This window comes from Salarias fasciatus, chromosome 17 (assembly GCF_902148845.1).
Source record: "Salarias fasciatus chromosome 17, fSalaFa1.1, whole genome shotgun sequence".
In the NCBI taxonomy this organism is placed as follows: Eukaryota; Metazoa; Chordata; class Actinopteri; order Blenniiformes; family Blenniidae; genus Salarias; species Salarias fasciatus.
The window spans coordinates 7,127,597-7,198,168 of NC_043761.1; the positions used below are offsets into that span (position 1 = coordinate 7,127,597).

General features: G+C 43.1%; 5 protein-coding genes across 7 annotated transcripts; all 5 read right to left on the bottom strand.

The window, feature by feature from the left end:
- Positions 1-21,840: 21,840 nt before the first annotated feature.
- On the bottom strand, positions 21,841-33,860 carry etnk1 (ethanolamine kinase 1). The gene is made up of 8 exons (XM_030113237.1): positions 33,595-33,860; positions 32,229-32,488; positions 31,700-31,840; positions 29,785-29,927; positions 25,785-25,868; positions 25,538-25,698; positions 24,238-24,311; positions 21,841-24,140 (listed from the first exon to the last, which is right to left on the bottom strand). Exons 1-8 carry the CDS (start codon positions 33,739-33,741, stop codon positions 24,068-24,070), a joined length of 1,083 nt encoding a protein of 360 aa, XP_029969097.1. The 5' UTR covers positions 33,742-33,860; the 3' UTR covers positions 21,841-24,067.
- A 1,047-nt stretch (positions 33,861-34,907) lies between these two features.
- Positions 34,908-41,094, bottom strand: pyroxd1 (pyridine nucleotide-disulphide oxidoreductase domain 1). Of its 3 annotated transcripts, none has more exons than XM_030113235.1 (13): positions 40,798-41,094; positions 40,624-40,704; positions 40,152-40,271; positions 39,549-39,677; positions 39,114-39,187; positions 38,796-38,992; positions 38,617-38,714; positions 38,385-38,478; positions 38,166-38,278; positions 37,406-37,528; positions 36,726-36,863; positions 36,267-36,356; positions 34,908-36,064 (listed from the first exon to the last, which is right to left on the bottom strand). In XM_030113235.1, exons 1-13 carry the CDS (start codon positions 40,873-40,875, stop codon positions 35,906-35,908), a joined length of 1,494 nt encoding a protein of 497 aa, XP_029969095.1. In that variant the 5' UTR covers positions 40,876-41,094; the 3' UTR covers positions 34,908-35,905. The 3 variants fall into 3 exon arrangements, with proteins under 3 accessions (XP_029969095.1, XP_029969094.1, XP_029969096.1); XM_030113234.1 differs by having other exon boundaries at positions 38,166-38,281; XM_030113236.1 differs by having other exon boundaries at positions 35,937-36,064; positions 36,239-36,356; positions 38,166-38,281.
- A 3,462-nt stretch (positions 41,095-44,556) lies between these two features.
- iapp (islet amyloid polypeptide) lies at positions 44,557-45,645 on the bottom strand. Its single transcript, XM_030113589.1, has 3 exons — positions 45,566-45,645; positions 45,090-45,230; positions 44,557-44,993 (listed from the first exon to the last, which is right to left on the bottom strand). The coding sequence occupies exons 1-3, from the start codon at positions 45,643-45,645 to the stop codon at positions 44,819-44,821; spliced, it is 396 nt and encodes a 131-aa protein (XP_029969449.1). The 3' UTR covers positions 44,557-44,818.
- A 2,968-nt stretch (positions 45,646-48,613) lies between these two features.
- Positions 48,614-58,630, bottom strand: slco1e1 (solute carrier organic anion transporter family, member 1E1). Its single transcript, XM_030114036.1, is given in 15 exon segments — positions 48,614-48,660; positions 49,716-49,987; positions 50,078-50,195; positions 50,338-50,402; positions 51,328-51,512; positions 51,598-51,763; positions 51,837-52,032; positions 52,712-52,876; positions 52,962-53,186; positions 54,351-54,449; positions 55,492-55,638; positions 56,744-56,862; positions 56,943-57,075; positions 57,166-57,307; positions 58,514-58,630. Coding segments are annotated over 15 exon segments (2,196 nt in total).
- Positions 58,631-64,410: 5,780 nt separating this feature from the next.
- slco1d1 (solute carrier organic anion transporter family, member 1D1) lies at positions 64,411-68,771 on the bottom strand. Its single transcript, XM_030113530.1, has 13 exons — positions 68,630-68,771; positions 68,220-68,352; positions 67,600-67,724; positions 67,347-67,493; positions 67,097-67,195; positions 66,464-66,721; positions 66,192-66,356; positions 65,645-65,840; positions 65,386-65,551; positions 65,090-65,274; positions 64,942-65,006; positions 64,738-64,855; positions 64,411-64,642 (listed from the first exon to the last, which is right to left on the bottom strand). Exons 1-13 carry the CDS (start codon positions 68,754-68,756, stop codon positions 64,411-64,413), a joined length of 2,016 nt encoding a protein of 671 aa, XP_029969390.1. The 5' UTR covers positions 68,757-68,771.
- Between the last annotated feature and the right edge of the window lie 1,801 nt (positions 68,772-70,572).

Consider the following 70,572-nt stretch of genomic DNA (forward strand, 5'->3'; position numbering starts at 1 on the left):
AGTCACGGGGGTGGGGGTGGGGTGGGGGGCACCGGTGCCCCAGGCTCCACAACGCGCTATCTCCCCATTGCACACACACACACACACACACACACACACATATACCGGTCCTCACCACCTCGGCGGGCCATCTGCACAAGCCCCCGTTGCGCTGGCACTGCAAGCCAAGTCACCTTGCAGTTGCACAACTACTTTTACCTTTCACACACACAAACACACACACACACACCGTCAATTAGCTACACAGTCAGCAACAATGTGTGGCTTTGTGTGTGCATTTGTATGAAGGTAGGAGTTTTCTCTATCTCTCTCTCTCTCTCTCACTGCGTGTGTGTGTGTGTGTAGGTGTGAAAGTGTGTTCTGAAGGAGACACTGTAGCCAGAGTGCACAAACACAAGGGTCCAATGTGATTTCAGGCTTTCTATTGAACTGGTGTAATTGGGAGCATGACCGGCGGTGTAGCAACCTGGAATGCTATAAGTCAGACTAACTGCTTTTAGTGCCTTCTCTCTTTCCTTTTCTCTCCCATCCACACACACACACACACACACACACACACACACACACGCGCCACTCTCTCCTCCCTCTCCCCGTCGCTTGACATTGCCCGTTATCACCTTCTACCCTTCCATCCAGGTGTCTCTCCTGAATGGCAATGGAGGCTCATTCTTTTCACGGGCGAACATCATCGCCCAGAATGTGCGCTTGGGTGCAAGGGTCGCGCCCTCCGACCCCGACCCGACCCGCCCCGAGAGGAGGAAAAACAGGTCTTTGTATTGGCTTGTAAGCAGGATCTGAAGTTTCTCCCACTCAGCGACGCGCGGAGACCTTGACTCCGACCCTCTGTTGTGTCGGGCATCCACCAAAAACGGGCGCCGCGAATGCAGAATAGTTTTTATTGAAAAGAATGCTGTGCAGAGAGATGCTGATTGCCAAATAGGCCAAATTGTCTGAAACCGCCGCTTCTACAAGGTGTTTGTTCAAATTCTCGTATTCTGTTATTTTATTAGAGTGCTCGCTTCTTGAAAAGTGGCAATAATGCTACAGGCCTGTAAAAATTAGACCTTTCGGAGAGGTATCTCAAAAAAACCTTACCATCTAATCCACTTAGAAACTCTGCCCTCGAGTCTTTCTCCTCTTTTCTTCTTTCTTGTTTACCTTGAATGCTTCTCTCTCGCTCTCTCTCACACACACAACTCATATCTCAGTTTTTATTTTGTTTTTTTTTGTTGCCAGTGTATCTCTTTCTGCTTCCTTCTCTCAGATCTGTGACAGATAGAGGGAGGACTACAGGGCCACGGAGCGGAGGCTGTGAAAATCTCACCACACTTTTAATGACTTTTAATGAGATTCATAAAACATGCAGAAACTTGCAGAAAAAGGGAGAGCGTGAGAGAGAGAGAGAGGGAGGGAGGGAGGGAGGGAGGGAGCGGGAGCGAGAGACGGAGGGAAGGCAGCACCGCCCGCCACCAAGCTGACAGCGAGCAGGCTTGACATTTGGCCCCTCGTAATTAGGGAAGTGCCAGATTCCGTCCCACTAAATCTCAGCTCAGAATCATTATTCTCGACGGTGTTGACTCTGCAATGTCCGACCCGCTTAAGCCCTCCTCTGTGCTTTTTTGTCCCCCCCCCCCTCCCTCCACCCCACCCTTCCATGCCCCCCTCCCCCCTCTTCTTTCTCCCCCGTAAATATCGCAGCCAAAATTACATTACAGTTTTGCGCTTGCCTCCCCCTTAATTGCTTGCCCTCCAAACACAATCTGCTTTGGCAATACATAAGATGGTATGTGAGTTAACAGCGACAGTGAGTTGGCAGCGAGGCAGCCGAGCGGCGGTCTGTGAAAAAAGGGAGCACTAAGACGAGGAGATAAAGTGTGGAGGAGAGCTGGAGAGGAGCTGATCACACACAGACAAGCTGGGGAGCAGCAGACAGATGCCATGAGAGCACGGCTGTCATCCACACAGCCAGGATGGAGGGAGGAGAGGCGAGGCACCGAGGGGGGAGGAGAGGGATGGAGGGAGGACGGCTTGGAGGGGGGGGGAGAGAGAGAGGCAGCGGCAGGAGAGGAGAAAAGCTGCTCCAGCGGAGGGAGGTGGGAGGGAGCAGCTGGAAGAAAAAAAAAAAAAAAACAGGTAGAGGGATGTTAAGAAGCAAAAAGCTAAACATCAGGTGTGAACAGGACGCCGGGAACTGTTGGAGTGTGAAGTGAGGACCGGCCCACTTTTACGTCCAGCACTCTTACAAAGAACGACACCAAATATCTGATGCACAACTATTAAAAACAGCGAGACTTGACGACGCGTGCTTGGAATATACATGAAACAAACGTGCAAAAAAAGGAAAAAGATTCTCCTGCATGCCTCCTTAAACATTTTTGTTTTTTTCTTCTATGCCATCCATACAAACGTTGATTTATATTTTGATGTTCAGCTCAGCCTGAGTTTTGGGATTTTTGCACTGATAATTACTTCATTATTCCTCCATATCAGTGATTGATCTGTGTGGTTACAATCAGTAATTCAGTTTACAGTGTGAGAAAACGAGCCCAAAACATCTGGGAACACAGACTGTGACCCCTGCAGGTCAACTTCATGGCGTTATCACACGTTCACTCATGCTTTACCACCAAACAACTTGAAATCTCCCTTAAAATCTGCAATACGACTTGAAAGTAATATCAAAAATACACCGGGCAATTTTCATAGTCACTAAAAAGTGAAGCAGCAGCAATTTCGAGTCTCGCAGCTAATAATGTGTTCTCATCACATCAGTAACAAAAATCAATTTCACTGAATAGCTGGAATGAAACAATCTGCATTCACTCTTATTTTATTCTTAGACGATTGTTTAATAAATTACTTATTTAATCTTACAAGTAGCTACTCGCGCCTTTCTCCTTCACCCTCCACCTTTCCATGAATAACACTCTGAGTGTAGAGTGTGTCAAAACTGTGCTAAAAAGGAAGGCTCGGCTGACACTTTTCTTATTAGAATGAATATGTATGTATTTTACAGCAGATAGGATGCTCGAGTGTCTACCCTGAAGGAGAGTGATGAACTTAGCCACAAAAAGTGGGAATAATTCAAAAACTTGAGTCATCTTAACTTATAGACTTGTGGATCTGAATATTGCCTCATTTATGTAAATGTGAGTCAAAATAAGTTTGGCATCTGTAGTTGTTATACGCAGTGAACTGAGCTTCACTCGACCGGTTACTGCGCCCTAACACAGCAAATAGTTTTCATTCATCAGGATGAAACAGCAAACGATACACAACACAAATTCATTTCTTTTTTTTTAAAAAGCTTTCTGTTGTTAAGTGGTGTCAGTATTTGTTTTTATTGATACAAAACACAGGATGGATAATGTTATAGCTACCCTGTGGTTTTCCATACATAATCACAATTTCCAGACTGTCATCAGATTTCAATTTCAATGCGTCTCGGGTTCGGTTGGGAACAATACTATGAAGAAGAAAAAAAAAGTCCAGAATCTGATGGTGAATTAGCGTCTGGCACGACGCAACGATCAGTGTGGTTCAAACTCAGTGAGAGAGAGAGAGGTTCATCCACCCACAGTCTCGTCACAAACCTGATTCACCAGCGTGTCGCACATCTGAGCACCGGCAAAAACACTCAGCAACACTGAAAAAGTTATTCAAAGTCGATCCTATCTCGGGAAAAAAAAGGGACAAAAGCGTTCACTCAGGCCACCCATCCATCATCCATACTGCTTTGTAACAGTTCTACAGCGACAAGTAAAACCAATTCTGTCATAATAAACACGTTTCAAATAGTGCATGAAGTAGCTGGATCTTCCACTAATTCCTTTATAATGTCTTTCAGACCAAGTGAGCAAAAAGCTTCGCTGCCTGCTATCCAGACTGTTAGAGCAGTGATATCTGAGTGATATGAGCTTTGTATTAGTCCCATGTGATCAGGATGAAAGTGATCGTGTAGCTAATCTTCGTGCTGAATTGTTAAACCATCTCAACATTATATGAGGTTAATTTACTCTTCCACTTCAATTCATCATTCGGCATCTTTTAAGTTCAGACGGCGCAGAGAATGTCATCTACAAAACTCTACTGTGATTTGTTTTAAGCCTTTTGGGATCAATCATTTTTTTGCAACAGAATCAAACAGAATTAAAATGCACAATTTTTTGAGCTAATACAGCCTGAAAGGCATCATCTCATCACACACACACACGCACACACACACACACACACACAAAGCATTGCCACAAGCTCCTTTCCCTCCAGTTTAAGTGAAGTTTAGACAACTCCTTCTCCTTACACTTGGAGGCTTGTGTCTTGCAGAGAGAGCCCATCACAAAGCGTCAGCTAATCTGGGAGATGGCAAAGAGGGGGACATGGCTTTGACAGGGGCTCGCTTCCTCCGTAAGCCTGCCATTAACGCTAATCCCTGTGGGTGACGGGCAGAGGAGGGGCCGCGGCGAGCAGGGAGGGACACGGCGGGCTGTAAATATCAATAACAAATAGGACGACGTGGCGGAATTAGCCACCCTATACCCTCATACCCCCGCCGAGTCTCCCCGCCACACCCTCATCCCGGCCCGGTTTGGCCTCCGCGTCTTTATGCGCTATCTGGTCCGGATTGAGCCGGAGTTAATCTTGCCAGCAGTTATGACAGTCAATTAGCAGAAAAGAATGTAGCTGGACTCAAGATGCATGAAAGTGAATGCAGGGGGGGTTCATGGGGTACGTGTGTGTGCGTGCGTGTGTGTGTGTGCGTGTCGGTGAGTTTGGTACAGAGGGGTGTGTGAGCGTGTCTGGGGAGAGATGTTCCACAATGACAACTATCTCTCTGTCCGCCCCCCTGGAGAGCAGATGGGATATGAGCCTGCCAATGAGACAAGAAGAAAGAGTGGTGTGTGTGCATCTGAGTGTGTGTGTCAGTCATGCATATGCACGCACACATGCATGGTGGCACCAGAGTGTGTGTGTGTGTGTGTGCGTGCGTGCGTGTGTGTATTCTGTGCATTCAGTGCAACAGTGCCTTCCCATACTTCCACAGTTCTTAGACAGTCTGGTGAGTTGAGAAAAGTGCATTCTCTGAAGCGGCTGCCTTGTTACATTGTGACGCCTATATGGACATGACTCAAAGGAGTGAAAAACATGTCCACCACGGAAATTATGAGCTCGCTTCTATAATTCCCGGATCGCAGGATTTCAAAGGTGTTGGGTCAACGCTGGAATCAGAGGCCGCGCGCTTAGTTTTTGATCAACACGTGTAATTGCTTATATTTGCTTATATCACATCACACCTTCCACTCGCAGGTAACTTTTCTGAAATGTGCCGATTCCAAATTCGCTTGGCTGCAAATTCAAAGTGCGAAAGTGCGAAAGTAGTGCGAATTCGAAGTAAGTTGGGATTTAGATGTCGGGCTGCTGAAATTTCATCTTTTCCCCAACGCACGGAGAGGTAATATCATGATCAATAGCAGCCAAGCGAAGGATCTAACAGCAACAGATGGATGGATTTGGTGTCTGTGTTTCTCGTGATTCGCCGGATGGTTTTGCCAACAGGTCTTTGTTTGAAAGTGTCCATTGGGTGGCTGGAGTCATTCCTACCCGTCACAGTTAGAGTCCATCTCCATCCCTGGGTTAAGACAGTGAAACACACACTCATTCAGATTTAAATCCAGAAACTGATGTGCCTGGTCGACGTGTTACGGGAGGTGACCCGAGGAGATGAGGAAGGGGAACCTAACCATGGAGAATCAGCAGGTATTGACCCAAAATGACCCAGATAGTGGAGCAAATTCAAATAAATTTCTCATTTTACTTGTTTTTTTGTTTTGTTTTATTTTATTTTAGTTAACTATCTTCTAAAAGATAAATGTTTTTTCCTTCTGTCAGCTCTGTTAAAGTGACATATTCGGATTTTTTGTAGAACTTGTAGCCCGAGGTGATGAAGCTTTCTGTTTACTGACATATTTGATAAAGAAAAGCTACAACGAGTCAGATTTCATGAGCAAAAGTCTGCAGTTGTTTAGAATTTGTACTTTTATAAAATAACAACTATTTAATAGGAAAATCAGTTGGTGATTGGTCACTTCAAGGCTGCTCAGTTCCAGACTGCTGTATGTCCCTCAGTCAGAAATTATGAGCGCTGCACTTGACAAATGAAACTCACACTGACGTCTATCAACTCAAATCTCTCATCGTCCCAGTTCCAGAAAAATGACATTTCTGGAGGAAAAAAAAAAAAAAAGCTACAAGCATCATTATAAACTTGTTTACCTTTTAGGATGCTGGTGAAACAAACAGCCGGCAGTCGAGCCTGGCTCTGCCGGGCCCCTGGAGGGGGAGGTTAGGGCGGCCGCCCAGGTGCCCTGAACCAAAATGAGAGGCTAAACTGGGCCGCAGGATGCCCCCCGGTCCCTGCAATGCCTCTCCCAGGACACAGAGGTTGTGGAGGCCAACCCTGCACGGTCCAAAACTGAGCCCGAGTCCACCCCGGGGACCAGGACAATGGCCAAAAATGTGTTCATATGGTAATGCAATCAACATCAAATCTAACCAGAACAGATTTAGGGTTTTCTTTTATTATTTATTGTGCTTTTTTTTTTTTTTTTTTTTTTTGGGGGGGGGGTGGTTATGAAGGCACACATACTCTCATTCCCGTAAACCCGCTGAACTGTGCGTAAATAGAGACATGCACACACATACCGCGTAAACAGGCTTACACACACACACACACATACACAGGCTCATTCACACACAGAGAGGGAGACACGGGAGCAGCAGCAGCAGCAGCAGCTGCATAAGTCTTTGGGTGAGTGCACATCTGTTAGACTGGCTTAGTACAGTCAAACTGGCTGTTGACAGCAAATGTTTTCACTCGAGCCCACGTTGTGAGTTATCATATATGGAGGCTGCCGTGCAGGGGAGAGGACAAATTCATTTTTTTCTTTCATTCTGTGTGTGTGTGCGCGCGCGCACGTGCATGTCTGTCATTTTTTTTTCTTTTTTTTGTCTCTCATGCGAACTCTTTGGGTCTCCTTCTGGTTTTCCTTTCAAGCGTTGCCCATTTGAAGCACAGTGGCCAGTAAGTTAAATCAATTATACCTCTAGCAGTTGAAATACTTGCAGCCATTTGAAATAAATGTTTTGCCCAGGTTTCTCTTTAAAACCTCCCCCCTTGTTTCCAGAGGGGAGAGGGCGGGTCAAGGCCACACATCTCTAACAATCTATCATCTGCCACCAAAGCATCGGTGTAATAGCCTCTCTCTTCCTTCTAATACCAGAATGAATGGTCGCAATGATAGAAAGGCATATTTTTATGTACCTACGGTGTGGATTGCAGTGATTGTATGATTGATTTGAAACCCAGCGTTCTTTTCCTGTGAGTCAGAGTGTTTCTCGTGTAGGCAGCAGATGAAAGATGGACGCAGTGATTGGAACAAAATGATCTGACCCTCAACCTTCCAATCTTTTTTTATGCGCGTTTCAATTCAGAGGTAGCCTTTCAATGTGTTGACATTCAGAGGTATGATTACTCAAAGCGCGGCGTGCGCCGGGGAGGGGGGGAGGTGGGCGTGGCTACCGGTTTGGTAGGTGTGGACAAATCACCTGCGGGCGCCTGGACAGAGGGAGGGAGGAAGCTGCAGGGTGTGTGTGTGTCTGGGGGGGGGGGGGTGTTTGTGTTGAGACCACTAAACAGGTCTTTAGAGTGAGGTTGAATGAGCAGAAGAGCCACTCACACACACACACACACACACACACACACACACACACACACACACACACACACACACACACACATGCACACACCCACATAGCAGCCAAGTCCAAGCCAGGCCCGAGCCAAGACTCTGTGTTTAGAACAAGAAAAACACTTTGTTTACGCTTTAGGGCCCTTCACTGCTCAACCAGTGAAAGAGGGAAATCAACTCATCCCTGGTTCCCCGAGCCACCGCTGCGTCGTCAACACATGAAGTCAGCATCTCGCACCCGGCAGATGGGGCGCGGGGAACAGCAGGCGACTTCACCAAATGGACTTCTCTTCGCCTCGTGTCGCAACCTGCTGATTAACGCTAGTCGTCTGCAAGGTGCGCAGAGCTTATAATGTCGCGAGATCAAACTGAAAGCGTGTGTGTGTGTGTCGACACTTGTTTCCAATCAAAGCTCAAACTAAAGAATAGATACAGAGGAACAATCTCACGCACGCCTATACGAGCAGTGACAGATGAATCTCGCAAGCAGCGTGGGAAAAGCTGAAACGATAACAGAAAACTTTTTTTTTTCGAAGGAAGTAATTGACAACTCCACACAGAAGTAAAAAAAGAGCCCTGAAATCGACCCGGGGATCATTCACTGTGAGGCGATAGCGCTCAGCAGAGCATCACCAGACAGTCTATGTATATACATGTTTGTATATAGCTTGGTGGCACAGCACTGATTGTTCCCTGAGAAAAATAAAGGAGAGAGAGAGAGAGAGAGAGAGAGAGAGAGAGAGAGAGAGAGAGAGAGAGAGAAAAAAAGAAATGTCTTTTCTTGGAAATAATCCTGCCAGGCTCGGTGGAAGTACATCTGTGGTGTTTAATATCAGATGCAGCTTATTTGAAATTGTCTTGCTTTGGTGAGATCAGAGCATCCAGATGATAAGGACACGCCCACCCAAACGCCCTCAATCAGATGAACAAACAACTCTGGCTCACACACACACACACACATACACACACACGCAAACACACACAATCTATTTATTTATTTTTTATCATTTATCCTTTAAGTCGTCTGTTTTTTTGTCCATATAATTCCTTTATTCTTCACACCCAAATCAAGTGCCTCTGTGCGCGGCAGATAAATAGGAATTCCAAACTCCAATGGTTCATTTGTCATGGTGTGAATTCCAAGAGTGGAATCTAGAAATAGCTCGAGTGTTCAAGCGTGGTTGTTGCCTGGGGCTCGGTGGCATGTAGGAGGCTTTGGTGATATTTGCTTTTTGCATATTTTCTACTAGGGGGCTTTTTTGGAAGGAAGATATGCACTTTTCCCATTGCAAACATTGCAAAAAAAAAAAAAAAAAGAGAAAAAAAATACAGAGAAAAGATTTTTTTGTGTGTGTTCTGAGCTGCACGTTGTAGGAGGCTATGCCCATTATTTTGGTATGACATTACAGTTTTAATTGAATTGAATACAATTTATTCTTAAGAAAACTTTTAATTAAGTGCCATATGGACAGATTGCAGAGTAGTGGCCTCCATGATATTCCCTTGGGGACATTTGCTGCATAATTAAGAATATGAACTGTAATGACATGGGGAGATTTAATGGAAACTTGCAGTCTAAATAGGCGGCGTTGGAAAGCCATTATTACCCAGTCAGAGAGGGCTTCACAAGGTTCTCAAGGGACGGCGGGCTCCCCAGAGTGGAACCCTGGGAATAGAAACCCCCAGGAGAATGAAGGGAGTAAAGAAGGAAAGAAAAAAGAAGAAAAAGAGAGATTTTTGAAGAATACTTTCACTATTGTACCACAGAATTTTCAGGACGGGTTCAGATGGCCTTTTTAACAAAATCATCACAGGCAGTGAAATATATGGTCCTTTGCTCGTGCCGCAGCGAGGAAGCTCAGCCTCCCTGAGGGTGCAGTCTGGCTGAACTGCTGTCAGCAGGAGTGGGGAAACTCGCTAATATTATTACACCGATTATGCAATTTTGCTGCAACCTTTCTGTCCGGTCTGGTTTTCACAGGAAGCTGCATTTGCTTCTGAAGGAGATCTGCTGGCGGCGCTAAAGCTTGAGATCATGAGGTCAATCATGGGGTCGGGGCATCGTGGTTGCAAAGTTTTATGGGGATCAAACAAGCGATCCAGAGGCGGAACTAGCTGACGCCCACCGCTGACGCCCCATTCGGGGGGGTGTGGCCATCCCGAAACAACAGAGACACCGCTGTCTTTCAGGCCCAGCAAGAAGAAATTCACATCGCATTTTCCAAAGGTAGGAATGCATGAAGTTTTGAGTTTTTTTGTCGAAATTCTAGGTCTGGAGTAGATTCTTAGTTATTTTCTCTGTTTTTCTTGCTTCACCTGTTTGTCTGGAAACCGGACATGGTAACTTCTTTTATATTGACGTTCTTTTATTTTCTAAAGTTATTCAGCGATCTCCAATAAAGAGAATGTTTCTTTCTGACGTGTTCAAGCTAAAAGGCCGTTTGTGAAATGCAAAAATTTGGGTTGATCAGTCTCTTGTCGACTCTTTGATTTCCAAGAAAGAAACAGCGACGGCTACTTCTGTGCAAAGGAAAGTTGGACTTCAACAAAGGCTTGCTGGATAATTCAACATCATCATGTGTGAGTCTTCGATTGTTCTGGAGCGTGGGTAACAGTTGAAGCGAAATGCTGCAGCGCGAGGTAACTGAAGTCAAGGTAAACTATTTGCCGCGAACAAGGCACAGCAAAATAGAGGATTCCTCTGTTGTCTGTGCTTAGTGAGCAGACAAAACAAAGAAAGGGAACAAGCAGACATTTAAAAAAAAAAAAAAAAAAAAAGCCTGTGAGGCTGAAGAATTTAGAACTGAGAGAAAAGAGAGGGAGAGAAGAAAGATTGAGAAGAAAGAAAGTTAAAAAGGGCATCGAGAGAGCCAAGGAGAGGGTAAATATGGAGGCCAGATAACAAGAAAACAAAGGCAAAGAGAAGAAAATCAAAAAGTATGTGTGTGTGTGCGTGTGTGTGAGAGAGAGAGAGAGAGAAAAGGATAGAGAAATGAAAGGGAGGAAAGACACAGTTAGCCGCCCGCAGAACAGAACAAACTCATTTACAGAGCAGTGCCAGACTTGAAAACAATTATCTGCCATCTCCGTTGCCTCTGTAGAAGAGTAGCCTGTTTTGTGGGGCTCTTTGTTTTTTCTCAAGGACATATTCATTATTTCAGATGAGACCCATTTGAGTCTAAATAAAGACTTTCTCTCCTCTCTGTCAGATTCACTGCTGCTGTGATGTTGCATCTGAGGGGATGTGAAAACACGTTTGAAAAGGAGTCTGATGAAAGCACTTCTATGCCAGTAATGCATGTTCATTAAGTTTAAATTCTCTTTTATTTCCACCTCCTCATCACATTTGAGTCCGGGTGCTAATATTTGTGTTTTTGTCTGTGTGTCTCTGTGAGTGTATGTGTGTGAGAGTGAGTTTTTTTTTTTTTGTGTGTGTTTACACAGTGCACAAGTTCACTCCAGCAATCAGCGACATCTTTTCTCTTTCCACCCACTACAATAGTCTTCTGTCCGAAGCCGTGGGGCCCTTTGAAAAGCCGGCCCGTAACCACTCCTGTGCATGACAGGAAGAGGGGGAAAAAAAAAAAAAGGCCAGTGCTAATCACAGTCACACAAAAGACACCTCTGACAAACAGTAAACAAGGAGCCAGAAGTCTTTCATGACTCACACGGGGGACGCACACGCGTCCAGAAAGTGCGATTCCTCACCGGAAGGAGGAGAGATTTTTTGACTTTGCGAGGAATAAATTCGCCGTCGCGTTGGCAGGCTGCACGTTTCCTCCCGAGGTCACGGCGGCACGCGCAAATGCGGAGTCAAAGTGCCACGGGAAAGAAAAAAAAATAAAAAAATAAAAAAATTCACCCGCGCAAGTCTGAGGTCCCATCTTACCTGCTCGGAGAGGTTGTCTCGTCTCCGCTGAAGGACACCTGCGTGAGGAAATGAAAGAGAGGGTTACAGAGACAAACAAACACACACACACACACACATTCTGGCATGCACGTACACATGCAAACACAACACACTTCAAATGGCCTTCAAGAGTCCTGCATTCCACATTTAATTGGAAGCGAAGAGGGAAAAAAAAAAAAAAAAAAAGAAGAAAATCCAGCATCTATACTGTAGGTTCCAAAGTAAACTTCTCAGCAGCCAATCACAGGCCTGCAGCGCCCCGCCCTCCAGGAATAGGCACAGATAACCTATTGTCGAAGCGCACACAGTGGCCCTACACACACACACACACACACACACACACACACACAGGTGACCTCAGACATAAAAACACAGATTCAGAGTGAATATTACTTGCAACAACAACAACAAAAAAAAACCAGCTGTAAACATGTTTTGTGAAAAACTGGGTGTGAGCGAGCGGCAGGTACCGCGAGTGTTTTCACAGCTATTTAATCCCCAAAATTGGACGTGCAACGAGAAACTAATGGAAACTAATGGATGGGAGCAGGAAAGCAGGGCAGGGAAAGACGACGAGGAAAGGGCCATTTGTGCTCCAAGAGGGTAAAAAATAAAGAAATAAATAAATAAAAGTGTCCTTGGTAACTCGTTAAACAGTTGTAATGTCACATTACAAGGCTGCATTTCTCACTGTTTGCGGAGACAAGGGAGGCTATTGAGAGATAAATTTGTATTCTTTAATTCACACGTATTAACGCGATCTGACGTTTGCACTGAAACGAGACGTGGAAATGACAGCAGGTCTGTGAGCCCATGTGGGGAATTTGACGACTTTGATCAGAGCTCGTGTGACTGCAATCCGTGTCAGGATGAGGACAAAGGGCAGGGGAGCGGAAAAAGGGGACAGACATGTTATTTTTCACTGTATTAAATGTAAGTATGAAATTAAAAAGATGTTAATAAGCAGCTTTTATTTTTTTGCAAACACCCTACAGACAAAAATCATAGATATTGCTATTTCAGTTATTCGCCCATATTTCACATAATTTAGGGCATTTGTTTTTGTTCCGGTTTTTTTTTTTTTCTTCTCTCTTCTTCATTTTTTTTTTTTTTTAATGTTTTAAAGCATGATTTAAACTCTCACGCTCTGAAATAAATAAATGTGTCCGAATCCAATCTGGATTAAAACATTATAATTGTGAGCATTTATCCCTGAAAATCCACAGCTGAATTTTTAAGAGGATGTGAGGCACTAGTTTTTATTTAACACAAACACACACAGGGGGGACATCTGTGCTGAATGCTGACCAAAATCGGCGGCGACTTTACTCACAATACAATTTTGTTGGAAGTGTTAGAATTTGTTTCAAGTTGATGGCACAGCCTCCATTTTGAGTTGACTTTGATATCATTCTGCGAACAGTGAAATGTCTGGATAAGTGTTGCGTTTAGGCCAGCCATCTGTACCATCTCCAACTCCAAAGCGGTTCGATGCAGAGCGCCCTCGAATTAGAAAGGGGGGAAGAGCCGCGGCGGCAGCGTTGAGTGGTTCACTGCTGGCATCTACTGGGGACGCGGGGAAATCCAGGCGCTCGCCGGATCCTCTCCTCCGCTCCAAACAAGATGAGTAACTCCGCAGATGAGGCATCACTTCTCGAATTCAAACCTCATACATACCATGAATAACGCGCATTACGTGGTTTGGCAAAGACATAAATTACAGCTAAAGATGCATTAAAAACACTTAATGAACTGGTTTCCCGATGAAGAACAGTGTCAGCTGAAGAAGTTCAAGTGGTGGTTAAGTGGTGGGTGAATTATTGACTCCTTTTTTTTTTTTTAAGTCATATTTTTCTTACATCTGATGGAGCTTAGATGTATTTAATGAACGAGGATTTAATAAAACAAGGACATTTTGTTTAAATATGGCTCTCGTCACAAACTACTAATAAAATAAAGGAACAGCGCTCTCTCTCTTAGATGCAAACATAAAATTTCACCTTGAATTTCAAATAAAAGGCTGCTGCTTTTTGCTTTATAGCAGAGCAATTACTTGTGCTGATTATTCACATTAAATCTTCATTTCTGTGTTACAAAATGATCATTTTGGAGGCTTTCAGGAGATTCACTTTGCAATAATTTTCTTGGCAGACACAATCGAAGGCTGGCAACCAAAATACATGACAACAAAGGGAAATAAATAGCATTTGCAACAATAAAAATGAGGCTAATTGTACTTTTTTTTATGAGCTTTTCAGTCACTGAACATTTTCAGTGGGGCTGTTTGCTCTCTCAAGCTCTAAATTCATGCATGCAGTGTTTTTTTTTCTGAAATCCAAAAGATTGGCGTTTGCAAAATTAAACAAATAGCAGAAATAATTCAGAATGCTTTTGCAAGACGTCGTCTTATGTTTGAGTGTAACTGTGGCTGCACACGATGTATTTAGCAGAGGCTTGGTAGGAAAATAGGCAACTCTCTGCAGACATGGTGACAACCTATCTATCTATCTGTCAGAGATAAAGTGTTTGAAAAACTAAAAACTTCAGTTTTATGTGTATATTTGTGTATGTTATCGTCTGACGTGGGAAATCACATCATACTGAGAAAAGGCATGTAAACAATCAGCGTGTGATGAGAAATATGTCCTGCGTGAATGAATTACTGTCGTCTCTTTTTCCTTTTTTTTTTCCCCCAGCCGAGAACAATTCTCATCTAATTCTTGTAATTGTTGCCTCATAATGTGGCACATTCATGAGAGCGAAACGCATTCAGCGCCGGTCTGTTTACGAACGCCGCGGATTGAGTTAAGAGAGTTCATCCATTACAATGAAGAACAAAGTGATCCCCTATCTGTTTCAGACGTTTGCCTCTTTATGATGCTGAGTATGGCTCTGAGGTTGTCAGAGAATTCAGACAAACAATGTATCGCTTTGAGATATATCAAGAGCCCCACAATGAGATCCTGTGTTGTTGATAATTTTGAAAGGGGAGGGGAGACGGAGACAGACAGAGGCAAACTCCAGACAAAAGGGATTGTCTTGATTATTTGTCCGTCAGCAATGTCAGGAGCATATTATGAGCGGCGATGGCTCGGAGGATAGCAGTGATTGAGATTAGGCCCCGCTGAGAAAGAAAAAAAGAGGGGGCGATGCGAGTGGGGAAAAAAAGAGAAAGAGAGGAGAGTGAAAGAGCAAGGGAAGAAGAGTGAAGAGTGGAGAATAGATGTGACTAGACTAGAAGAGAGCTCTGTGATAACTGCCAGCCAACAGCCTGTTTGATCCTGAGGGATGGCAGAGGGATGTAAGGCGTTTGAAGCTGACAATCCCTTTGTGATGATAACACATGTTTTTCAGTGTGCGCGCTGATCCTCCCTCTCCTATTGTATTATGGGCAGCAGACGGCAGCTGCCTGGGCATTGTAGCGCTGCCGCTAATCTGAAACAATATCTTTAGGCCCAGCGTGGTTATGAGCAGCTGTCGGCATTGTGGGAAGCGCTGCTAATCTGCTTCAGTATCTTTAGCCCCTCGTTTAGCTCTTTGATCCGCTCCCATTATGCCTCCCTTTCAATCACATCGAGCGACCGAGCTTGGCAAAGCTGTGCTGGAATGTTGGATGGATAGCAGGGAAGAGAGGGAGAGAAAGAAGGAGGAAAATACACAGCGCTCCCATCAGAAACTCGACTGTTAACAGATGTTTCTCCTTGTTTTTTTTTTTTTGTTTTTTTTTTTTTACTGGGGCGTCTCGTGCTGCGCTTTCACACCTGTCACTGCCAGCCAGACAAAGAGACAAGGAAGAGACAGACAAGACGGAGAGGCCCGGGTCCTTTCTGACACTGACAGGAGGAGCAATAAAATCACACGAATCCTGACATCTCCTGTTAAGTCTGCTCCAGTGTCAGGTTTTGTACCCAGAGGTTGTGCTTAGCATGGCTGTGGTTGCCCAAAGGCATAAGCTCAGTGGTTACCATCGCCTCAGGTCACACCTTAAATCCCAGTCTCTGTCATTTATGGCCCCTCGGAGACATCAAAGACACGTGGCTGAATCCAGGAAACTTAGACGCACAGTAAGACGCCAAAACATCACAGCTGGATAGAAACTGAGTATAAACACTCCATTGAGCCTTCGAGGTAATTGTGATTCACATTTACATATTACTTCTAGATGCTGCAGTTAATTCCACTTATCACTTTTTACCCCTGAGTTCTTCTAAAAAGAGGCGACTTTTGTTTGCACTGAAAGGGAATAATCAACTTTTTGGCATTTTTCCATGCCTTCTCATCAAGACTGGTTGCAACCTTAAATAGGGATGGGAAAAACAGCACAAAGAAACAAAATCATTCCTTTGAGCCTTTTTCCACAAAACGAGTTTACAAAACATTGTACAAGATATAATCGGACTGAAATTAAGCATTTACCAAATGTGATTTACGAGGGTGAGTTAGTTATAACATGGAACCTATATGGAATCTATCTATCTAAATAGATATAAGGAAGACAAATCAATTGTACTTTACACAAACAGAGTGTTATCTCACTGTACCAACACTTCAAGGCAAACAGAGAGGTTTTTGTGACACAATCAGACATAAATTGTTATTGATGCATAAACTTGAAATTACCTGCTCTGGTCTCCATCACTCACAGCTCTTGTTACACCGTAGAAGAAGCTTTTTCTGCAACACAGGATCTGAAACATATGTATTGAGTGAAAATAAGGATCTGAATAAAGTATATTGTGAATTCTTCCATGAAAACAAAATTCAGCAACTTGAGGGATATCTAGATCTTGAACCATCATCCACATACAGTAAGGGGCTTTTTCTTCTAGTAAAACATTTGTTTAGAGTTTACTATCAAAATAAAGTCGTTATTGAATGACTAACCAGGTAAAGTAAATTCTGCGACTTTTACACATAAAGCATTTTTCATAGAACTCGACTCTCTTACAAATGAAGAAAATAAATGACTGTTTTTCTCAAAAGTTAACTCAAGCCAACTAATGGTAACTGGCAGGTGATTTCTCACACATTATCCTTGTTTTGAGAATTCACCAACACACTCCTATTCTGCCAGAATCAGAAATAGTCAGTTCAGTGAAAATTACTTTCTCCAGTGTTGAAATCCCTTCAGCAGAGAAGCAAAGTTGACACACATGAAAGTGGGGCTGTCTGCTGCGGAGCTGCTGCCTCTTTAAAAACCTGTTAACTGAGCCAACCATTAGCTTTAGCATTAGCTTTATCAGAAACTAAAGCCTGCAGTGGAAACCGAGTAGAACGCAACATTTTGGAAATGCTCCCGCTGTCTCTGTGTAGACGGCAGAAAAAAAAATACCTTTTTAGAAAACGCTGCCAGTAAATCGTTCTTCTGCTCATGCGCAATTAAGTCGATGAAAAATAACAAACATGGCGGCCTCCAGAGTATCATGACTTCCGGTCATTATTCTCCTGGGACTAGTACTTTTATTGTTGACACTCACCCTGAAATAGCAATGCAACGCCATCCTCTGTCCATATGAATGTCCGTCTACTTGCCATTGTTACTGTTGATAACATATTGGTCCCTGCAAGCATGTGTGTATGTGTGGTTTAATTAATTAAAAAAAAAAAAAAAAAAAAAAAAAAAAAAAAAAGAGCAACACACTGAATAGTGGCCCAATATGAAAACTACATCATTTTCAAAATGTAATGAAAGCTTTTCTGAAATGGAAACACAAAAACAATGCATTTTCACTTGTGGTGTAATGTATCAGGGCCTCAGTATGAAGTTAATCTATCTAAAAAACGTAGAGCATCTTCCTCAAACTAGCTGATGACTTCGTTGATCTCATTGCTTCTATTAGGCACAACTGAACCACAAACAGCGTTTGGATTATCGTAACAGAGTCAAATTTATCCTCTTTCGGGGAAAATGATCATATATCTGTCATTACCAAAATAACAAGTCCACTGTTGCATAATAGTCAAATATAGTTTCTGTTTTTATCAGCATCCTACAGACACTCGCAGCTTTGTGGATTCATAGCGCTACATCAGCACCCCCAACGAACAAATGTGTCCCCCATCTGTCCCGACTGAGTGTCTCGCACGGCCAACCGTTCAGCCAATCGCACTCATTCTGAGACAAACCTCACTCCTATCTCTAGCTCGACAAAGCACAATCAGCTGGAAACACGTCACAATGGAAACAGATGCTTTCAAGGTTAAGAAAAAAACTGTGCAACAGATTGCAGAAGGCTGATTACAGCCACGCATTCACTAAAAGGTCAAATTATTGTACAATCTGTCTTTTTGGGCCTCATTGATCGTATATTGTACAGAAGGCCAATCAGTGTAAAATTACAGTAATTATTGTACACCTGGAAATGTTGCCCACACAGAGCTGACAGATCTACTAATGCAGAGCAACACTACAATAACACATTTGGCTTAATGAAAGGAGACAATAAAATCAACACCAGTTATTTTCTTAAGGAACTAGATACTTTGTTTTACTTGTCATGTAATAAGACTGATGTTCAATAAAAGCTGTAATCAGTTATTACATTTCAGTGCTCATCAGTTCATTAGGTGACTGGTTCAGACACTTGTTAGCACAACAAATGAGACTTTATTCCAGTCACTCCAGGTATGACTCAAGAAACTGAGGCGAAATCTCACATTGGCTCACCAGAACTTGAGAAAAGCAGAAAAACATTATCTGGTCGAATGAGTCTCCATTTGTACGCCAATGTTGAACTGACAGAATCAAAATTTGGACTCAACAAGATGAAATCATGGACCTCGGTGCACTTTGTGCCTCTTGCTATCAACCGGGCTTTGTTAAAATGTCACTATTCTACCACAATGTACCAGTTTCTCTTCACTATTTTCTAGTCATGCTGCTGTAGGTTTAGACTGCTGTGGGACTTTATTGCATTCAGATACTTTTTGCTCTTCTTTCACTGCACAGACAGTAATAGTTCACCCAAAATTATCTTTCTCTGGGTACCTTCATGCAGTATCTCCAGCTGTGGAACTGGAAATTTGTGGTGTTGGCCCCAGGCCTCCATCAAATCTGCAGTGACTTGATTAGCTTGCCCTCTTGTGAAAATCTGTTGCTTGTTGCTCTCTATCACTGCTTCATCCTTTTATCGCTTTTATCAAGAGTTTTTCTTTTCTAACATCAGCTATGGTCGCTCAAGTGCAATAGATGGGTTTTTAGTTATTGGCCCTTTAAAAATAAAATTGAATTAAGCTGAATTGAATTTTCTTTTACTTCCAGCTGAATGACACACCATGTCACAAGCCTTCAACCATCTCAAACATCTTTTTCTGAACATGAGAATGAGATTACCGGGCGCTCAGGGCCTCCAGACTCAGAACATTTTAATTCAAAAGAACATCTTTAGGGTGCAGGAGCAGAGAAGATTCATCTCGTGAATGTTCAGCTTGCAGATCTGCAGCTAATGTGTTGCAAACATACATATCGCATATTGTTTTCCCTCCCACTCCGGTGCAGTTAAGTTCCACAAGATTCACAGATACGCTCAAAACAACAAGCAAAAGGTGTGAGAGAGAAATGGATTTTCCCTTTCTGCAGCTATAAGAACCGTCGACGAGGCACACTGGTTAATAGGCTAATTATGACTAAGAAACAAATCAGGTATGAGACAAATTACAGTCATTTAACAGCTTTGACTGTTTGAGCAAGACAGTAAGTAGTAATGAGACTGTAATGAGATGAGGTAGGTGTAGCGGAGGTGTGTCTGTATCATTGTGCGTGTCAGTTGGGGGTGCGAAGCGAGCCGGCGCGAGCTGAGAGGATACAAGCTGCACACAATTAACAGAAACATAAATATCTCACCATGCTTAAGCAAGCCATTAATCAGATATAAATAGAGCGAAGGAGCCCTTTGTGATTAACGAGGTGAGACTCGCTGCTAATTACTGTTTCCCTCTCCCCTGGTAATTAGGTTGGCGTCTTGAATGGGGATGACTGGGACTGCCGTGACCCACCCCCCCACCCCATCAGCGACCCGGGCCATTGTTCAGTGCTGCTCCCTGCACCTCTCAGTGACAGTAGCAGAATCCATTTATGTGTTGGTGTGCTCTCGTGATGTTTCCCAGCAGTGAGCTGTGTGTTTTAAACAGCTTTGATGGGATGGTGAAGGTGAAACACACATCTCCATCACATGAGGAGAAAAGCCATTTCAGTTCTGGTCAGTGGATGCCGACTTGGCCATAGGCGTGAAGATGTGTGAGCAGCTCAAATCTCCTCCTGTTTCGTTTTTTTTTTTTTCTTTCTTGTATTGTGTTTTCAGTTTGATGTTAAATATCTACTCAGTAGCACCTCTGATGGATGTGCGTCGCAGCTGTATCAGCATTTCTGCAGCCTCAGACTCACACCCGGCTCTTCGCACTGCTCCCTGTCACACACTCCGGGCCTCGGTGATATACAAGTGTAATCCATTACTACACACTTACACTAATTGTCTTCAGTTGGAAGTGGCTGCTATGACCTTTTTATGGGAAATGAAAATAAGTGGAGGCGCGGAACAGGCGATATTGGATTCTGTTGTTAATTAATGTGTGTATTATCTGGGTGGATGAAGCCGGGGGGAGGGAGTTAATTGAATTACAGTCAGCGAGTTGGATAATGCACTGTTGTAATTGTTGGACTGTATAAGACAGTGCTCACATTAGGGAGACGAAAGGGAGGCCTGATCCGCTTCTGGAGAATGGTAAGAAATTACTTGTTTGGTTTTGGGGTGCGAGGCGTGAATGGCTTTCTAATTTAACCCCTGGGTTACTGTACACAATGTGCACTGCTCAAGCTTGTGAACACACCGCGTTTTTATTCGCAGCAGCACAGACTCACACATAATAGTCCTCCATCCTTTACAGTGCATCACTTCCACATTTTTTTTATTGACACTTTACATATTTTGGTAAATCTGGTCAATCTCAAAGGAAAACAGTCCCAGAGCTCAGCTTCTTGCAGCAACCCAAACCTTTCTCAATGTGGTGTTTCCTTCAAAAAAAAATCTTTTTTTTTCTTTGCATTTAAACCAGAGCTGCAACACAAGGCTTATTAATGAGTCATTTTTATTTTAAGGCAAGAAATCTATGTTAATAAGCATTAATATCACAAATAATAAATGCTGAATAGGATTACAGTATTTCTGTGTCTTGCTCTGCCAGAACGGTGATCGTGAGTGTGTAGAGATTTGTTTTTAAACTGGGTTGTGTTGCCATCTTCTGGTCTTTTTGAGTACTACCTCTCTCAGAATGGAAATAAAAGAATAATCAAGATTTTCTCTATCTCCCTTTAAACTACTGTCCACATTTTAGGAGTACTAATGGCTTTACGTTTATGTTATTTTGCACACATAATCTAACAGAAGAGGAACACTGAGGAGACGCAGGATGCAAAAGTACTCTTCAAAACAACTGGAAGCCAAAGTCATGTAATTTAACAAAGACACACATATGGAAAGGTACAGAATATTAAGGATTTAATTTAAAATATCAATATATATTCACAGTAAAATACTGCAAATGAGTATATGTTTTCCTTTTTTGAAATGCAGGAGAGGTGTAACTGTCTTGCACATTACTGAAACTGGAAAAAAAAACATTTTGCATTGTGGAAGCAAAGTGAAATAACATTTTAGAAATGACTGTACCAGTCTGATTGATTTTAACACAGTTATATTTGAAGAGATTTAACTTAAACCATTTGCACTGTTTGTTTGTTTTTTATTAAAGAAATAAGTTTATACAGGGAACAACAACTCCAATGATTATTGTTTTACTGTGACTCATTTTACTATCAGGGTCACTTCCTGATTTCTTGATGTCCTTGCTCAGTTTAAAACAAAAGCTGGTTCCAACCGAAGAATCTGGACAAGAGAAACATTATGGAGGCAAAATATTTGCAAGCTTCACATCTGTATAACCCCTGCCACACAAGTATTGTATAAAGATGTAGAACTGAAGTAACCATGAAGAGCCGTTCAGCAGGGAACCCTCAGCACAAGTCACTTCCTGGTTCAGTGGCGGCTCCATTGCACGTGGTGCAGACGACACACGTAAAAGAAATCAGTTTTTCTGATGTCAAAAAAAGAATTAAACTTCCTCCAAATTCCTTTTCAGCTGCTCTTAATGAAACCCAAACCATGAACAAAACCAGACCAACACAACTCATATGAGTAAATAGACTTTATTTTTTTAAAGTATATTTACATTTTTTTTTTAAATTTTAGTTCCTATACAAGGCAATCATTTACTTAATGCCACTTTTAGAAAACAAGAAATAAAAGAACTCCCTCTATGTACATTAATTCACATGAGAACAAGCGAAGATATCATTACAATGTCTTTACTGTACATATAAACATATGCTACAGCGCTCAAACATTTGAAGACAGACTTTCTTTCAGAACAACCATCCTGGGTTAACATGAAACACTAGATAATGAATTCCATTTTCCCCACACATACAGGAAATACGGTTTATAGTTTTGAATATTTCTAAGGATTTAGAATAAATGAAAGTTTGTTTTTTTTTTTTAAATTTATTTATGTCATGTAAACGTGATCTGACAGTTCCACCGCTCACGCACCAGAAAATCTTTCCCAAATATCTCCCCGACTAAACTTTACCAAAGCAATTCACCGTCAAGTACACATTTCTGTAAGACTTTCACACTTAAATTGACATTTCAAACTCATATTAGGTCCAAATCAAACTGCACGAAGAGCAGACAGGAGAAAACTAACAGACTAACTTCCACCCATAAAGACAAAATGAGAGGCACGTTAACTCACCTACTCCTCTAGTCTGTGCACGAGACACGACAGCCTCTCAAAGCTTTGCAATCTTTTCGTCTTGTCGTAAACAAAGATTTTTTGCTTTACCACATTTGTTGAAATTGATCGATTCTTTAAAATGGCTGTCGCTGCACTTTAAAAAAAAAAACACATTACATATATCCATATGCTCTCAAAGACCTCCATCTCAACATCTCCATTTAAATCAAGTATAAAAAAAAAAGTCACATTTAGTTTTCTCTAGGAGCTAGAAAATGATACAGTGTGCACAACGTACGAGCAAAAAACACATGTCAGCACTTTGGTGTTGGCTTGTTAACAGAAAAACGAGATGAAGCCGTTCGTTTCTGCTCCTTCTCTTTAAACTACTTCACATGAAAGTATGAGGTGAATATATGGAGTGCAATTACTGGGGTTAAATTAGTTTTGTCCAGCAGGTGGAGCCAAAGTAGAGGTAATTACTTGCGTAATCACTAAAACTGCACTTTTCTACAGACCACTAATGGAACACTGAGCGCTCTGAACGGTGTACAGAACACCACCGTCTGGATCTGACAGTGGATTTGAAGGTCGGCTGTGGGTCCTGGGGGGGTGGGGAGGGGGGGTGGTAGTGTTTGATTATATTTACAGTGGTCATGATGAAGCAGAAAAGTGCGGCTGAAGGTCAAAGTCACAGTGAATGAAATGCCCCGAAACTTCCTGTTTACCTCCCAAATGCTATGAACGTGGAATGTTCAACTTTCAGTGGCGCGCACGTTTTCCTCTTCAGTCACCGTTTCGAGTAAAATCCAGAGAAACAATGAAACCTACATTACAGTGAAAACTGCTTTCTCAGTGCTCCGAGGGAAGAGGACAGACGTAAACAAGAAGAGGTGCGAGTGCAACGCCGCGTTTCCAGAAGCCCTCATCCAGTGAAACGGCGTGAGCTACATGGCTATTCCGGCAACGCCGCCCGAGCACGGCGACATGCAGAGCGCCCGCAGGGGGGGGGGAAATAAGGGTGGAAAACAAGACGGTCACAAGGCAGGCCACAAGTCTGTTTCTGAGCGACTTGGCTCGAGTCAGACGAGACCGAGAGACAGGACTTTCTGTTCCGGCTTGTCATTTTCCCCCCCACATTTTGCTGTCTAAGCATACAAAGCGAGCTCTGTGTTGAATTCTGCGTTACGTCGAGGCTCCAGGAAGGCGTCTCCAGGCAATCGGCCTCTGAAACATGGCGGCGGCCGCGACGCGTTTGTTCTAAATGAGATGACGTTCAGCATCCGCCTCGCAGTCTATTGTGATTTCAGCTACTGACGAATAAAATATGCTTATATAATGTTAATATCTGAAATGAGCTTCACATTGTCGGTCCTTCACACACACACACACACCCACATCACATACTGGGGCTGCATCCTGGTTAACAAAGCTGTGTCTGCAACTGATGGATTACAACTTGAGGACCCCCTCCAGTCTTTACAGATGGGAACTGTGGCAGCTGAGCGCGACTCTCGGCGTGGCTCCTCGCTGGACGAGCCTCTGGAGAGCGCTCTGTGATCGTGGACTGAGAAGCAGAGCGGGATGGAAGGGAAAGCTGGAGGAAGAGATGAGGCGGCTTTTATTCGGGAAGGTTCATGGCGGTCACTTCCGGCTTCATCTTGAAATACTGGTTGAAGCGCAGGACCGCGTATCTGAGAGCGGGGAGAAACAGAAGAAGGGTTTTGCGTTTTGATCTCTCTTCGTTTCAACATCTGATATGTTTCTGTTCAATCTTTGACCGCAGCTCACCCCAAGAAGTCAAAGTCAATGGTGGAGAATTTGGCCTGAATGAGAGCCCAGAGTCCCCAGAAGAAATGCGACGCCTGGACACAGAGCAGAGAGGACAACAGGATTAACATGCGCTCCCTGTCAAAAAACTCGATGTCATCTCTAATTACCCAACACGGCTCACTCAAGTCGAACAAAAAAAAAAACCCAGAAACAATTACTCCTCCGGCCCATCCTCCACCCTGCTCTCCGTTCCTCTTGACAGTAAACCGAGCCGCTCGGCGGGGAGGGAGGACTCAGGCTCACTCAGGTGGGGAGTTGTCATTAAACATCCCCGCCTCAGATTCCGTTTACAGCCCTCATCGCAGCCTTCTGTTTAACCCACATGGCCATATAAATGGTTTGTGGAGTAAGCACCTGAATGAGTGAGTCTCACCCCTCTGGCCCGCGTCAACACGCTGCTGGAGGGGAATGATAGCAGAGAGGATGCAAGCTTTGTGCTCAAGGTCGTCCCAACAACTGAGACAATCTCATGAAACTCCCTTTACCATCTAAAGACTAATGCTGAAATTCATGAGACAAATAATATGACATTTTCATCAAACGGTCTAAAAGTAAATGCCTTCCTGTGACTTGATATGCGAGACATCATTGTAATCAACTTGGATTTGTTTCATGAGTTGACCTAGATTTTCATTTAGCAGGAAAACATCTGAACTGGAGCACAAATAGTGGGAAGCCAAACAGCTGACAGTCACGACCTGCGTCAGATGAAAAAAATGCAAAAGCAGTTTTTTTTTTCCTCCATGCTAATGCTCTGCACATTTGTGAAATGCTTCCGTGATCAGACATCCAGCTTCACCCAGATGTTCACCAGCACTGAAAACAGATTTGTCAGCTAGATTCGTCAAGCTTGTTGCATCTCTTTGTTCAGAATCTGATCAGAATGAGACAAATGTATGTTTAGATGCAGCACTGTCTCCTGCACTGACCAACCGCTCTCTGCTAAAAGCCATTTTTCCAATACATTGAGTGTGAAGCATCTCATTGGTGGCATTACATAAAAGATGAGCTCAATGCTCCAAATCCGATGTGCCATTGTTTACATAAGCTAATCTGATCCATATTTTCAATCGGATATGGCCCATGAAATCTGTTCGAAGTCTTCAAAGCAACATTTTTATCAGATTCCTTGACGTCTATGTAGTTAAACTTTAACTACTCTCCTGGAAGAATATAATGATAAAGCTGGTGGAGATCATGTTTGCTTCAATCAAACGCAATGTGTAAAAATAAAAATATAAATGAATAAAAACCTTACCAGAGCAAACTGGTTGACCTGTACGTACAGGACCTCCACGTCCCTGTCCGTGACTGCGCCGCTCTGACCTTTGTGCTCCTTGTAGGCCTCCAGGTAGGAGCGGAGCCACTCAAGCTGAAAGGCCCGCTGTGGGTAGTTACTGTAGTCCACTTCATTCAAGCCTGAAACAACAATATAAATAACTCATGCGGCCCACTTAGGTCATGAGCGGAGCTGAAAAACATGTACATCCAGTACTTTTACTTACCAGCAAACTCGTTGAAATGGTTCCCAATGTCATAGGCCTGGTAATTGTACCCAGCGTACTCGTAGTCAATGAACTTTACATTGCCTGGAAATAGAAGCGGCGTTGTTTAGACAGAGACACGCCGAGCAGACATAAAATGATGCTGTTTCCCTTTGATATAAGCCTTTTCCTTTCATACCCTGACTCTGGCTAGGTCCCTGACTGAGGGGGCAAAGAGTAAGAGTTTGCATTTTGAGGGAAGAACAGCGAGGAAAGAAGCTTCAGGAAAGGGGAATTAAAAAAAAAACACAGGTTTTTCCCATGAGAACAAAGTCAATGCATCTTTTAATATAGAAATAGACTAAATTTACTTCATTCAGTTAACATGACTAAAAGTTAGAGGGAATATCTATATTCACAATTAAGGCAAATTCAAGGAATATAAGAGTGGAAACTTATCTGCAACTTCACCTAGAACCATAGCAGGACTGTAGCAAAAGACACAGCGTGCATATCGACATGGAAGTATTCTAAACTTATCAGCCGGGTTAGTAGTGATGAAGACAGGAGTTACCAGAACTTTTCCAAGCAAAATGAAAACTCACATCAGGCGGCTCGGACAAACAAGCACAGATGACTAATGTGAAAAAAAATGCGGTGCAAAACACAGAACACACGTGAGAGTGGAGCGGGTAAATATTTGTTTTGGATGCATGCAGAGCGGTCTGGTCGGTGTTGTTTTCAAGACATGGAGTGAAAAAATGTAGAGGGGAAGAAGAAAGGCGGGTGAATAAACTCAGCACAAAAAGTAAGCCTTGTTTTGTTTTTTGTCTTCTTAATAAACTTTCACAGTTTTGCAAAGTTTGCCAGTAAATAATGTTTTCCAGCCGTGTATGGAAGCATCGCTTCATAAAAAGAAAAAGTCTTCAGAAAAATACGTTACTTTTTGTGCACAGTTTAAAAAGAGAGACTTGAGGAATGTAACAATGAGCTGCCAAAGCAAACGTACACAAACACACCGTTTACTACAACACTCTCTCAGAACTTTAAAAGCATCTGATGAGAATAACTGAGAACCAGCTGGATTTACGGCCCAGAGATGGACGTTTAATCTTCCAGAGCCACCCGTCATCAAAATCCTTTCGCATAAGTAACTCAGAAATAAAGCGTATAGGTGAAATCTAAATTTGGATTGAAGAGATGGACGATGAGCTTAATAAATGGGGAAAAAAAATAAATAAATGCTGCTGTCTGGGTATATCCAGAAGTCCCTGAGAATGTGTTGTGTAGTTTTTAATAACGAACAAAAACAAGAATCCAGTCATGCAGCGGGTGGTCTCAAAATACAAACTCTTACTTTTACAAGCCCAATTTATCACAGAGACAAAACTGATATTTTGCTGTGAAGCTAATTCATTCAAAATGCCTCTGCTCGGACCATTTCTTTGCCCTGACATATGAAATATTAGTCTTTGAGGTGGTGCTGGACTACAGAGAAAGACACTTTGAGGTGGGTTACCAGCCGGCGTGTGGGTCCAGCGGGACACAACTGAACACCTCCGGGCAGTGGCTATAGCCCCCCTGTGCAGCAGATGAAAAGGTTGGGGCAAACACATCTTTCATACATGCTCACTCTCTCACCGAGACGCTCGTCTTTTATCCCATCTTTTCTCTCACGCACAGCGTCCAAACATCAGGCCCCCGCTGGTGAACGCCCATATTCCCCCTTCACTCCCCCCCGCCCGCCCGCCCGCCCGCCCCCCCCCCCGTCCTCGGACCGCTTCTCCCAGCACACCCCCTCCGAGGCCCCCTTCCTATTGGCCTGCCATGGATCCAATCGCGTGACACCTCCGCTTCCTCTGCAACTGACACAGTTTTTCAGACTTCCTGTTTGCCGAGAAGCTGACTTTCTGGTTTTTTTTTTTTTGTTTGTTTTTTTTTTGTGTGCAAAGTTTAAAAGAAAGAGTATTGTCTTTCCAAACGTCTGTGTGAAGCGATTAGAGGGGGAGAAGCTACAGCGGCACGTGGCGGAGGGTGGAAGATAAAAAGAGAAAAGCAATACAGCTGTTATTGAGATGGAAATTTTAAACTTTAGGTGCAAAATGAGGCGACGCAGCTGCCAATTCTGTTTTCATACAAAACTTAAACTATTGCAGCTGATTGAGTTCAGATTAGCACGTTCCAGACATGTGGTTTAAATCTATTCTAGGTTTAAATCAAGGAAACCCCCTAAAAGAAGTACTGCTTTTCTTAGCAGTTTTAGATTGCCTACTAAAGCCTAAAATCTTTCGCAAGCAAGCACAGAATTGGAGCGCATAAATTGAAATTTCTGGAGATATGCCAGCAAAGTTAAAATGCTGCATTCGTCCACTGTAAGACTTGACATGTGAGCCTCCTACAGATTCAAATGAGACTCTGCCAGTGTGCAGCGAATCTCCCCAACAAGCCGTCGCTAACACTGCTGCGCACTACATATGCACCCTGTGCTTTTGCAGAAACGGGATTCAGCTTTGAGGGTGATAGATAAAGCAATAAAGCCAATTATTCCCAATGAAAAGACCAAAACCAAGTGCAACACAGAAGCAAACCTAAAACTGAGACAATATAACAGATGTATACTCGCTCTGTGGCTTCCTCAAACAACTTGCAATTTAAGCATAAGTTGCTCTCAGTGTGACCGCAGGTTTTTTTTTTTTTCTGAGGAGTATTTTTAGCTGCGAATACAAAATTGGGGCACTAATATATGCAGCTGCAGCAGCGGCAAAGTGTGTGGAAATAAGCTAGATTGCAAAGTAAAGAGGAAAAAAAAGCAAGGCTCTTTGCTTTGTTTTTAGTAATTACTGGGCGACAGTGGAGCTCTATGGAAACACCCGCTGGCTTCGTCTAGCGCTGGCTGCGATCTGCTCATTGCTCTTAGTGGCAAAACAAATGTTCATACTGATGATATTAGAAGTAAATTCTGAATAATAAAGAGACGTTACAGAAATATAATCAGTTGGTGCTCAGACTTACTTACAGTAAGGGCAAACCTTATGAACACTCACTTGAATTACAACCATTAATACAAGTAACGTTGAGCAGAACCGGAAAGTGATAAATGCGCAGGCACGGGGGGGTCCTACTGCTGCCATGAACTCATCCCGATTGGCCTGAGCCGAGGGGCAGACTACACCAGGGCCCTCAGAGCCGACTGTGTGTGAGGTTTGTCCCTCTCCATTGCCTCCCCAAGGCAGGGTGACGCAGGGCAGCCACAGCCTCAGCCGTCAGTCCTGGGGGAGAGAAGGCTCAACAAAAGGCGCCGTGAGAAGGACCTCGCCCCTCGTCGCAAAAGTGACAAGGGGGCCGACAGCTCTGGAACAACCCTCCCACCGCCCACATACAAAACAAAACAAAAAAAAATAAAAATCACGTAGTGCCTTTATTCTGCATGTTAGTTCCTCTTTTACATTTACTGAGAAATTTATGACCGACAGAGAAACCGACTGGAAACATGCTCAGGTTTCTAAGTATCTGTTTCACATTCATACCATCAAACAAAATGGTGGCGTTGCTGCAACATGCCCAAAACAGCCAATACATCAGTGGCTTCAAATGTGATATGAAGGCAATGGCACTGTTCGATCTAGCCCAATACATTTACATCTTCGGGTGCTGAGCACAGAATTAGAACGACAAGTCAGACAATTTGGGAGGGAAGTGAAGAACAAATTCAGAAACAGGAAGGATATAAACACCGCACTTAGGGATAAATGGAACTTATTAAGAGAATTTGAAGTGTCCAATTTGGATAATTACCTAAATCCAGTGCATTAAAAATATCCAAACAAGTGTACTGTCTCATCCGATCGCTCTAATTCTGTGTCTGCCACCAAGCAAACACACCGACACGGGGTGAGGCGTGTCAGCTGGGACTAACCGAGTGCAGGTAAAGCAGCCCTACCCGGCTGTGGGGACGCGTGCAAATCATACAACAACACGACCCGGTAATGTCTGGGACTACGCTTGTGCAGTGTGCACTCACCAGCTTCCTGGTTGTAGATGATGTTTTTGCAGAGGAGGTCGTTGTGGCACAGAACCACAGGGGAGCCCAGCGACGACAGGTTCTGCTGCAGCCACACCAGCTCTTCTCGGAGGCAGCGCTGGCTGGGAACCTCCAGGCTCAACCTGGAGCGGGGCAAAGAGCCGCACGGCGTAAATAAAAAGGTGTATTGTCTGCTTTTCCTGTGGAGTGCCTCAGGGTCTGTTTCCGGGCCGCTCTATGTTTGGAACATACACGTTAGCTGTTGGAAATTCTATCCACAGGTTAAAGGGTGTGCCGTATCGCGTGTATGCAAATGATATCCAGCTTCCAGGCAATCAACGCAATCCAACAATGCAGTCATATCACTTCTACACTGGCCTCCTTAAATTGGCTTATCATTAACTTTAAGATGTAGTTCACCGTTTGTCAAACCTGCTACTATGTAGAGAATCCAAAATACACATGTAGGTTGTTCGACACACTAGTTGCAACCCAAACGTTGGATGGCATTTTGCAGAAGTTGAGGAAACAAAAAGAAACTTCATTATTCAGCTAGAAAAAAAAAAAATGATCTCAGTATTTAGTAAAGTTCTTTTAAGGGCAAAAACATAAATGACACAATACTTAATAACACACCCCTCATCTTTTAGTGCTTTGAATTTCTTTACTTGCTATATTTATTCCATGCTTTGATGTCCTTTGACATTTTAACAATACTGACAGGCAGATGTTCAAACACAGCTGGGGAAGCACGGGAGAAAAAAACACAATAGAGAAGTGGTTTGGTCTTAACTGAAGTGAAATGCCCTGAATTGACATCAACGTTCTGAACGGTTACATTAAAACTTTGATCACAGCGGAAACTTTCTGATAACAATGATGACCTTCATTAAAACAGTCTGTAAAGGGCAAGGGAAACTGTTGTCACATGTCCAAATGCAAAATAAGTTCTTGTTTTGTTATTTTTTTAAACCAAAACTAAAAGACTCAGTCCACGTGCTCGTCAGCACTCCAGTTTGCACGTTTTTCCCTTCCGGGATCACGAGGGTGTCCTAATTTCTCTGAAAGTGTTTAATCAGCATGTCTCTGACAGTGTTTACGGTCAGCCGTCCTTCATGGAAATCCCCGGCCTATAAAGCTGCTGTTTATTTTGGATTCATTCATGTCCCCAATAAAAACAAAGGAAACTCTTATTGCCAAAGCAATTTCTGAACTACCACAGCTGAAGGGAACCAAAAGGCCTCAAGCCAGTCAGTAAACTATGATAATCATAAGTCACTTTTCAACAAGTGCAGCACACCTGTGTTTTAGAGAAAGACGGAGGCACTTCATAGGAATGACGGCGTTTGTGGACAGAAATATATATTGTGTGTGTGAGTTGCATCATCTCTTAGGAATGCTGTGGCCATAAACTGAATATTTCTAAGTCATGTCATGTAACACAAGTGATAATGAGTGCTGTTGTGTGGTTGCGCATCGGCTTCTTTGAAACATTAGTGACTCACTGATAAGAAAAGTTCAATAACACCAAGTTCCACAGTGACAAAACAGGAAAAAAGTAAAGCAAAGAGAGATTATCCTAATCTGTGTAATTATGTCTGCCTTTTTGAAGTGTAAACAGATAAAACTGACAATGGCTTTAAAAGTAAACTGCTATTGGACATGAAAGCTCCTGCCAAATGCAGGGATGTTCAAGCCTCTCAGTTTAAAGCACATAATTGTTTTGTGAGATATTGTTTTTTGAGGTTTAAAATTATTGGTGAGTTCAAGTCAAGCTTATTTCCAAACTCCATAAAAAGTGATTGAGTGATGCTGAAACTCGGTTCATGAAATAAAATCAACAAGGCTTTTTGAAAACCAGAATAAATGTTTGAGCGTCTCAAACTTCATCTTCAGATCTTATTTGTAGCCTCACCTGGCATTCTGCTCAGGGTCCTTGAAGTACTTGGGGATGAGAGCAAAGTACTTGCCCATCTTCAGCCACAAGTCAGACTGGGGGACCCACCCATTGTGAGCATGTATGGCATGGTACTTAGCAAGCTGCCTGGCAATGAGCCTGCAAATTCAGGCAGAGAGAGAGAGAGAGAAAAGAGGATTTGAAGCAGATCAGCATCAAGCAGTATGCAAAGAAAGTGTATTAAATCAAACTCAGTCATGAAGGGTAGGAAGCATTTTGAATATCGCCAGCAATTACAGTTCTCATTGCTGCAGTAAAGACAAAATATTTATTCCAACTCATTGTAAGGCAAAGATAAGGAAAACAGTAGCAAAGAGAGAAACAATGACTTGGCCTTAAACTATTCTCACACAGCTGCCGTGTCATTGATTTATCTAGGTATGCATACTGAGCCTGACAGCTGTCACGAAACACTGCGACAGACTAAACTCTCAAGTCGGATCACTTTGTTTGAAGAAGTCGTAGAACTCGAATGCATTTCTTTTACCTGAAGACAGGCTGGCTGCGAATATGCTCTGGCTCCAGGGCGGTTCCTTGCAGAAATTCGTAACACAGGCCGTTGTTGAAGGTACAATAGAGGCGCGGGGCGCAACGGTGTGCGTGCAGTACCCTGAAACTTTTCACCTCGTTTTCCCGGTCGACCAACAGTTCTGTTTTATTGCCGTAAATACGGACCAGAACCACATCCTCCATGACCGGGCCCACGTAGCAACCAAGCAGCTTGTTGGTGATCCCATCTGTGAAGAACTGCAATGACAAAAAACAAGAAAAACTTAATTAGGAGGGGAAATAAAATATCAATTTGAAACACAAGTTCACGTGTACAAATCAATGATAAAGAGACTAAGCACGTGATGCGATTTAAATATCAAGTCTGAGTAATATATCAGATCTAAGAGGAGTCAGGATCTGGCAAAGTGCTATAAATGAAGGCGGTATGAGAGTGTCTATTTGGCCGATTTTGTCTAGATTGTCTCTTCTGTGGAGCTGGGAACATTTTGGTGAAAGGTGGAGGGGTGGCTGGGGTGCCAACATACCAGCCGTAATTGTTCACTCTTGTCTGGAATTGAGTGTGAATAACAAGACTGTCAGGAATTTTATTTTGCAGGCCAGAGCAATGACTGGCATTTGCTGAGTTTCTCTTTTGCTCTCATTGATGGAAACGGGCTGGGGTGAAGAAGCATGTGACCAGCCTCCGGCCTGACTGTGTTTACGGAGCAGAGCCACACCCCCACCCCAGAACTGCCAAAAAATAAAGAAAAACACTTCTTTTCTTCTGTGTAGCAGTGTACACGTCTCAGTGTTCATATGGGGGCCATGTAAAGGATCCAGCACTACAGACCCATATTGCACCATTTATTAAAGATGTTTATGACCTTCCTAATCTCCAGATGGAAGCACTTCTCACGCTGCTTGCCAGTGATGGCTTCATTATCTTCAAAAAGTGGCGACATACATCATTCATTAACACCCAAACTGTGAGCCAAGTAAGGCAGGGGTGAAGATCTGAAGGCTGACAGCAAAAAGAAACTCCCTCCGTTTGTTCATGACCCGAGTTGACGCTTATGGTTAATAGCAAAGGCTTTAACCCTTACAGTGGAAGCCAGCAGCCTTTTCGAGCCAATCTAACCATTTAGCTCCTCCTTTGGCCTACATTAATCAGCAGTTTCCAGATGACGTTCGCTTCAGGAATCAATTTAAGCTTGCAGGACTGAGTCGAGCATGAATTCTGAAATGAGGGAACACCATGTTTCCTCAGGTCACGACGACAGCGAAATCTTCAAATAAAATGCAATTAGGAAGTACAAGCGAACAGAAGAGGGTAAAACGTGTAACGGGGGAATAAAGCGTACCTTTATTTTGACCTCAGACGGCTTCCAGCTCGGTCTCAGCTCCTTGATCAGCCTCAGCGCGCCGGCTCTGTAGTCGCCTTCGTCCACTGTCACGTCTATTTTAGGCACCGCGGGAGCCTCGTCCGGGACGTGAATGTAGTTGGCCATGGCTGTTTCTTCAAACCCCGTGAAATATCTCGCACGTTTTTCTCGAGCTGCAGTGGTGCACTCAGCGGCAAATTGTGAAATGTATGGGTGAGTTCGAGTGAGCTGCGGGGGTTATAATCTTGTAGTCTCTGCGGCAACGCCTCTCAGAAAGTCCCACCCACCTAAAAAAAAAAAAAAAAAAAAAAACCCGGTCGCCTGACTCACCGAGGATGATGATTTTATTCACCAGCAGGTCCCGTCGGGCGGAGTTTACTTATCGGTATACATTACGACAAGATGTGGCTTAAGTAAAGCAATTAGAATAGAAATTACTCATTTAAAATCAGACATAAACATAAATAAATGAAGACAGTATTCAACAGCCTAAGTATAAAATGTAACCGGGAGTCCTCGGTGAATAATACAAGCGATCCTCACGCTGGTAAATGACGTCGCATTTGTAATCCACTTGAATGAAATACGCTTTGTGTCACGTCTGAGCGTTTTAAATGTCAGCGCAGAAAAGGCGGGTCAAACCATGTAAATTAACCGAGGGTCAACCTGCTTTAAATCGCTCTAATCCTCCCTTTTCAGCGAAACACGCTTTACATAACAGACAGATTTCGTGCTGTTGTCGCTTAATTGATGACGTACATTCTGACGTAGCCCTTCAGTAAAAATGCTGGAAAAGACGAGAAAACTTCACACATAAACAAATCAATTCTGCAGTATGGGATGTTTCCTCCAATTATCATATTCTTTCCAACCCCTTGACTGACGACTGATAGTGATAGCTGCACAAATCTTTCCACCTAATCACGTGACCTCATTTTATTGTCTCTGGCCTGTGGAACCATACATTGGAAAAGTACAACATAGGAAAGTTACCACAGCTTAGGTCCAGTAAAATGCCATATACAACTAATTCCGAGGCAAGGTAACTGCTGGGTTACTTAAAAAAAAAAAAAAAAAACGTGTTTAAATATGCCAAATAATGTGGATGATGTCATTGTCTAATTTGACCTAGATATTTAAATGAGTATCTATGCAAATTAGATGATTATGCTAATCAGTACTTTACTGACTGAGGAGCTGGCAACAATGAAGCACAATTGTGAAATTATTTTAACTTTATTAAATTATTATGCCCATTGATTTGCTTTAGTTTGTAACATGCAATCTGAACACACGAGCTCTGTACCTGGGATCTCAGAGAACTCCAGTAGTGTCAGTTTGGAAGAAAGAAAGAAAGAAAGAATTACTTTTTGGTGCCTGTGCTACTGTGGGTGGCGTTGACTCACCAGGTAAACAACACCTTGCTCTCAACTCCCCGAGGCGCACGCACACTCCTGGGAGATCTTCCCAGTGGAATCACTGCACCATTCCGAGCTGCCCACTGAAACCTTTTTCAATAAATTGAAAGCTTTGTTCTTGTATTTTGATTACTTACTTCTACAGTTGTCACTTAATGACTTTTACATCATGTAGCATGACCATAAATCCCAGTTGTTCCATTAGCTTTTAGCATATAAATTATGTGTGGTGGATGACTTTTTGTAAATCACTCATCCTACAAATCACAAGCCGACAGGGCACCAAAAAAGAACAAATGCATAAGAGTGATTGTTTTCTTTAGCCTGACTGTTGATAAAAGCCTTTCCATTTCAGAGATCCTATTCATTCAGAATAGGAATCGTTAAAAAAAAAAAAAAAAAAAAGAATACAATGCCTGCCTGACAATGCAGGCCACAAAGAAGGATCGACTGTCAATGTATGGGTTGAAATTTGATCATGAGTTACTCCGGCAACATGGCAACAAACAAGTTTTTTCTTTTTAACCTTATGTGTTGAACTCTTTGACATAAATGTGTTTATCTTGCATAACAATGGATTAAGTCAACCATCATATTTCTTCCTTTAATGCACAATATTACATTTATGTTTAAATTGTGAATATTGCTCTAAGTTTTGTGATAAAGTGAAGGTGGAGCAAATCAGTAAATAGCATTCTGCACAGTAAATTCTGAAAATAATTTATTTTTTTAATAATAAAAGTATTTCCACTTATTGTGATCTCTCTTTTACACACCTGTACTTTTCAAGACCTTTAGACATTTCCAGGTGTGATTTGTTATCTGTGTTTCATCATGCCTCTTCCTTTGCGTGATTCTTCAGTGTGCAGCGTTCAGTCAAAATAGTCTTCGATGTCGATGTTGGGGTTGAGGAGATCCTCTCCATATGGTGTTAGATCCATCTGATTGAGAATGAGGTTTTCAAAAGTCTCTTCCAGGTCAGTTTCTCCAATCAGCACGGCCCCGACCATTCTCCCGTTGCTCAGAACCACCTGGAATGAAAAAGGTCGCATTTCAATTTGTATGGGTGAATCCTTTTATGAACTGTGTGTGTAGATCTCTCAATGGGTCCCAATGGCTTCAGCAAGCCAGCAGGCTTCCAGCAGCAACAGAATAGGAATAAAAGAGGTAAAAAATAATTAAAAAAAACAAAAAAACAAACACACATCATATGACTATTCTCTTGTAGGTCACCTTGACATACTCCTGGCCTTTGGTGCAGCGGACCAGCAGCTCATGCTCAGAGCCCAGCCCCTGTCCGTTGAACTTTCCCAGCAGGACCACCTGAGGAATGTTGAGAGGAGAGCAAATAGTTTGGACACACTGTGTGAACAAGCCTGGTTCACAGAAAAAGGAGCAACACCACGCAGCTTGAATGAGGTCTTGGGAGTAATGGGAAACTGGAAGTTATGTAGTAAATGATTAAAACGCTGATTGTTATATTAAGACAACCTTGACTGCCCTTCAGTAAACATAACTCAATAAACTCACAGCTTGTAAAAATGAGAAAATTTATTTCAGTTTGGAAATGATCGTGTTTACACCTGAGGTGTGTGTTTTAAGTGATAATAAAGTTTAATACCTCTATCTGCTGTCTATACTGCAAAAGAGGGCCATAAGGATTCACAACACTGCTCAATACTCTAAACAAACCTTGTAGTTGAAGAATTTGGTGATATGGGAGAAGAGCTCAAAGCAGAAGTCCAGCTCGATTTTTTCTGACAGGACGTGCGCAGCCATGCAGCGGCCTGCATACCAGCCCATCTGACGGGCCTGCGTCCATAAACGCATCTGTTGGCAACGCAAACAAACACAGTGATAAATACATCACAGCAGACTCATGATTCATCACAGAAAAGTCAAGCTTTCTCAAAAACCATCTGTCACTGGAACAGGAAAGTATATTAAATGCAACGTAAGGGTTAAGGCTCTTGAAATAATCATGCTTAAGCATTTACTATCAAAAAAATTAGTTCCTTATTGATGATTAACATCCAAACAGTTATTAAACTATTATCAGTGCTCAGTGACCTGTGGTTCCACGCAGACGTTCACGGTCAGTAGAACAAGGAGCATCAAAGGAGAAGTGGGAAGTTATGTAAATCTTTCACTTGGATTTTGTGCGTGTGTGTGTGTGTGGAATTTCCTGGCTGTGAAATCTAAACTAGATCTTAATTCAGATCATTTTAAACTCAAATGGAAACTCATTTTGATGAATACTCAGTCATGCAATTATGAAACCCTCCACGTCAGACTTGATGTAACAATATCAAGATGTCCTTGTACCAAGGATGACATGAATAACCTAATAAAGATTGATGTAATCGGTTCACCTGCTGCCAAAGTGGACTGTGTTCCCAGCATGCCGTGCACACATCTCCTGCGGCGTACACGTCCGACTCTGACGTCCTCATGTGATCATCAACTCGCAGGCCACCATCGTCTGCCACAGCAAACTGAACACACATACCAGAAAGTTAGTGAGGAGGATTAGGAACAAGAAAAAGACACAAAACTGACGATCGTGTCGACAATTTGACGACTTTTTCTTCAGCCTACAAGAGCAGGCTTTTTCAGTACACCTTTGGGCGTACTAACAGCTTCACGGCATTAAGGTGGTCCACTCAAAAAGATAAATAACACTGCAAGTACAAGTAGATCTCATGTTACTGGTGTTGTGCAACACTGAACTTTGCACACCTGTGAGCAGGGATTACATGAGAAAACCTCTGTCGGCGGAGGTACACTTAACACTTAGGAGGACATCAGAGCTCTTTTGTTCTTTGGCAGAAATCCTGGGGTCTGTGCGTCACATTTAAACAAACGTGTCCAGCTGAGAGGGCGCACTGATTTTCTGTGCAGTCCTCATCTCGCACCGAATCTTAAGCCACTAAAGGAAAATCAACAACTTGGTAAATCAGCAACACTGGGGGACCCTGATGACAGTCCACCAGTCACGTGATCATATAATGAATGACAAACAGCAGGAGTGAGTTCAACACAAAACCACAATGTTCCAGGAGCCTTCAGGGCCCTCGAGCGCTGGCACATTTACTAATAAATGCTATTTTGCATGTGGATGAGTTGTCTTACAGTGTTGCCATGGAGAAATGGCTCGGTGTTTGGCACGACACCGGTGGCGCTGACAACGAAATCGCAGCCAAATGTTTTGCCATTGGTCAGCAGGATGCAAACTGGCCAGGATCCTATTGAGACAGAAGGAAAGCTTGTGAGGAATGAAAAACGACGAAGAGGAAAAAAGCAGAGAGGAAAAAAAAATGAACTCAGCAGAGGAGAGAATCTGCTTTTTACCACAGTCAGATTTCACTGGAGAATTGAGAAGTTCCTCAGAGGTGAAGATCTTTTCCACTTCACAGTGGTATTCAACTGAAACTCTGCGAGACACCTGATCACACAGCATGCAAAGTGGAAACACAGAGCAGAAAGACCGTATGATAATGACAAAATATTTGCAATAAATGCTTCGTACTACAGACACAACCTTTCCAAGCAGACTTCCGTACTTGTGTGTGTGATCTCTCACCTGCTCTGCTCCGCGCAGGACTATCCCTTCATGCCAGTCTGGCCCAAGAGCACTACCAGACTCTTGGGGACCAGCATCATGAACTCGGGAGTGTCTATCTGGAAATCAGTGAAAACACGCATGCAAGTTCAGCGTGGATTAAAATGACAATCAAAAAGAGAATAAAAATGTATCTTTACCTGCTGTAAAGGTGTGTAAGGATCCAGCAGCTCTGTCCTCTGTTGTGTAGCGAGGCCTCTTACACGGAGCCGCAACCTCTGGTTTGCTGGCCTCGAGTGACGGGATGAGGAACTGTGCCGCTCCAGCATCGAAAAATGTGTTTCCTATGGCCTTGTCCTTCACTGCCCAGATCACCTCACAGCCTTCCACCTCATACCTAATCAATACAGGAAATAACTACTCAACATGGAATGGCATGGGGCACATCTGCTCTTTTAAAGTCACCAACACACATAGGCATTCAACTTTTACAGGAATTTTGTTTACAATGGACTTACACTAACTCCAAAGCAATCCCTCCATTTCCAACAACAACAATTCTCCTTGCTTTGGACAGTCGCTTCTGAAACTCCTAGCAAACAGAAAGACAGCTGGTGAGAAACAACTCGTCTTCCGAGCTTGTACTTTTTTAAAATCAAACTGACTGTTTCTAAATGATCAAGAAACTGTAGTGGGCATTTACTATCTAAAATCTAATCATTATGTAAAATGAAAACAGATGTAAATAAATCCCTTTTAAATACTCTATTAGACACCATTCTTGAATGGTTCCTATGTAATAACATACAAAGGAGGTAAAGGGAGGATCAATGGAGCACACTAAAAACAAGATCCAACTGAAAACACTTCTCTTCATTTTTGATGAACAGCTTCTGATGAATGTGGTTGTTTTAACATTTAGCATCTTTACCAATTAGAACAAAAGATTGCACCTGAGCACTATCTGTATCTCGTATCCCGAGCACATAGGGATTGTCCTGAGTCAGGAGTTTGGGTCTGCCGCCACTGCAAATACACAACTTCTCATAGCCAAAGACCTGTCCATCTGTTGTTTCCAGCGACTGAGGAAAAAAGAAAAACAAGCTGTAACTCCATGCTCAAACTGCTTGCAGGGGTCTCAAAGTCCAGTCCTCGAGGGCCGCAAACCTGCATGTTTTCCATGTCTCCCTGCTTCAACACACCTGAATCTCATCACCAAGTTCAGCAGACAGCCTGATAACGAGCCTCACTGCAATCAGCTGTTTTGAAGCAGGGAGACATGGAAAACATGCAGGTTTGCGGCCCTCGAGGACTGGACTTTGAGACCCCTGGAAGGTATATTTAGACACTTTGCTTTCATGCTTACATTCATGTCACAGAAAACGCGAGTCACATGCTATAAACTCATGTCCACAAGGTGGCGATGTTGTACTTTGTGGACTTTTGGTTGAACTTTTGATAACCTTTGTGATGTTAGTGTCAATCTGAAGGAACAGAAGCTTTTACATATAGACTAATGCAATTTGGGTATTTATGCTCACAGGTCAGGTTCTTACATGTGACTCAGTGTCAAGTGATTTAACAGGAGAATGGATGACAGTCAGGTTGGGGAATTTCTCTTCAAGAACACTGGACGGCCGCTCCTCCACATCAAATTCTTCCAACGCCCTGGACACCTTTTAGATAAGGAGAACAGAAAATCAGACGGTATATATGCAGTAAACAAGAAAAAGTTTTGTGAATGTAAGGGACATGTCCTTCACAGTTATCACAATGCACTTTTACAGAGGAAAACTATTTCACAAGCAGGAAACAGTGGAGGCAGGTTAGCAGACAGAAAGAGAGAAAAGGATAGAGAGCAACAAGCAAGCAGACATGAATCCATTCCCTGCAGAAGTAATGGGAGACCACAGGGCAGAGACAGAATGGCGACATGTAAGAGAGTTACTGTATGCATGGAATAAATGCCAGTGTGAAATTAATCCATAACCCCGCTGGAGTTATCATGGACGTCATTATCCCTCTGACCTGTTTATAGTTGGCTACTGCCTTGATGTGAGGACCGGCTGTGATCAGAGCCACGTCTGCTGACGGAATCTGGGACGACAACTGTCAATAAAGATTAACACTCGGATTGAGTTACTGTGCGAAAGCGAAAGGCAATATTTATATTATATATTGCTTATATTAGTTCATTCTCACCTGTTCGACACATGTCACACCGGCGATACCACCTCCCACAATCACAAACTGAAATGTTTTCACATTTTTATCTGCCATCACTCTCACATGCTAGGCTAACAGAGTAATTTCAGACGCCGCGATGAGGTTTTAACAGTCAAAGTCCTTCTCAGACCGTCTCTCCGCAACACGGACTCGTTTACATATCTTCAACATTTAACTCCTGAGAGGTTATACGCCTAAATATGCACATATGAGCACAAAATGTGAGTTTAGCGCATATGAGAAAGACTCAGCAACGTCACTTCCGTGTTTACAATTTCCTACGGCAAGCAGTTAAGGACATACTTTCCTGTGCACGAAAACGCGCTTAATAAAAGGAGGAAAAATGTTTTTAAACTGTCAAAACTCGCGTAAAATACCATATAAATGTATATATATGTGTTCCTCTACCAGTTGAAGATACCAAAATCCACGCAATCCAGTGATTATTGTTGTATCTAGAATGATTTTAGACGTGTGAGGATGGCCATGTGTTGGGTAAAGCCAGGGTGGCACAGGCAAAGGTGAAGGGATTGGGGAATTTGCATATCAATAGAATCAAATCATATGAAAGAGCAAAAAGAAGATAAAACCATCCATCTTCTTCTATCCTTCTTATCCTGTTCTGGGTCTGAGAGCGGTGGAGTCATTCCCAGGTGAGTGAGTGCAGGGTACATTCTGGATAACATGCAAGTCCATCACAGGGCACACTCTTATTTACTTTCTTAGACTTTTTTTTTCTGTTTTTACACTTTTTTCACCAATTGCATGCATGTGTTTGGAATGTGGGAAGAAACCGGAGCAGCTGGAGAAAACCCACATGAGGAGAACATGCAAGCTGTGTTTCAAAGTGTCTCAAATGACATGCATTATTCTCAAATATTCATGAAAACAGCTATGATGGCAAGATAAGCATAAATCACATCATATCTGAGAGCTGAGGACTTTTGTCACTGTTGCCATGCACACAAGCAGGCTGAACGGGATCAGGATGACCACAGTGAACACAGAGTTCCCACACGCAGCAGGGATGATAGAATATGATAGTACAAAAGGTGAAAAGGGGGTTTTTCTATATAGGGTGCCAATCAGAGAACAGTCATGTGATTCTCTCAATTTAAATCTGGCAATCCCGACTGTATTTAGTTTATTGTATTAAAAAAAAAAAACAATTAAATCAGGTTGGCAGAAGCTTTCTGGTCTTCTTATGAACAAGCTGAAAAAACTTGTTATTCAAGTGACTAAATGTTACAGAAATTAGGAGTATCTTAAAATTTGATAAACAGTTATCTTGTAATGAAAAATCTGCTATTGATGTTGTTGTTGCTTGTGCTTCTTTGAGAGTCACAGTCAGAATTAAAAGCAAAGAATAAGATGGTACCAACTGAATGATTGACTTGACTTTCTTTCTGTTGCCACGTTTTTTAAGCATCCTTGGACAGAATTCATCCATCCATCAAAGCCTCAAATTCATATTTTTGTAATCAACAACACGATTTCAGATTAGTTTCCATTTAAAATCTCTGCTTTCAAACACATTAGATGTGTATCTCTCAGAGATTGCAGACTGCTTCGCGTTTGAATATCTAAAATGGTTTTTTGGAGTTGAAGGCATTTTTGCATATTCACTTACACCTGCGGTGGTATTGAAGCCTGTGTCAGGTGTTTCACTGTGTGTTACTGCAGGTAAATGGGGCGGATTTGTAATCAGGTGATGTATGGGAGGTTGTAAGCTTCCAATCTGGATCTTCTTCCCAGTGCACCATCCATCCATCCATCCATATTGAAAAGCATAAACTTTTACTCCAAAATAAATGTATACTTGTGTGAATATAAAAATCAAAAGTATTACTTTTTTCACTTTTCTCTGGGAGAACAACCCTCCTGTTTACACGTGGATCACAATTTCCACCTTTAATGTCAGAGATTAATGTGGTCAGAGGGTTGTGAATCAGATCAAGAATTTCATCAAAACATTCATCAGCCGTCATTACTGCAGTGATGAACACTCACCAGCAGATAGCAGCTGAAGCACAGTGCCATTTGTGGTTTTGCATGAAGTAATCGGCAGATCTTGACATGATCCCGTTCTCTGTCAGAGTGTTTGGCGGATAATGGCCGCATTGTTTTTTGGTTCATCAGTGAAAGCCGGCGCTCGTTCTATTTTTGAAAACCCTTTTATGCAGGTGTTAACCATGCATGGGAGTATTGATGTCAGTGTCTGAGATGATCGGGTCAGCGTTAATCAAACATGGGTTAATGCTGTGCGTCATACTTCCCCTCTTGATCTTCATCGCATTACCCTGAATGAACCCTGCAGGAACACAACACACGGCCATATGGATTCCAGTATTCGCCATCACAGGTTTTGCCATCACAGGGAATGTGGGTAAGGCCACTCGCGTCACTGGGTGCTTTTATTGAGTACAATTATTTTAATGGTTCATTGAGGAAAGTCGTCTCGATGATGCATTGCATGAGTTTTCAAATGAGTAATTGAAAGCCTGATGCTTCTGAATGAATTTTGAAAAGCTCCGTAACAAATGTTACACTCTGTTTTTGCCCTACTCTAATTGTTTCAAGCATATTTCATTTTACAGGTGCATGTTTGAAATGAAAGACTAAGTGCTTGAATTAGCAATGTAGCATTTTTTTCAGTCCTTTCAACCCAGTGATTAAAACACTCTGAAACTGAACACTGAGCTTCAAGTTTTATGAACATTTTTGAATAAGAGTAGAAGTTTGAACAGTTTTTAACACCACAAATGAACATGGAGAACTTGAAAATTACATAAACGACACCAGTATGAGGTGTCCAAATATTAAAGTTCCTAAAATAAAGCTGAACCATGTTGTTACATGTAATTTTCAATAAAACAAAACCTTTTAGGAATTTAGAATTTCATACCTATTCATAGAAGCTTTTAACTAATCTTTCTAGTAAATGATTGAGAAAACAAAAACCAGAAGTCTCAAATAATTTTGGAAGAAGATGAGCTTTTAGAATTTAGTATATGTATTTCTTTTATGTGAACTACATGAAATGGCAGAATAGATTAAAAAAGCAAAACCAAGAAATTCTATATAAGTAAACATATATTGTATTGATAATTACATATGCATAGGTATTTTTTTCTCTCCAAGGAATGTGTTATATGTGGCATAAAAACTGAATAAACAGACAGTTCTGATCTGTAATTTTAGGTTCATGCTGAGCCAGATTCGGTTCAATCCGGTAACCTCAGAGAAGATTACATGTTAGGGTTCCAGGAACATGACATTACTGCACTGATCTGTATCCTGAACAGGGACGTGTGTGAAATAGTGAATCATTCAGGAAGAAATTGGACAAATTGAATGTGATTATCCAAATGAAATGGGTGAAAAAAAACTGATTTGTTTCAGTAGACATGTTGGGTTGGTGTTTTCGTGCTAGTTCGAGTCCTCTCTCTTTCTCTTTCTCTCTCTCTCTCTCCCTCTCGCTCGCTCTCCCTCTCTCGACTAAATGGCACTAAATGGCTCATCGGTGTGATTGTGAAAACGAATCCCTCCTTGAAGGAATCATTTCTGTTGTGACCATTAATATATTAACCGCTCACACGATTTGCATGCACAGTAATGCATTGTGAAACAAATAAAGACACATGTTTGAACAATTTTATTATCAAAACAACAAATAACATTTACTTCATACATCTTTCCTTTTTTTATTTTTCGTTTTAGCAACCTCTTTTATGCTTTTTTTTCTTCTTTTTTTTTAATTTACATTCACATCATGCCATTGTGGAACAGCATTAAAACAGCCACAGCACACACAACGATGGTTCAAACTAAAGGCACTGTTTCTCAAAGGATAGAAAATGAGCAAGAAAACTGTGATCGCAGGGATCATCACCATAAACATCAGTGTCGTCATTACCAATGTCGCTCTCGTTACATAAGATGATCGGTTATATCATCGGCGCACTGGGAGTGCTGGTGGAGGTTTCCTCCGTCGGTACTAGAGAGGCAGGATGTTGGGGGGCTGCAGTAGGTCCCTCTTGCCGTAGGCGGCCGAGCCCACGTTGGTCGGTACGTAAACAGTGCCGATCGTGTTGCTGGAGCGGACCAGGAAGTCTGCTAACCTCTGGGTGACGCAGGTGGCTGTGTTGCACTTCCTCTTCTCTATGTGGTGGCTGCACAAAGCACAGAGTTGTTACAGTGACGCTCACGGCGGAGTGTTTTTCATATCAATGAGCGGATAATACAGCCATGAGTGTGAAGGTCGCGACCTGTGTGGAGCTGTGAGCGCCCTCTGCGGCCGTGGGCCCATGAGGCCGAGGAGTGGGTCGGACACGAGTCCAGGAAGCAACCAGCCGTCAGAGTCTGGGAGATCGCTTTCCTGCTCGCTGGACGAGCTGGGACTGAAGTACCTGCATTACATGGGGAGAAACGTCGGATACTGATGAAACCCTCTTCTAGAAAGTGGCCACTTAGACGCCCATCCCGAGTTGCACAACGGCGCACTTTCCCGCGAGCGAGCACAATTGGTCTCCTCCTCCGGAGTCATGCATCTGTGCCCTGCTGCCCCTCACACAGAACATCAAAGCTCTTCTTATCAGGCAATTTCCATATTATTGAGCCACTTCCATCCTGACCTGGGGTCAAATGGGGGGTCTCTCTGCCCTCTTATCTTATCAGATCAAGTGAAACCACCCAAAAAAAAAAAAAAATCCCACTTCATTCTGATCGTGGCGTTTTCACGTACCTGCGACTCGGGGCGGCGGTGATGCAGTGCAGCAACACGAGCAGCAGGAGGAGAAGCGCAGGCAGCCGCAGATGATACATAGTGTTGTTGGCGATGGTCTTAACAGAAACAGTTCACACAAGGGTCACTTAACAGAAAGAGATGGAACATTTGTTCATGCAGCATCTTTTTTTTTTTTTTTTTTTTTTTCACATGTTGAGGTTAAGTTAGTCGATTGCAGGCTTTACTGAAACATAACGTCAGGTCTGAACACAGAGAAGCAGCACAACATCCATACATCTCCCTCATTAGGACAAATCTGAAGACACGAGTGCAAGAACAAATCAGGAAAAGCAATTAAAAAGAAGTGTTGATTCTACGCAATTAATAATGATTAAATGGGGAAACTGCTCAATATTATTTTGTGACATTATTTCAATAATAAGCTCTAATATTTCACCAGATGACTCAATGTTCTCAGCATTTTCAAAATGGAAATGAAATCTGTCAGGGTGTAGTTAAAGCTTGAAAGCTTTAACTACAGCTCTGTTTTTTTATTTGTCTACTTTTGTTAATTTGGACAGAAACTTTGGGCTAGTTGAAATCGCTCTACCCTGAAACAAACACGCACTCCAGACACTTGATGTGCAACGGTCCTCAATAGCTCCTAATAAATCTGATGTGCACTATTTATTTATTCATGTATGTGTCCATTGTTATCTCTTTTTAATGAATTTCATTTTTTTATTTGTAGCTGCTAAACATTTTCTGTTTCTGATCATTATTCTATTCTATTTTATTCTATTCTATTCTATTCTATTCTAGTTTATTATAAGGTATATAAGGTATAATAAATCCCAAATGCTGTTTCATCACTCCCAATTTGCTTCAGCTTTTATTCCCATCATGCCTTTTAGAGGCATTAAAAGAAAACCTTTAAAAATGGCTCAATTCAACCAAGCACATCACTCCAACTTATCAAAAAAAAAACATTCTCAGGCACAAAACCAACAGACTCTTCAGCCTGAATAGAGACAGAACACTCACTTTTTGTCGTGCCGACCGGATCCCCGTCCGTCACCGGAGCAGTCCAAGGTGTGTGAGCGTGAAACACAAGCGGACTCCAACGGTTATAGGCTCTCCGCTCAAACCACTCGTGACATCAGCTCTCTCCAAATATAGCCGCACATTTCCATTCACACAGAGGTGGGGTAGACAGGAGGGGTGGTGGTGGTGGTGGGGGGGGGTAAAGTGGGTCTTATGCATGTCATATTGCACTCAGTTCTACCTTAACACACACTGCAAAGTTGTGTTTTTTTTTAATATTCTCAGAACACACACACACAAGGAGGCACAGTCACACATCTGTGGACGTCACCATCCTCATCATCGCAGTCGTCAGCACTGTCATCCGCTGCCGTGGCGGGACTGACCCACCAGAAACCTGCACCGGGGAGACGGACGACTGTCAGGGTGGAGATCTGCCGCCGCGCTCTCCCCGAGACACGTACTGAAGTTTTAGGTCAGCAAACCCTGGCCCGAGTCCCTCCCTCTGGGCTTCCACTGCCATGAATAATGAATGTGAAAATGAATTATTATCAATAATGAATGGAGGCTCATTATTTTGACGGGACGTGTCACAAACAACTAATTAATGAAGGGATGGGAAACACTTAAGAAGCACCTGACCTGAGAATCTGAGGAGCTGAGCAGTGGACTTGGAATTATGTCTGCTTTTTCAGGATTTTATGAACAACTGGCTACAATTTTTGAGCAGTTTTTAGAAACTTTGAAGACCTGTTTAATGTGTTTGATCACATTTTCTGGACTCCAACACCCCCACACAGGACGAATCCCTGAATCCTTTAAGATTTCTCTGTTGCGTGTATGTCGTAGAAGCTCTTCTGCAAAAACGAGCCACCGGAGAGTCGATGGCTGCAGCCGCCACTCATAAAAATGTAATTACGAGAGAATGCAAGGAACAAAACCACACCGCCCGTTTCATAACGCCGCAGCGCACGAGTCCTGATGTCAGTTATGGTTCCTGATGATCCGTTAGAGATCGGCCCACGTCTCAGCGGCCGGTCGCTGCTGCTGGTAAGTGCTTGTGGTTTTCGCCACGGCTTCGAGCGAACAGAGATGTAGTGCAGTCCTAATGGACATGTAACACCCCCGAACCCTCGGTGGTCCAGTCAACACCTCCCCGAGTTTCCTGTAAGCTTCACAGAAAAAAAAGAAAAATACCCAGCAGCAACTGCACAGCAGAACAGGTTAGATTCCTCCACTTCGAGGAGGATTATATAGTTTGTACATTTACCATTATTGGTTTCTTCTTTATGTTTCTGATTTCAGACATATCTGAAAATTATTTTCTAAATCAAAGCTTCATTGTTTTTTTTCTGTGTTTTTCGCTTTGTTACCGACTTTGTCAACACCTGATGAAGCAATCTTGTTCCTTTTGACAGTCACAGGCCGGTTTCTACGAAGGTTAATACAAATCCTGAAAGAAAAGACGTGAGAGAAAATGGGGAGAGAGCCAGACAAAAGGAAGAGAGTGGGTGAGATGTGTAGGATTTTAAGTCTATTTTTACAGGTAGTCCAGGGAACATGTCGCATTGTCCATCAGATTAGTTTGGTAATTGCGAGGAGCCAATCGTGATTGGAGTGTTCCTGTTAACGTCACCCAAAGGAAATCATTGATACCTCAAAGAAAGTGAGAGACGCTGAGAAAACCTGCATCTCTGATTATATAATGTATACTTTCTACTGCATTATGACTCCATTTGAAACTACTGAGCCTCTGAAACACACCAAGTTGATCAGTATTCCTGCTGAATTGAGCATAAAAGGGATCAAAAGTCATCCAGGAATGATTAATTCATAAATAGCCAGTGCTAAAGGGGGTAATAGTGTTGTGGCCTTTCATAATGCATTTTCACACATCTGGATTCATCCTCTTTTACATGATGTAAGACCAACACATAACTGTACAACAACAACAACAACAAAAAAAACCCTCAAACATAATCACATGGTCTGAATGCTCCTAATTATTCAGGAGAGGAGCGGTCACACACATGACCTCTTGTATCGGCTCTCTCTGGCCCATGATGCATCTACAGACACAAATAAACCGTCAGCGTCATCAACACCTACCTCCACTGGGAAAACAATCGGTCGTCGGGTTTTCTTTGTAATTAAAGGGATGGAAATTGATGAACGCTTGGTCAGAAAGAGGAAATGAAAAATGCCGTTTTCCCCCAGCATATACATCCTTTCTTACACAATGCAAACAAGTAAGTTCGAATATATGGTATCTCATACTGGTTTAGTGTAGGTTTTAAATCATTCTTGAATTATTTTATCATTTATCTACTGAAATGTGAGGAAGCTACGCATCCAAAAGTTGCAGCGTTGGCCAAAATTACAAGCGTGGCATCACTCAATCATAAATTCACATTTTGACTCAAACGATAGCGCATTTATTTTGTCCAAGAACTTGATTTCATATTAGTTTTCAGTGTGGGCCTTGCAGATCAGCAGTGCAATCTCTTCATCATGTGTCCTTCCAAGTACTGTACAGTGTTGCTATGATTGTGGATATAGAATCACTTACAGGTCGATATTGCTGCAAAACAAGGTGCAATTTGTCTTGAAAGCATTGGGTGGAGATGGTTTTGGAGGTTCTTACATGCAATTCGGAGGAATTAAACCTGTTAAAACCAATACATTTACAATATAAAATAGTTTGCAGGTGCATTTGTTACAGATTGGCAGGCTTCTAACCAGCACTCATCAGGAAATGGCAGTCAGTGTCTCTGGTTCAATCATTAACCAAAGTTCAACCAAAGTTTAGTAGCTGTAAGGAAAATCCATCCCTCCCAATCCCTCCCAGCAAATCGCACCCTGGAATCAGTCACTATCAGTCACTGCTATAGTCCAGATGGAAAAACAGTCTGTCTTGATAAGAATGTTTCACACACTCTGTGTGTGTTTTATGTACAGAAGTTCAGTTTCTTTGCTGAATCTTTTCTGCAGAATTGTCTTTGTCATCTGTGTGATTGTCCAGCTTCTCTTTGTTGCCTCTCTGAGCGTCTCTGTGTCTGATCCATCAGAAAGCAATGCACTGAGCGCAGCAGTCGCCTCCGTCTCTCATTTAGCGTCCGGAGACCAGTCGGACTCCTTCCTCCTTCCTCCAAGGCCGCTGCAATCGTCATCTAAACCTTTGGAGCCTGAGACTGGTTAGGAGGATCGTTGCTTGCATTAGTTGCATCAGGAGGGTCTGAAGGGACCTGAAGTTCAATTTCCCTTGAACTTTTTGGTTTCTGCGTTGCGGTTTCTCCATCTGACTTTTGAAACTGTCGCCTGAGGAGCACGATGACGGCGATGATGAAAAAATAAGCGGAACCGCTGAGGCAGGTGATCAGACCCAGAAAGATAAACCTGGAAATAGAGAAGACAGGTTCCTGGTTTTAAACAAAATGTACTTCGACTGTCACTGCTGCTGCTGAGTCCATTTCTAACGCGACGTACCTGTACATGTCGGAGTCGTACATGCGACACGCCCCCCGGCCTCCACACTTCTTGATTGACCACTTGAGGCAAGTTGAATCAATCAGAGCTCCAAAATACACCGGCGCAGGAATACCTCCTGCAGACAAAGGAAGCCGTTGCAACATTACAGTGGTCAAATATTTTGCCCACAATTCCACCTATTGTGAGCGCTGAACATCAATTTGGACGAAAAGTGAAATTTCTCCATAATATCATCGGCCCGAAATAATGACGCTTACCAAGAGTCCTGGTTACCATGGCCTGAATACCAAGTGCAAGGGACTTCAGCTCTGGAGCGATACATCTGAAATTACAGAAGTGAGCATGTATATCATCGTCTGACATTTCTTGGTGAACAGATCAGCTGTCCTGGCATTGCAGGAAGATGTGGAACACGTTGTTTTTTGCAGAAACAGATGGCAAATAGATGGCAAAAAAAGGAAAACCTTTACTGCTTCCACACATCAAGTCCGTTGTTCGTCCCCAACCAGAGGCATGAGTGAGAAATTATGCATTATGTACATAATGCAATCAATAAAGCATGCCAAGAAATACAAGAACCTCTCTTGCAGAGTGAAAACAGGAGCTTATAATGCTTTTTAATTTAAAAAAAAAAAAAAAAAAAAAGATGTATGAATATTGAGGAGAAATGAGCAGAAACTTTGAATGGGTCCTCCACAGTCATGCTTCATGCGGCGAACTCAGGAAAATTAATTGGCCACCCCTGCTGCTGGCTGGGACTGTGATTACCGGAGTGACATCAGAGTTTCTTCAGTCTCTTTCAAGACCGTTACAGCGAACTTCTATTCATTATCAAAAACACGACGCTGTTTAAACTCTGAAGCTTTTGCCCACGCTGTTGCACGTGACGCATGGGAGAATTCACCTACACCTGCTCTCACGCTGTTTACACAACACTGCATTCTATTGTAGTAGAAAAAAAAATACTTGTTACATATTTATGTAACAGGTGGTTGAAAATGTAACGTTCAGCTACCATCCCTTCAATAATGGCTCTTGAATATTAATCTGATTTCATTTTCGCTCCCTCTCAATGTGGCAAGCCAGTGTCACTAAAACACTCCAAACAAACCGGTGAGATTTGGTATTTTCATTGCCTCGGTCGCATTAAAGTGGTGTTTCACGGTGAGTCATCTCTGTCAAGAGCTCCACAGCAAAAAAACCGAATTTCCTCTAATTCCGCCTCGCATTGCAGGTTTGCCACGAACCGAATGATGACCATGTATCCAGGCGTTGCTCCCAGTGAGTTGATGAAGGAGCTGAGGACGGATATGGCCATGTAGGACGTGAAGCTGCGGCTGCAGCTCTTGGCGTGGGGGCACTGGCCCAGCCTCACCGACATGCTGCTGCCCGGCGGATAGGACTCGGACACGCAGCTGCAGTTGTGAAAGAGCTGGGGAGGAGAAGGAAGACGCGCACGGATCAGACGCTTTTCGCCGCAGCGCACGTCCGGCCGGACATTTGGCGTGCGTCCTCACCGTGTGCTTGCCGTGTCCGCTGGAGGTGAGGCAGCCGGCCAAACACGGGGAGATGTAGGTGATGCCGCTGTCCGAGCAGACCGGATCCCACTCCTCTGCGGAGCAGGAGCAGTCGCTGTTACACTCGGAGAAGAGCATCTCTCTGTTGTACGATATGCCCGGTGTCCTGCATGAGGAAGGAGATGTGTAATAAACACTCACATCATCAGCAAAGAACGGTGGAAACACTAAACAAGTACCCATTGTATGAGATGGTGAGCCCCGCCACAGGCAGGTTGTCACATTTGGTGCCGAATTGCAGCAGCAGGAGGAGATACGCCAGGAAGGAGGTGGCGAAGGAGAGCTGGGCCCCGGACACCACGCTCAGCTTGTACCGCTTCATCAGCAGTCCACCCAGGAAGATCCCAACCGCCACGGCCGGGAGGTTCAGCACCCCTGGAGGGAAAACACGGCGGCCTTCAAACAGCTTCGTTGTGCAACAACACGACGCTTTCGCAGTTAGCATTATTGCTTCCAAGGAAGAAAAACCTGGTTCAGTTCCTGTGTGCCTGTGAAGTTTCTCTCTGGACACTTTTCCTTCCATCCAGAATTCTGAGTTCAGCATGAATGGTGACTTTACATGAAAAGTAGACGTGTGGACATTGGCGACCTTTTCAAGCTGTACCTTACCGGCAGTTAAGAGTCGGCCGGGATTAGCTCCAACACCTGCAAAACTAATCCATCCATCTTCTGGATGGATGGATTTACACTCAGAAAAAGAAGGTTCTTAAGTCACCAAAGGTCACTGTGAACTTATTAATGTCCTCATCTTATACAGTCAGCTTATATGATTTGTTTTATGACATATATGACATTGTAGATAGACCGTGTTTTCACACATGACTTCTGTCGTTCATATGGCAGCATGTCTGGTTGTGACTCTGCACCAACAGCACCGGCTTCCGTTCATTTACATGATAAATAAACGCAAAATATTTGGCCAAACCCTGATCCACGAGGGCCAGGAGTGGAAACAAAAGACAATCATCAATCCTTCTCAGAGTTCCCAAAACACAGCAAACACTTTAATGGAAGAGTGTCATTAATAATATGGAAGACAGAGAGCTGGCTTTACCTATGAGGAAGTTAGCCCTGGACGCAGACTGTCCAAACTGCTGCTCCATGTATTTTGCTTTGAAGGTGAACATGCCGATGAACGAGTTGAACTTCAGGATGCTTCCACAAAGGAGAAGGAAGTAGGCCGGGGTTCCTACAAGACGCTTCAGTGAAGGAAGAAATCCTGCGCAGAGACATTCAGTACAAACATAAACAAAAACAAAAAAAATTACAACTTTTATTCTCATAGAAAATGTGTTTCGGTGTACCTTTAGCGATTTCTGTGAAGTTGAGGTTGTGGTTGCTACTGAGCGCTTCTGTCCCAGCTTCCTGGGTTTCATCTGGTTTTTCTTCTTCGCCCTCCTGCTGGGGCAGCGAGCGGGGCAGGAACCAGAAAGGAATGCTAGAGGTGAGCAGGAGGACGGAGGACACAAAAAAACCCATCCACCAGGCGCCCACCCATCGGGAGTCTCTGGGAGTGATGGTCACGCTTTCTGCACGGAGGTAAAGAGTTTTCATGAGAGTGCAACAACAAAAATGATGAACGATCCCCAGACGACAACACAAGTTTTAATCATGAAATAAAACATTGAATGGACGAATCAAACAGATCAGATCACAATTCGTGTCTTTAAATGTTTTATAAACAGTGTGAAAAGCTTGAAGGCAGAAGGAACAGAGGTGCTCTTAACTACAACATTATCCATCATATTTTCTTTCATATTGGAAAATTTAAAAAAGTGAGGGACACAGGATGTAATGAGCAAAACTTCATACTTTAGGACACATTTCTGGAGCTTGTCAGTGAAAATTCAACTAAAGACTGGTTGCATCAAAGCTTGAAAACCTTCAAATTGACCAAATATAGGATGTCTTAAGCTTCAGTAGCATCATAATCATGCAGCAGGGTTTAATATATCTGCAACACTGTGGAAGTCCTGCTATTCTGACTCCTTCATGCATTTTTAAACTGTTAGTGAGTAAAAATAACAATGATCCCACATGCTCTACATTCAATTTAGTGAAGCTCAGACCATATTTTGAATGAGATTTGTACGCAATCTGGTATAAATCTGAGTTTTGTTTTTCTTTTTTAAGCACATAAGCAGAGTAAAAGGTGATCTTTTAACATGCAGTGTTGAAAATATTACTGTGACTGGAAACAAAGTCAGTCTGCAAACTCTTCTCACTTTTTTTTAAAAATCTTTGTCTTGGCCGTTTCCTCTACTTCGACACACGTGAGTTAGAGAAAACAGTCCCGTCATGTGTCTTAAGATCTTGATCAAGCTTGATGACGACATGCTGGGCCGTAAAGCTCCCCTCTCCCTCTCCCAAAGTTGAAGGTGAACATTACTTTCGGTCAACTAATTTCGCCTTTTCACAAATAAATTATTGAGTGTGAGAGCGCATGAGCAGGAGTCAACACGGCTGGCCCTCACCGGGCCAGTCAGTAAAGTCCTCACTAAGCTGTTCTGACAAGCGTCCTGCCTGTTTTTATGGTCACATGTCAGACCTTTGCACCCTGAGCAGCTGGATTGGTCGAGGTGGGGTTTGACCACGACACCAGCCCGACTCTCTTGTGTCCCCCGTGTGATATTCTGGTCTCACAGAACTAAAATAATTATGCAAACCTTCAAAACTCCATGCGTGACACTTACCCATGTCAACATATCCGATGTCAACGTACAGTTTGGCACAATAGGAGCCCAGAAGGAATCCAAACATCGGGCCAAGGAGAGTAATGGTCTGAAGACAAGCTGCAAATATGAAAAATAAGGATGACATATAATAATAAGGAGTATAATAATTAAACCACTGAAGGAATATCAGTTCCTCAGGTTTGGACCTTTGAAATCTTAAGTTAGTGCTAATTTCTTTTTTTTTTCCCACACCTGTCCTGAGCAGCATGGAAGCAGCAGAATGGAGGTCTGGCTGCTGTTATGCGCCCGACAGGTTTTCTCTTCCAAGATCAGCTTATAAATTCCTCTTGTGTTAACATGCTTTCTTAATTTATTTTATTCATTTGGAGTACTGATACATGATATAGCTGGACCTGACAGGGGCCACAGAAAGACAGGTAAAGAGACAGAAAGTGGGAGAAACAAACTTGTGAACAAACACGCAAACAACAACAACCAAAAAAAAAAAAAAAGGAGTGAAGAGAAGGAAGAGAGATATGACAGTCTTTTAATTAATATCAACACTACAGGCGACCGGCGACTGCACCTGCATAAAGATACGACAGAGGACATCCTTTTTGTTTGACTTTTGTTGGAGAATAAAGCTGGTAGTGATCTTGGGCGTGAAGCTGAGGATCCAGGTATCAAATTACACCAGAGCATCAGAAGAGGTCTACAGCGCTCCAGGTGCGTACCCCGACATCCAGGGCATCACAACCCCCCAAAAACACTCCCTTCCCCCTCCCTCCCACCTCATCCCGGCCCGGCCCGGCCCGGCCCACCCTACCCTACCTAACACCCCCCCCCCCCCCCCCCCCCCCCCCCCCCCCCCCCGACACACACAGCCGGTCAACCGTGACCCAAACACACTCACATTCCCACGTCATCCATCCATCTTGTCCTGTGGGAGACCCCCCCGCGGGAGGCAACGGAAAACCAACATCCAGAACCCCCCCCCCTGCAGCTGCAGACAGATAAGCACCCCCCCGGAGCCAGCTGCTCGCCAGCCCATAACCGACCCAAACCCCAGGCCTGTGGTGAAACAACAGCCCCCACCACACACACACACACACACACCAGGAGGGACCCGGAAACGGTTAAGTCAGTACTAATTTCTTACCTATATAGAAGGGTGAGTTTTCCGCTTTAGAAAAGTCATCGATGTAAGAAATGCCCAGAGGCGTGACTGGAGTTTCCCCGATCCCACGCAGCGCGTTCCCCAGGAACACGTAGATCCACATGTTGGAGCTGCTCTCCCTCACACAGGCTGCAACCACACACAGGGCAAACGTAACGGATGTCTGATGCCTTTGCTCCACATGTAATCACAACTTTAAAATGTTAAGGTCCAGAAAATACACAACATGAATCCAAAGCCCACAACAATAATGCAAAAGCTGCAACACAGTTGGAAAAGGAGCAAAAGTAAATACAAACACCATAACATGAGTGTAAGGGCCATAACCACCACATGAAAGCCACAACACAAGTATAAAAACACACACACACACAAAAATAAAGTGAATATTACATGAATGGTAATTATATCAGCATAACACTGTCATCGAGGAACAGGAAATAATGTGTAAATCTCATGGATGAATACAAGTTCGTGTTGATTCAGTATCTTAATATGCAGACATGGGTTTGAGTTGCATAACACCACATTGTATTGAAGCTCCAGGTTGTATTCATTTGTGATACAAAGCTGAGCGGGAGCGACGTGTTGCATCTTGTGTGTGCATGATATGTTTTGCAAAAAGAAAGAAAGAAAGAAAGAAAATGGCTCAACTATAAAGGGACTGAAGCAACCTTTCATCTGAAACCTATCACAGGGACTGGAACATGTCCAACCTGAATGAGCCACAAATATTACCCATGTGTGTTTCCTTATTGATTTGGTTAGACCTTATGGTCACGCATAATATCCTCCCTGTCTTTGTCCTCGTCTCTTTCTCCAAATCAGCTCTTTCTGTCTATTGCTGCGGTGCACATCCCAGACTTATTGTTACTGCTGCTGATGTGAAAATTTATGTGTCTGTTCAGTTGTGGTGCAAGGAAAAAACTGTCGGTGTTGAGTTATATTCCGTGTTGATATGTCCATTAGCTAGGGCAGTATGTCCACGAGTAGCGCAGTCAGGCTGTATAATGGAAACCCCTGTATGTGCTCCATAATACACTCAGAAACCTTTCGCCATCCAGGAACACTGTAATCTCTCAATGACAGTTTCTAGGATGAAAGTTCGGAGAAGATCCAGACATTTGAGAGACCGTTCCCTCATGTCTACGGTGCTTCTGTACTAATTGTTGGTTTTGGTTGCACAGGATGATAAAAGAAATCTATGAATGAAAACTCGAAGACGCCGTTTTACCTGTACTGTCCTCCACAGAAGGCTCTATTGAAACTTCAGGCACTTCCGGTGTTTCCACACAGGCGGCGATGTTCACGCTGCTGTTCTTGGAGACCTGGATGACTGTATCAGGTTTGTAGCTGCGATGCAACAAAGGGACATTAAACCACATCGCTTTGATTTTTCACATGCAGGCAGCTCCAGATCTGGGGATGTTTACCGTCCCATGAAGAAGTGTGTGAGGCCAGTGAGGAAAGCCCCTACGGCCATGAGGAAACAGCCCACCGCGATGAGTCTGGGCCGGTGCAGCTTCGCGCCGAAGTGGCTGACGGCAGCGAGGAACAACAGGTTGCCTACCTCCAGGAAAGATCAACCAGCGAACAGAATCAGAGGAGTGAGAAACTCCAGGGTGAAAAGTCGAGAAGGAGATCAACGGCTGGTACCCATTTCAAAGCTGCCGTCGATGAGTCCGATGTGCGTGCTGGAGAGGTCGAAGCGTCTCTCTATCTGAGTAATGGAGCTTTTCATATACGCTCCCGTCAGGGCCTTGGAGAAATAGGCGAAGGAAAGCGCTACGATAAAGAGCTGCAAAAGACAGACAGGAGGGGAATAACTCTTGTAATCATACAGTCTTACCCTGTGAATCTGCTCAGACAGAGATCAGGACAACTCAGAATGCTGATTATTGTTATAAATCCTGATTATGTTTGGCGGACTGGAGAACCTCTTCTGCCGACCCCTCTTGATGGAAACTGTGTGGGCATCTACATTATCACCTAATATCATTCCTATAAGGGATTATGGCGACTCCCGTCTGTAAGTTGGACTTGATTAGACTCCAAAGCTTCAAAACAGAGTGACTATTTTGTTTTTGTGTTATGATTTTCTACACAAAAGAGCTTTTACTTCCATCATTATTTATTTTCAGATGTTTTAAAGTTATTTTTGGACCACTGATTTCCATAATGAAGCTTGTTGAGCAGCGTACGAGAATCTGAAGATCATGTAGAGAGACATACTTTATTAGAAAACTGAATTTTCTATCCAGATCTATGTTTTTAATTAAGAGTTTATGGCATTTTTTTTAGCAAACTTTGCTTCATATTGAAGTATCTCTCGGCTGTGGCAAATTAACTGTTTTTGAAAGTATTGTTCTGAAATGATCGACATGCAGACAGTTTATAGAGAGACATGCTAACGAATAAGACAGTAGCTTCACTGTAGTAACTGGAACTACGATCACTCACTTGTGCCCAGAGTAGAGGTGTTACAGTAATGCATTTATTTATTTATTTATTTATAATGTGTTATTGCTGATGAAAAAAGCCAGAGAATACGTGCAGACTTGTTTTGTGAAAACGGCTCCATTAACTTGATGATAACGGCTGCAATCAGGCACGTCTGCAGGACCGGAGCATGAGTGTCTGACAACAGCCAGCATCCCCAGATGAAATCTAGCCTGGATTTCCAGAAAACAGCTCCAAATCGGCTCTTGGCGTGATTCCTCCTACTTTACAGGAGAGCGCATCTTCGGAACATGTTTGTCAAACGACCCCCAAAAGCAGACATGCGACTCACATTGCGAGCTTTTATTCAACCGTCGTCTGCATTGTTTCAGCCTGTGTGCGGGGGGGTCAAAGGGGATCGAGAGGAGGGGCAGGAAGCTGCTCACGCTTTTTCAGATCGACTACCTGAAAATGGCCCCACTGCATGTCTGATTAGGGTTTAATCTGCTGCAATTTACACTTTGAGAGCATCGACCTGGTGCCTGCTGGATGAGTGTGTGAGTACTTTGAGGGTGGAGACGGCGGGGGGCTTCCTGCTCTTCTGCGGGGCGGGGTCGCACAGGGCCTGCCGGCTGGTCACGTTGCTGGTGTCTTGCGTCGCGCCTTGCGTCGCGTCTTCCATCGTCCGCTCGCCGTTTGTCCGTCCCGCCACCACAGAACTGCGGTTATGAAATAATGAGAAGGGATTTCAGATGAGGAGCGTGTGTTTACAAGGAACTATTTATGGTATTCATTGTGTTGTGTTTGCTGCTCTTCAGAAATTTGTTTTAAAATTTTGCTTTGTGCTTTGGCAGGCCACTTTGGAGAATCGTGTGAGCTGTCTGTGGCCCACAAACCTTATGTTGGACAGCCCCGAAGTACAAAATGATTTAATTGTGTGGCAATTCTCTTGAAAATTGTAAATATTCGCTTCTAAGTTGATTTCAAATGGGCAATGCTGACCAACAAAGCAAAAGAACAGAAGTGTTTTATGATTATATGCGCCACAGTACGGAGTTTTATTTATTCAGGAAGTTTGAAACAAGTACATCCTGTTCATTTCATAACTTTTAAGCAGTTTTCCCAGCTTATTCAGATGTAATCCATCTCAATTCATTACAGTTATGACCTTTTGACCCGAACCCCAGCAATGACACACACACACACACAATGATGCTCATATTTTCTTAATAAACTACAGTATATCTACAGGAATATGTTTTATTATAGATTTCCAACAAGTGATTTAATGTCCCCTGTTGGTCTACACAGGCATTGCAGTTAGGCATCAGAGGTCATTTAGGTCAGTCAGGGTTCAGTTTTGCCAGTTTTTTTTTTTTTGCTGGTTTTTCAATAAGAGCCGAACTGTTTACACCTTTTTTCCTGCATGTGTTGCTTAAATGTGGATGAGATATTGTGGACTTTTATGGAATTTCTTTTAAAATTCATATGAAAACACCCTCTGACAAGCATGTTCTGTTTTTTTTTTTTGTTTGTTTTGTTTTTTTCTGGATAAACTTTTAAAGGATAAAGTCTGTGTCTAAAAGCTAAATGGTTTCAGTTAAGAGGCTGAAGTGAAGGGAAAACAGAGCGCAGTTACCTGTGTAAACCCCGCAGGCTTCCTCCTCCCGGGTCAGTAGAAGCCAGCAGCGGCGGGCTCAGTCCATTTCAGACAGAAAATGAGATCCGGGCGACCGCACTGACTTCAGCAGCTCTGGAGGGAACTGTGAGGCTGAAAGCTGACAGAAAGTTAGTCTTTTTTGTTTCCAGCTCATAACTCGTATAATCCCCCCCAGGTTAAGACTTGTTAATACCCCCCCCCCCCCACTCCTCCCAGAGAGGGTCTCAAGGCTGCTTGGTTTTAATGTATGAATCATTCTTGACCAGCATATTCCCCTCAATTACTGAAAAATCACATCTGCAAAGCAAGAAGCGAAGTTTATTAAATACCTGGTGCATCTCCGAGGCCGAAGGGGGGGTGGAGGGGTGGGTTTGTGGGGGGGGATACAGTCGCTTCGTCGCTTCTTCTTCTTCTTCTTCTTCTGTCTCTCAAACCTGCTCTCCCTAGACTCCCGTCCTCCGGTCTGAGGCGAAGCTTTCACTCGGAACCGGCCGAACAAAAGGCCTCACACATTTTTATTCCGCACACACGCCAGCCAGTCCTGGAGGGGGACAGCCTCAAGAGAACAGGGGGAGGTCTGGGGACGGCCGGGGTGGGGAGGGCTGGCAGAGGGCACGGATTAACAACTTCAAACTAATATTTTAGGCTTTTTATTTCACCTCCTCCCGAAAAGGTAAATGACTTTCTGAAAAGTGAGTTTGAATGAAAGCTTGCTGGACGGTGCACGTCCACACGAAGACCCTGACGGTGGGAGAATCCCTGCAGGTTGCATTCGGGGACCTTTCCACGACTCCAGAAACCACAGGAGGCGGCGGCTCCAGCCGCCGAACAGCAGGCTGCGCAATCAGATTTGTCCCCTCAGAAATTCCAAGGATTATGATTAAGAGCCTTCGCATTCCTGCACTGCAACAGCGAAGGACGTGTTTACCACTGTAGCTCTCTCACAAGGCCTCAGACCTGCCTGGAAAGGATCTGAACCTCTTTCATCGCCGAATATCATATTTCAGACAGGAATGCTCTGCATCGGTGCATCTCTGCATTTGCAGTTTGAGAAAAAAAGCCTTCTTGTGTGTCGTGTCTGTTGTATTCCTGTGTTTTAAACTCATTAAATGTAACTTCCTGATTAGTTTGGGTTCATTTAAATTGAAGAGTTCATCCTTAATGAAATGGAGGTACAGAGCGTCGGCCATTTTCAACAGCACAGCCTGCTGGTGAAAGCACAGCATGAGAAAAATGATCTATTTCAGTCTGTTTAAACCACATGATGCTTCTTTTATTGCTAGAACTGCTTCTTTTTCTCCTTTCTTTCTCATTTTTTGAATGTGAAAAACATGTCTTTTTTAAAAACAAGTATGCTTTATTTCGTAGTTTTACTCATTGTTGTTGTGACTCTTTTCCAGACACACATTAGGCAATGCACCTCCTGTGCAGACATTTCTCCTCGTTCAGTAAGAGGCAGGGGAGCAGAATTTGGCAACAAGGTAAACACAGAAGGATCAATGTTTCCTGATGCGTGTTGTGAGGCACCGAGCTCCAGCTTTAAACAAACACGGCTGGTAATGATTTTCCAAGAACAAAGATGCAAAGAAAACGAAGTTTTTAAAATTAAAAAAAAAAAAATTAAGTGTTGCAAAAAGAAGGAAAAAAAACTTTGGAGTGGATTTTTGGAGTGTTTAGAGAACAGTGAGGCGATCCAGTATGTCCACAGCCAGACTCCAGGTGGCGCTAAAGCATCTTTGCATTTCTCAGAACTGCATCACCTGTGAATAGAAACTCAAACCAAAGCAAAGAATCTACCTTTAAAAGTCTGTGTGTGAAGAATAAAGAGAAAAAGACATGTCAGTTGCATTAAAATGCATTTTATTGATTAGTTTTTTTCAACAAAGACAAAAAAAATCAACAAACTGGCGACCAGAAAAAATGCAAAAAAAAAAGAAGAACAAATGGTTACAAAACAGAATAAAGTGACTTCAACACACATCCATATATCATACACATGTCTCCATCACTAACAGTATTTTCTGGCAATGCATCTGATCAGCAACTACAGTGTACAACAAAAATGAAGAAGAAGCAAAATCACAGTAAAACCGAGTTCACTCTTTGAACTCCACTGAACTCTTCAAACACTCGACAGTCATGAGAACTCATGATGACCTGTGGGGCTTTTGTAAAGTAATGTGATGTAACAAGCTGCGGCACGACGGCGGCTACCAGTTTGACATGATATACTCATTAAAGTAAAACGAGTCAACCTTTCCCACGTCCCATTATTCCCCCTCTCCGTTCCGTAAAAATGCACTAAAAACATCTGCGAGAACAAAACGACTCTGTGAGGTAATACAATTGAAAGATAAAAATGGCAGTTTGATCGCTGAAAACAGTGTTTTTATCAATCCTGGATCTGGAGTCAAGCTGTTCTGTGTGTTTTTCAGGCTTCCAACACTTAAAACCGATAAGGAAGACATGAAAAGACAGCAGAGCAGCAGGACTGCAGACCCCCGACTGGGAAACACGGCCGTAAAGCTGTAAAACATTCTCTATCTGAAAGGCATTCTTCATCCTAACACCTTCAGGCAGCGCTGATAAAACAAGCACTGAGAATTCCCAGTTTCAGAAGAGTGGATGAGAGGAAAATGTCTGTGGAGGTACAACTACAGTAAATATAAAACAAATCACAACTACGTTTAGGGTAACTTCCCCTGAGATTTCTCTAAAAAAAAAACAAAAAAAAAAAAAACCTGTTTTAATAGCCAACGTCTTTAAAGTAAAAGCCCTTTTGGGGATTTATTTAGTCAGAAGTGCCAGTAGAAGGATCTCTCTCGCCTCTGGTACGATTCTCTGAGCAAGAAGATTTTGCTGAAACTACAATCTACTGAAAAGCACAACCAAGATCCTCCCCTTAAAAAAAAAAAAAAAAACAGGACTTTAACATCTAAATAGTGTGGCTATTTAACAGAAAACTACACACACGCACACACACATGCACACACTCTACTTGATCAAATCTGGAACGAAAAAAAAAAAGGTAAAATGAGGTCAAATTTGTTTGAATGTTAAAAAAAACTGTGAAGTGATGTAAAAAAAAAAAGATCATGCAAAATTCAAAGCAAAAAGCTTTATTTATTGCAAACATCTGTGTGTTAACGACTTTGAAGAAAGTCACACGTCTTTATCTTAACCACAACTTACTGCCAATTAAAAATGGCCAAATGGAGAAAGACGAATCTGTTGTGAGGTATGGTGGAGGAAGCATCATGAGTTAGGCTGCGACCTCGTGAAAAGGGGATTAGTTTATAGATCGCTCGGATGTTCTAGTGCCTTCTGAACATTCCTTCTTGCCTCCACACTCTAGCAGATGTTGGGAATTTTACTGAAACAAGAAGAGTTTGTTTAAAGCACAACAAATCCATAAGACTAAAGATCCCCCGAAAAGCTATCAGTGTTTTAATATGTCAATCACGTGACTATTGACTAAATGCTAAAAAAAACACACACACACTCACACACACTCTGATCAATTTCTATGATTGGAGGGTAAATAAAAATAAAAAAAAATTCAGTTGAATATAGGTAAAAAAAAAACACCGCAAAAACTCAAGATCTTAGGGTTTTTTTTACTTGTTTTTAGTGAAAAATCTTATTCCACTGCAAAAACTGAAAATCTTACCAAGTTATTTTTAATTTGTTTTGAGTAAAAATGATTCATTCCACTTGATATAAGAAAAATCCACTCAAAAAAAATATTTCGGCAACATAAAGGGTCTTGTTTTAACACAATTTCTCTTGAATTCTTCTATTGGGACATTTTTTTCACTTATTTCAAAGTGAAATTACCTTGAAATAAGTGAAAAAAAATCTGGCAAAGAAGTATTTAAGAGAAGTTGTCTGAAAACAATTGAGCTGAAATATTTTTAAAGTGGATTTATCATAAATCAAGTGGAATGAGACATTTTTATTCAAAACAAGTTTTAAAAAAAACTTGGTAAGATTTTGAGTTTTTGCAAGTGTCCACTTGATCATGACAAATTCATTTCAGTCAAGACAATTTTCACTTGTTCTACTGGCAGATTTTTTCTGTACTTAAATTAGGGTATTTCTACCTTGAAAAAGGTTAAAAAAAAAAAAAATCTGCCACTTGAATGACACTTGAAATGAAAAATGAGAAACTTTATTTTAAAAATATGCTGGCAGTTGACATCTTTTTAACGGTTTGTTAAGGATGAATTATGTATTGACGAACGACTGGATTTGTGCTCTTGAGGTTCAAGCTGCCAGAGACTACTTGTGCAATTTTAGTGTTTCCAAGCTCGTCGGCTGGTATTTACCCCAGCGGAGAGTGTGCACACACAGTTGGAAGCGTGGTTCAAAGGGCAGTAAACATGCGCTATTTAAGTAGACTCTCAAAGATAGGACCTACTATGCTTTGTGTCGAGGAAGAATAAATCACGGTTTGTGACTGATCTCACATTCTTTTGTGTTTCACAACAAAATATAGAACTAATCACATATTTTGTAACGAAACATAAATGAATAATGTACTGATGTGCTAATTTAATCCACGAGAGTGTCCGTTAAAACCGTGTTTCTTGAACATTGAAAGATATTATTACCAACTCAGAAATAAACTAAATGAAGTATTTGAAGTGGAAAGTAAACCAAGAGGAGCAGCTATTGGGTTTTCACTATGAAGTCTTAAAAAAACAAAACCTAAATGATCCGAGCGCTGACGGTGTACCTTTACTTCAACTGATCCAGAGAGAGCGAGTCGCAGCGTGAGGCTGCGAGGCAGCAGCGCCGCCCTAAATGGTGCTCTCCTTCTCGATCATGTCGGCGTCCAGGCCGACGGTGATCATGGCGTGGCCGTTGGCCGCCGCCCCGTTGGCCGCCGCCCCGTCGCACGCCACCCCGTTGGCCGCCACCCCGTCGGCCTGGGCCAGGCGCTTCTGCTTCTTGACGATCTGGGTGTAGAGGGCGCCCCAAGTCACGTTGGCCAGGACGTAGAGACCGGAAACCAGGCCCATGAATCTCAGTCTGGACAAAGAAAAAGTCCACAAGCAGAGGGGTCAGTGGTGAAACTCTCCCGGCACTGATCATTAACCGGGTCCATGCTTGGTGGGGAGAGCTACCTGAAGGCGTGGGAGTCGTAGAGACGGCACGCGCCGACTCCCCCACACTGCTTGGTGCCCCACTTCAGGCAGGTCTGGTCGATCAGGGCTCCAAAGTAAATGGGAGGAGGGATCCCGCCTAAAACACATTCAAACCATCATCATTCACTTCATTAAAAGCTTGAGGAGCGGTTTTCTTTTTTCAGGCCGAGCTTCTGAACTCACCGAGAGTTCGGACGATCAGGGTCTGCATTCCCAGAGCGAAGGACTTCAGGTCAGCCTCGATGGACCTGAATCAGGAACGAAAAGTCGCCGTATTAGAAACTGATCGGGTCGCACCAGCTTATCGACACACCCGCTTTGCGTCTCTCACCGGAGGAGGACGATGTAGGAGGAGGTGCCGCCGAAGGCGGAGATGAAGGAGCCGGTGACGGAGAGCGCCATGTAGACCTTGAACATGCGGTTGCAGTCGTCCTTGCGGGGGCACTGACCCAGCACCACAGACATGTTCGGAGACGGGGTCATCAGCTCACCGATGCAGCTGCAGTTATGGTACACCTAAATAAACAAAAAAAAAAAAAAAAAAAAACAGAAGAAGAAGAACGTCAATGCAGGAAAATGTCTTAGTAACACTGTGATCTGCCGGATCCGGTTTCTCTGAGCGCTCACCAGGTCCTTGCTGGCTCCGCTGGAGGACTGACAGCCGGCCAGGCAGGGGGAGACGTACGTCATGCCGTTGTGAGCGCACACCGGGTCCCACTGCTTCAGCGAGCAGGAGCAGCCCGAGTTGCACTGCGACAGCAGAGTCTGGTTGCTGAAGGAGATCTCAGGAACCCTGGTTGAGAAAAAGACAGAAACAAAGGGTGTTTGTTGTCACTTCGCGGTCACATCAGAGTAATTACCCCTGCAAAAGGCTTCGCCAGCTCACCCTTGGTAGGACACAGTGAGGCCTGCCACCTCCGCCTGGTTGCATCTGATGAAAGCCTGAAGGATCAACAAACAGCAGGACAGGATGGAGGAGGTCATGGCAAGCCTGGCAGCTCCGACCACTCCCAGCTTCATCTTCTTAAGAAGCAGTCCTCCACCGATGATGCCCAGAGCCACTGCCGGCAGGTTCATGATGCCTGGATGGACGGACGAGAGAAATATAACAACATGAAAATTGATATTTCATCAAACAAAAATCAACAAAAGATCTTAAAACAATCCATGAATGGAATAATAAAACGGTTTATTTACCAGACGTGCAGGTGAAAAGTCATTAAAATGCTAACTTTAGCCGCCTGACTGAAGGAACACAAACACTCACACACACATTCAAAAGAAAAGGCGCACACTGGGCCCTTTACGGCTTCCAGGTAAAGTGAACTTTATCAATCACAATCACACTTCCCTCCAATAACATCATTGTTCCTCAGCTCTGGCTCTACAAAGTGTAACAAGCGCAAGGGCGCACGGCCGACGGATCTCCGTACCGATGAGGAAAATGGCCCTGGAGGACGCCTGGCCGAAGACCTGCTCCATGTACTTGGGCTTGAAGGTGATCATGCCGATGAAGCCGTTCACAGCGATCAGGGACGTCAGGACCAGGAGCATGTAGACCTTGTTGCTGAAGAGCCGCTTGAGAGACGGACCCATGTCTGGTGGGGAAGGACGTAACACACAGGGTTAATAATTAAACATATAAAAACATCTTAATGCACACATTGATGGTTTTGTGGAGGAATGTGGGCGATCGGTGCGTTACCTTTCGCCATCTCCATGCAGGTGACTTGCTCCTCCTCCTTCTCCTCCTCCTTCTCCTCGCTCAGGAAGCTCTCCTGCTCGGCCACCGCAGCTTCCCCTTTTCCAGCGTTCTCCCTTCGGTCTTCGCCTTCCTTCCTTATGGACTTGGGCAGGAACCAGAACGGGATGCTGGAGAGGGTGATGATCAGGCCGGTGACGATGAAGCCGAGCCACCAGGCTCCCACCCAGCGAGAGTCCTTATAGGTGATGGTGACTTCATCTGGGGGGAAGACAAAGGAGATGGTGTTTAGTTCTGTGAAAATATAGACATTTTCATCATGTATGCTCGATTGAATTTATGCCCCCTGAACTAAAACGTCTCTGACATCGAATGTTCAAATGTTAGCTTTTCGTTAACTTGGCCAGAGGTTAGGTACATTCAGCCTTGTTCAGGGACTTTTGACAGCATTAATGTGAGCTAACTTCCAAAATCAACACGGCAAACTGTTTGCAAAAACCTTCTTTGCCCTCAGGAGAACCTGCAAAGCTGCTAAGTGACCTTGAGCTGAGGTTCAAAGGGAAAAGTGATGGACTGTTTTTCAAGTTATCGGCGGTGTGATTGGCTTTATAAGACAGCTGAAAAGAGGCAGCATACCCAAGTCCACAAATCCAACGTCCACGTAGATCTTGGAGAGGTAGGATCCGAGCAGGAACCCGCCGATTGGACCGATGATTCCCACAGTCTGGACGATGGCTGGAAAAAGGCAAAGATATTAAAAAATAAAATTAAATTAAATTAAAATAAATAAAACGAAATTAAAGTAAATAAATAAATAAATAAAGTAGTTGTTTATAACAGGAATAAATGGGATTAAAGAACTGAAGCATGTGGAAAAGTGCCTGACCGATGTAGAAAGGAGTGTTTTCTTCACTGGCGAAGTCATCGAGATACGACAAACCCAGCGGCATGATGGGAGTCTCTCCGATTCCGCGGAGCATGTTTCCCAGGAAGACATAAATCCACATGGAGGACCCGATCGCTTTTTCACAAGCTGAAAGGACAGAAGACACAGTGCATTTGGCATCCCGATTAAAAAAACAAGACAAAAAAAGTAGGCTTCCGAGACGCAACTTTGACCACATGTGGTTGTTAAATACCTTTTATAGCCTCGATGTCAGGTGCCCCGTCCGCCCCAGACAGGCTGCTGTTGCTCACACAGGGAAGGATGTGCAGAGATTTGTTGGAACCGGTGCCGACAGATACGCTCGTCTCATACTTGTAGCTGGAAAACAGCAGGAAAATTTCACAGTCATGGACTTGGACATGTTAATGAGCTATAAAGAAGAGCTGGGTAGTAATAAATAAAGATGATCTCAATTGACACAGTGATGATTACATGAAGCAAAACATACAAGAGGTGCAATAAAATAAATATGAGTATATAAGAGTAATATGAGTAATAAGTAATGTGTGCTTTTCTTTGTGGTTGGTATGACTAAATTAGGTATACTAATCATACCTTTACTTAAACACATAAAAACCGGTAATGTGGTCCCTTTCTCCAGCTGTCTCGGCATGAAATAAACCTCCAATATATTGTGTGCTCTTATCTGTGAGCTGATAAGAGACATGCACAGCTTGGAAAGAAGGCCAACTGATAGTAAAAACGCACAGTGGGACCCTATATGGGTTACTATTAGCGCTGTGTTTTGCAAAGGGAAAATTTAGTGTCGTATTATGCCCTAAAAATTACAAGTGATGTTTCTCTGATACTCACAGGTCCTGGAAGAAGTGCGGCAGGGCGGTGATGAAGCTCCCAGCAGCCATCACCAGGCAGCCGGCACCGATCAGCCTGGGGCGGTGGAACTTTGATCCGAAGTAGCTCACGAAGGCGATCACCAGCAGGTTACCTGTGGAAAAGAAACAACTCCGTGAAAGAAAGAACCGACTAAAAAACCTGAATGATTGGATCATTTACTGCTGCATTTGGGCGCTTCATGACAGAAGGATTGTTTGTATTCATGTAGATTTGGCTCGTTTTAACTTGCTCAATGCGTGAGAGTGAAAACATCAATGCAACTGATGAGATCAGTATCAATACTTCAGCTGCAAAAGGTGATGAACTTAAGACTGATTAGGTTAAGGCTGATCTCAAGATCAGTCCGTCACGTCAAAAAGTATTCTCACCCATTTCAAAGCTGCCATCGATGGCCCCTGAATGGGAGCTGGGGATGTCGAAGCGCCGCTCGATCTGGGTGATGGCGCTCTTCATGTAGGCTCCCCCGAAGGCTTTGGCGAAGCAGGCAAACGCCATGGACGGCAGGAAGAGCTGGAAGGCACACACATTGTCAGTTCAAGACTTTTACACTCAGAAATAGTCAAATGGATTATTAAATTATGACTGTACGCCCTTTATCTGGACTTTATAAGCATGCTAAATGGCATGTGTGCAAAGCCATGCCATGAATTATCAAAAGAATTCATTTAAAGAAATAAGAAAATCAACAAATCTTATGTACTAATCTAACATTTTGAGCAACTGCCCTTTTTATTTTCTGGACTTGTAAGCTAAAATGAAATATCATTAAACTAAAACATGGAAATAAATCAAAAAAAGATGAAAGTTTTTTTTATAGTTTACAAACTTGCACAGATTATGATAAAATGTTTTTTAATGAGGCCTACAAGAGGTAATGATTTGTTATAACAAAAGTCACCGCTTAAGCACTAACCTTGACCAATGTGCAACATGGTGCACGTGCCGTTTCTCGCTGATTCTGCATGGCGCCGCTACCGTTGTGTACTCAAGCAGAACACTGAACACAACACAACAACCTGCAACAGGGAGCGAAGTTATGAAAATTTCAAAGAACGTTTTTTTCCCCAACATTTTTCTTAAAAAAAACTTCAGAAATTGTCTTTTATTCTCAGAGTCTGTTGTTCTATGTTCAAGCTGACTTCACTTCCCAAACAATGTTACATCAACAAAGCAAAGCTACTGTTTTAAGTAGGCATCTTCCTACATGTACTACGTGAAAGTCAGCATTTAACATGAATTATCAGTAACTCGACAGATCTTGTCTGATGGCATGGCTGTAAAATGTTTTCAAAAAAATTTGAACGTTACCTTCTGGGCAGCTGCAATCCGGCGAGAGATGTCGGCTGGAGGCTTCTGTACTTGGCAGGACTTTGTGCCTGAAGCAGAAGGTTATCACAAACAAATTATAACATCACCTGTAATCAGTAACCCATGCGCTCCTGTCATGTCAACAAGCCCTTCCACGCAGACCATCCATCCAACACGGACAGACGGACAGACACAAAAGGAGACGGCCACAAACGTGACGGCGCTGGGATGCTTGTCCGGGACTCGGGGGGGTTCAGAGGTTCACTGGATACAAACACGCCGCGGACATTTACAGCCTCGCACATCCGCCTCTGTGAATATCATAAGTCTCCCGAGTACGAACCCTTTTGAACACACAACAAACGGCGGCAGCGTGAAGCTTGTTGTCGTACAAGCCTGCTGTTTCTGTTAGTTTGCGAGTTTCAAAGAATGAAATGCTTTCCTTTTGTGGGGCTGGGTGTTTCCAAAGTCTGATCAAAGTCTTCCTGTCCCATTGATAGGTCCTAACAATAGAAATCTCTGTGTTCTAATGGTTGAGTAAATCTCTGCAGATTCCAGTATCTTATCAGGTAACTTCTGTCTGAAAACGCGTGAGGATTACCTCTGACTTTACCCCCAGCTCCCCCAAAACTGACTCACAGGTTCTCCTTACTTTTTTCATGCATTGTGTTTTTGTTTTACATAAATATAATCTTTATTCTGTGTTTTTCCTGAGCTGAATTGAAAAGTTGAAATATTTCTAAAAAGATTCACGCTTTCACAATCGTGGATGTGCAAAGATAGCATGTTTAGTTTACAAAAAAGTCACTTTTCAACCACAAGCAGAAGAAAAATGTATTAGATATATCTTCTACAGGCCAGTCAAACTGCAGAAATGACCTGCAGGTTTATAGAACATGCCAAAGCAGTGGGGCTGCCGACAGCCGCAAAAAACAACTGAGCAATTCACAGAATAGGATGTGATTTTTCCCTCCATGTTTCCAACAGAGACTCACTCACAGTT

Excerpts from the sequence above, each read along its gene's own strand:
- etnk1 (XM_030113237.1), bottom strand. The coding sequence starts at position 33,741 with ATGGCCAACTACATTCACGTCCCGGACGAGGCTCCCGCGGTGCCTAAA. Across the intron at positions 32,489-33,594 it reads CGTCTGAGGTCAAAATAAAG|TTCTTCACAGATGGGATCAC; the intron begins GTACGCTTTATT and ends TTGTCATTGCAG. Across the intron at positions 25,699-25,784 it reads CCATTTCAACGAGTTTGCTG|GCTTGAATGAAGTGGACTAC; the intron begins GTAAGTAAAAGT and ends TTGTTGTTTCAG.
- pyroxd1 (XM_030113234.1), bottom strand. The coding sequence starts at position 40,875 with ATGGCAGATAAAAATGTGAAAACATTTCAGTTTGTGATTGTGGGAGGT. Across the intron at positions 38,282-38,384 it reads TCCAGTGAAATCTGACTGTG|TAGGATCCTGGCCAGTTTGC; the intron begins GTAAAAAGCAGA and ends CTTCTGTCTCAA. Across the intron at positions 36,357-36,725 it reads CCAAATTCTTCAACTACAAG|GTGGTCCTGCTGGGAAAGTT; the intron begins GTTTGTTTAGAG and ends AACATTCCTCAG.
- iapp (XM_030113589.1), bottom strand. The coding sequence starts at position 45,645 with ATGTATCATCTGCGGCTGCCTGCGCTTCTCCTCCTGCTGCTCGTGTTG. Across the intron at positions 45,231-45,565 it reads ACCGCCGCCCCGAGTCGCAG|GTACTTCAGTCCCAGCTCGT; the intron begins GTACGTGAAAAC and ends CATGTAATGCAG. Across the intron at positions 44,994-45,089 it reads GCGCTCACAGCTCCACACAG|CCACCACATAGAGAAGAGGA; the intron begins GTCGCGACCTTC and ends TGCTTTGTGCAG.
- slco1d1 (XM_030113530.1), bottom strand. The coding sequence starts at position 68,756 with ATGGCGTTTGCCTGCTTCGCCAAAGCCTTCGGGGGAGCCTACATGAAG. Across the intron at positions 67,196-67,346 it reads AAACACTCCTTTCTACATCG|CCATCGTCCAGACTGTGGGA; the intron begins GTCAGGCACTTT and ends GCCTTTTTCCAG. Across the intron at positions 65,841-66,191 it reads CAGGGCCATTTTCCTCATCG|GCATCATGAACCTGCCGGCA; the intron begins GTACGGAGATCC and ends CCGTCCATCCAG.